Below are 72,089 nucleotides of genomic sequence, written 5' to 3' on the forward strand. Positions count from 1 at the left end.
TTCACGGAACTACCTGGATCAATCAAAACTCATGTCACATTAGTATCCTGTACAATTAAAGATATTACGAGGGCATCATTATGAGGAGATAATACGCCATCCGCATCAGTATCATCAAATGTAATGTTGTCTTCTTCTAATACATGTCGCACCCATTTTCCTTGGGTAATTGTGACTTTGGAAATTTTATTAGCTGCAGTGTACGTTACACCATTGATGTCTTCACCCCCGCTTATAACGTTGATGGTCCTTTTTGGAAAAGGTGGTTTAGGGGGTTCTTGCCTATTCTTCATGTAAGCTTGCTTACCTTTCTCACTGAATAACTCAGTGAGATACCCTTGTTTTAATAAATGATCAACTTCACTTTGTAGAAATCTACAGTCTACTGTTTTATACCCGTGATCATTATGAAACTCACACCAATGATCAGGGTTGCGCCTATTTGGATTCGATCTCATCTCTTTTGGCCACCGTACCATATCACCCATGCTTCTCAAAACAGCTACGAGCTCGGAAGTGCTCACATTGAAATTGTAACCTCCAAATCTCGCCTTCAAATTTCTATCATCATCTCGTGACTCATGGGTGTTACGGTCATTCCTAAATCTTGATGAAGATCCTGACTCTCTATTCCTTGATCTGTGATCATACCTTTGACTGTCCTGTTTTGACTCTAAATCTTTTCCCGTAGGTCCCATGAATGGCTCGTACCTGTTTTCATCGGATCTTTTTTCGGTTTCCGCCCGTCTCGAACTTACTTTTTCTTCTTTTTGGAATCGTGGAACAGTATCTTCTGTTATCCTTAGCTCGTTCTATACCTGTTGTAAACGTCATTCCACGTTGTAGCTAGGAATTCACGAAGACTTTCCTTGAGTCGCCTCGTAGCTTCTGAACTCTTTTCATTCAAATTACTTGTGAAAGAAATAGCTGTCCAATTATTAAATACACGTGGTAATGTCATTCTTTCACGTTGCAATCTGTCCACAAACTCCCTAAGCAATTCTGAGTCCCCTTACTTGATCTTTAAAATATCTTCCATTCTTTTTTCAACTTTTTGAGCTCCCGAGTATGCTTTGATAAAGGAATCTGCAAGCTCAGCAAAAGAATTTATAGAATTTTCGAGTAAAAGGGAATACCATGTTAATGCATCCTTGGTGAGTGTTTCACCGATTTTTTTGACTAATACTGATTCAATCTCCTACTTGGTCAAGTCGTTGCCTTTTACGCCTGTTGTGAATGCAGTCACGTGGTCTCGTGGGTTTGTTGTTCCATCATATTTTGGAATATCAGGCATTTTGAATTTCTTTGGAATCGGGAGGGGAACAATACTTGGTTTCCAAGGTTGTTGTGAGTATTTATCCGTATCTATCCCTTTAATTACGGGCGGCACCCTGTTGATACCCAATTTTTTCTATGTATGTTTATATACACAATACTTTCAAAATAACATATACACACACATATAAGCATGCCCAAGAGTTTTGGTATTTTTTCCTAATGTTTAAGATTTTAAAATCAATTTATTGTCTATTTTTAGCAGTACAAAATCCAATAATTATTCCCAAGATTATCATTTTGATGAATAATTTATTTTATTCCAATATTTATACTAAAATATAGTTAAGGTGATTTTTGTATATTCTTACAAATTTATTTGATATTTAAAAGACTAAATTGCATATAATTGCAATTATAGCCTACTTTAAGATTAATAAAATTTTATAATTGTAAAATTGAGTCCAGTATTTTTAAATCAATATTTATATACTATTAATTGTTACTGTACTTTTCAATTGCTTTTCAAAATCATCTTCACTTTTTGTATAAAATAAAAAGGGAAATTGGCTATTTAATATTTAGCCCCATTTTTTATTTCAATAACAGCCCCATTACATTTCAATTGTAACCCTTAAGTTGACTCAATTAAACCAGCCCAATTCTATTTGGACCCAATCCACGATCCAATTCCAAATCACCCGCCCGGTTCCTACTATTGATCCAGGCCGTTGATCATTTTGATCAACGGCCATAAACCACCCTTACCTTTTTTGACCCCAAATGACTACCCTGATCCCTCTTTTCCCATCTCTCAGCCGCCTTTGAAACCTCTCGTCTCTCAAACTCTCCGAAACCCTAGCCTCCTTCTAACCCTCTTCAACCACCACTCCACCGGAATCCATGGCTTCTCAGGCCATGGATGGTTGGTACTCACTCCCCTCTATCAGTAAACCATGGTTGTTCGAAGCTTCGAGACCTGACCTCGATGGTTCTCCTTCAGATCCTTCTCAGATTTTTAGATCTATGGCTTCTCCGTCCATTACTCCGGCATATTCAAGCACTATGAGCCTTTTTGACTCAGGATCTGACTTTCCTCAACACCTTTCTCATTTCTAGGGTTTTCTCTGAAACCTTAAGCTGTCCGAGGTTCTTTACTTGCTTATTTTCTTATATCTAGAAAATGTCTGTGTTCTATTGAACTTTTTAAAGGTTTTCCCCAAATTCTCTTTTCAAAATCGTTTAATTTCGATTTAGGGTTTCTGAAAGGTTTTCCAAAAGCATCTTTCTGATTCTTTTTGTTATTTCTTTATGTGTGTTTGTCTGTGTTATGCTCGTATGACTTCTTTTACTATGCATGTACTATTCTTCTACTTCCTTTTTCTACTATACACGTTACTCATGTACTCACATGTTAATCCGTGTTATGTTTTTCTTACTCTTCTACTATATGTGTTTACTGTGAGTTCTTTGATTTTGTTCACTTTATTTAGCTTTGTTTGTGTTCTTGCTAAGCATATTTCACCTGCTTTTGTTTAAGCTCGTATCATCTCTTTCTTCTGAACTTGTTTAAACTCCGAGTTTTCTCAAACATGTTCTCATGACCTTGAATCAGTTCTTTCTATCATGTATGTTTGTTTCTCATAAAGTCTTTGGAAGAGACTTTTGAGCCTCTTTCAATGACCTGTTCTCTCACCTCTATGTCTGACTCAATTCGACACCCTAGGATTTGGGGGTTTCTTTGGCAAGTGATATTAGGGTTCCACTTTGGGACCCTAGGCTTTCAGACTCACTATGAGTCTGTAACTGAACTCGATTCCTTTTTGTTTGTGACTCTAAGGCTTTCAATGTTAGACTCTTTCCCTGAGTAACCTGACGATTCCTTTAGTTTGATTGGTATGCTTTATATATGTGAAATTTCTCTTTCAAAAGGTTTTTACCAACTGATTGATTGATTCTGAAATCCTTTTAATAAGGCTGATGAATTGTGACTGATTTTTCTTCGATTGAACCTCCTTTACCTTTCTTGACTTGGTTCATTCGAATTGAACCTGTAATTTTGGTTTCACGGCTGTTTGATTGATTTCCTTGCCATATTTGGCACAAACCATGTACCATTGATGGTTTTCCTTAAATAACATCTATGTATTTACCCCTTTTGTGCTACTTTGAAAGGTTTTAATTAAAATTTATTTCCTTAAATTGCTTTTACCCGTTGGAATCAGAATCCCTTAACCAAAGTGAGATCGATTTCAATGATATTTCCTTGCCTTTCTTACTTGTTTCTCTGCACTATAAAAGGGACTACCCTTCTGCACTTTTAAGAGCACTTTAAGTTCAATACCTCGAACTTTTAGATCAATACTTTCAACTTACTTACACATTTTTTTGCTTTGAGTTCAATACTCGTACAACATTCTGCTTTTTTGGGATCTCTTGGAACTTTTGCTTGCAACTTGGCTTTTTCAAGACTACTTTTACTTATTTTTTTTTCCCTGAAACTGGTATGTTCTAATTTAGCTTTCCAGCCTCACCCCTATGTGTTTATTTACAGTTTTTTGCAACCCTGTTTACTTTGTTGTTCATGATTGATGTTAACTATGTGTGTTCTTTCCTTGCATATGTTTTCTGTTATGAATCCTTACCCCTATTTCCTTCTATGTGTTTGAGTTAAGGTTCATGGCCTGGCAGTATCCAAATTACTGCCCAGGTCCAAACCTGGTCCTTAATGGATCCTAACTCCTAATTTGGCTGACAGGCTGGTCAAGGGTGTGCTAGCACTCTTAAATTGCTGGGCATGACCACCAGCCTGCCATGGCCTTCCCTAATCCCCCTCTATGCACATACACTTACTCTTAGATTCTAAGTTTTGTCCCCCTCTTATGAGCCTTGCTTTGGGATCTTGAGTTCCTTCTGAACTTGGACATTTGAGGGCTGACTCTTCCACACTGCACTATAATCTAATTCTGCAATGTGTTTGGGGTGTAAGCACTGCCCTGAGTCCCTTTGAGACTCTTAGGAACTTTGACACATCCCAAATAAGAGAAAGGCTTTTTGAAAAACGGATCCTGGAAGTTGGTCTATCTCATATTGCTAGACCTTGAGTCTGAATTAGGCTGTTTGGTTGCAGCTGAAAGTTCTAATGTATTTTGTTTTGATTCATTAGGGTCTGTAATAATTTGTAATAACTATGGGATTCTAGTGAAAAAGGGGAGGGTCATTTATGTATGCATATGGGTAGACAACATCCTCATAGGGATTACTATTTACAAATTCTGCATTTATGTATATCATATAGTACTCCTGCCTATAAGTCGTCTCATTATTACATTAGGAACCATGCCTATAGGTTTCTGCATATAGAAATCATGTATAAGTTTCTGCACTCATGCATTTAGAAATTCTGCCTATAAGTTATGAATTACACATAGAAATCTTGCCTATAAGTTGTTTCATTACTGCATTAGAAACCATGCCTATAAGTTTCTGCATATAGAAATCATGACTATAGTTTTGTTTCTGCATTTCTGCATATTCATCTGTCGTTAGGCAAACAATCATAGGTTTAATAATAATCATCTTCATTCTAGATACCATGCCTATAGGGCTCCTGCACTTACATAATCGTTTTAAAATCAATAACGCTTAGAAATCATGCCTATAAGAGTAGCCGTCTGAATCTGATTCGTATATTTTATCTATAAGTCTAAAATCAGTAGTAATGTTTGTTTAATATCTGCAGAATTTAATTGGTTCTAAAATCAGAAACCCTTCTTTAAAATCAGTATACTTCCACCTAGGTAAGCAGTAGGTAATTGTTTAACTATGTCAGTTTTAACAAATTACAACCAGACAAGGCCTAATTCGGACTCCTCATCTAAGAAATATGTGATGAAGCAGCATGTCCTAACGCTTTAAATTTAATTCAGACTATAACCAGTATTTGAAGTCATGCTAAATAATTTGCTCCTTTAAGTGATGAGGCATGTTTGAGCCCTTAAACTGCTATTTGTTTCCCCCTACTTGCTTATGTGTTTTGTTTGTCGCATTAGAATTTTGTCCTTTTAAAACTCTGAAAAGCCCCAACCTCCCTCCCTTTAGGACTAGTAGTCCTAAATGCCTCCGGGACTGATAGGATCGGGACGGGTAATAGCATGCAATAAGTAACGACACTATTCCACATTTAATACCTTAACAGGGTGGGAAAGGGTAGATATGGACATGATGACCGGTGCGCTAATACCACGTGCGACCCCTCTTCTGAGGAGTGATTACTGGGTATTGCATTTATGTGATCCATATTGTTTGTAAACCTAGGACCCCTTCCCCTTTACTTGTTATCCCTTTTTTAACTGTCCAGACTATTTGCTTAAGATTTCTGTTTTCTTTATCTTTCTTCAAACTTTCAATTCACTTGTACCATCTCATGTTACTTGTGACTTCACTGCTTTTTTATTACCTTTATTTAATGTCTTTACCTCTTTTCTGCTATGAAACTGACTTGGCTCTTTGTTTCTTTTCTTTAATGCTTTCTTTTACCGCTTTCCTTCAATGTCGTTGTAATTATGAGCAATTATTTTAATCATTACTTTATGAACGTGCAAATGCGTGACAACTTGTTTCATTCTTGTAATTGCATATTCAACATCATATTCCACTCGTGCCAAACAAAATACCATAGCAACACTTATAATGAGTGGTTGCGCCCTTCCAATATTATCACCCCCTAAATTTGGCAAAGGCGTATTTGTGGTAAAACCAGTCGATCAGCGGTGCAGTCGATGGTTCCGTGCCTTTCCCTCTTGAGTTGTCCGCTCAAGGGTACTGGTCTAATACCCATAGAAACCTTACTCTGTTCAATTGTGCATGCATCACTATCAAACCTAGTCGAGTCAGTTATGTTTTCCGCATAATGACTCTTTAAGATAGCCTTGTCCAAAGTCCACTGGGTTTTCTTGAAACCCAAACGGACGCTACCACATCTGTGCATTTATTTTGGAGAACTAAATGCTGCTTATGCCAATTATTGATATTTAAATAGTCGAGTCTGGCGGGGGTAAGGGTCTAACACTTTATTTTGCAGAAAATGAGGCACGAAGTCCCCAGATTCGGCATGGTAACCAAGCAAGTCAAAGCCAAGGTTCTCAGGGTAGTAGAGTATCCAACATGGTTAGCCAATATTGTGCCAGTGCCGAAGAAGGACGGGAAGGTTAGAGTCTGTGTCGACTACCGGGATCTCAACCGGGCCAGTCCGAAAGACGACTTCCCCTTGCCGAACATACACATTCTAATTGACAACTACGCCAAGCATGAACTGCAGTCGTTCATTAATTGTTTTGATGGGTATCATCAGATATGGATGTATGAGGAAGATGCGGAGAAAACGGCTTTCATTACGCCATGGGGGATGTATTGTTACAAGATGATGTTGTTTGGGTTAAAGAATGCTGGGGCCACCTACATGAGGGCCATGACTACTATTTTCCATGACATGATACACAAAGAGACCGAGGTGTATGTAGACGATGTCATCATTAAATCCAAGAGAGCCACTGACCACATGGAAGATCTGAGGAAGTTCTTCAACAAACTAAGAAGGTACAACTTGAAGCTGAATCCCGCCAAGTGTGCATTCGGGGTTCCTGCCGAAAAACTACTTGGGTTCATTGTGAGTCGCCGAGGAATAGAACTGGATCTATCAAAGGTCAAAGCCATCCAAGAATTGCCACCACCGAAGAATAAGAAAGAGGTTATGAGTTTCTTGGGAAGACTTAACTACGTCAGTCGGTTCATAGCTCAATCCACTGTCATTTGTGAGCCAATCTTTAAGATGTTGAAGAAGGACGCCGCTACCAAATGGACTGATGATTGTCAGAAAGCCTTTGACAGAATCAAGGAATACCTATCAACACCGCCAGTTTTGGTCCCGCCCGAGCCGGGTAGACCTCTATTACTCTACCTTGCAGTACTGGATGGAGCTTTCGGTTGTGTCCTGGGGAAGCATGATGAAACGGGAAGAAAGGAGCAGGCCATCTATTATCTCAGCAAGAAGTTCACCCTGTACGAGGCCCGATATTCTCTATTAGAACGCACCTATTGTGCTCTGACTTGGGTAGCCCAGAAGTTGAGGCACTATTTCTATGCATATACTACTTATCTCATATCAAGAATAGATCATTTGAAGTACATCTTTCAGAAGCCCATTCCCACTGGCAAGCTAGCCAAGTGGCAAATCCTGCTGAGTGAATTCGACATTGTTTACGTGACTCAGAAGGCAATCAAAGGACAGGCACTGGCAGATCATCTTGCTGAAAATCCCGTGGATGGAGAATACGAGCCTCTAAAGACGTATTTTCCTGATGAAGACGTATCTTTCATAGGGAAAGATATTGCAGAATCCTATTATGGTTGGAGAACGTTTTTCGACGGAGCAGCAAACTTCAAAGGAGTTGGCATAGGAGCGGTCGTAGTATCAGAAACCGGCCCAGTATCATCCAGTGTCTGCCAAGCTCAGGTTCCCATGCACCAACAACATGGCCGAGTACGAAGCCTGCATCTTAGGGCTCAAGCTGGCCATTGACATGAACATTCAGGAATTGCTAGTGATCGGAGATTCAAACCTGCTTATACATTAGGTCCGAGAAGAATGGGCAACCAAGAACTCCAAGATACTTCCTTATCTGCATCATGTACAGGAGTTGAGGAAGAGGTTCACAAAGACAGAGTTCCAACATGTTCCCAGAGTTCAGAATGGGTTTGCCGATGCATTGGCTACCCTATCGTCCATGATACAGCACCCAGAAAAGAATGTCATTGATCCTATTCCAATAAAGATCTATGATCAGCCAGCTTACTGTGCTCATGTAGAAGAATTAGCAGACGGAAGACCATGGTTTCATGATATCAAGGAATATTTGACGAAGGGAGAATATCCAGAACTCGCAAATCCTACTCAGAAGCGCATACTTCGGAGATTATCTAACAACTTCTTTCATAGCGGAGGAATCCTGTATAGGAGGACTCCTGATTTGGGATTACTAAGGTATGTCGATGCAAAAGAAGCATCCAGGCTATTGGAGGAAATTCATGCAGGGACCTGCGATCCACATATGAACGGTTTTGTCTTAGCCAAGAAAATACTCTATGCTGGTTATTTTTGGATGACTATGGAAAAGGACTGCATCCAGTATGTCCGAAAATGCCATCGTTGTCAGATACATGCAGACATGATAAAGGTGTCTCCAAACGAGCTTACTGCAACAAGCTCGCCATGGCCGTTCGCCGCTTGGGGAATGGATGTTATCGGACCTATCGAGCCTACCGCATCAAACGGGCACAGGTTCATTCTAGTGGCAATTGATTATTTCACCAAATGGGTTGAACCAGCATCGTACAAAGCAGTAACTAAGAAAGTGGTAGCAGATTTTGTCCGCGACCGTATTGTTTGTCGGTTTGGAATTCTGGAGTCAATCATCACTGATAATGGTTCCAATCTCAACAACGACCTGATGAAAGCCATGTGTGAAACCTTCAAGATCAAACACAAGAATTCTACAGCTTATAGACCTCAGATGAACAGAGCTGTAGCAGCCGCCAATAAGAATATCAAGAAGAAACTAAGGAAGATGATAGAGAAACATAAGCAGTGGCATGAGAAGTTATCATTTGCTTTATTGGGATACCGCACCACAGTTTGCACATCAACCCGGGCAACTCCCTATATATTGGTTTATGGTACAGAAGCAGTCATTCCCGCCGAGGTAGAAATTCCCTCCTTGAGAATCATACAGGAAGTAGAACTTGATGATGCAGAATGGGTAAGGAGTTGCTACGAGCAGTTAGATCTTATAGATGGGAAAAGAATGAATGCAGTTTTCCATGGTCAACTTTATCAGAACAGAATGTCCAGAGCCTTCAACAAAAGAGTCAAGCCGAGACAGTTTACACCGGGGTAGTTGGTGTTAAAGAAGATTTTCCCACATCAAGATGAAGCCAAAGGGAAGTTCTCTCCCAATTGGCAGGGTCCACACATGGTTCACCGGGTTCTAACTGGAGGAGCCTTCATACTTGCAGAAATGGACGGTGAAGTTTGGCCGAAGCCGATCAATTCAGATGTAGTGAAGCGATACTATGTGTAACTCTTACGATTTCCTGTATAATGTATTTGAACTACGCCTGACCTGATTCCCGTTTAAGAGAGGATACATAGGCAACCCTATGGGTTCGGTCACAATTCAATAAAATTTTCATTTCCCCCCGCTATTGGAAACTAGGGTAGAATTTTGAGGAGGACCCTCAAATTCCGAAGTTGATTTCAGCCATTTATTGCATGCAACCATCAGAAGCACCAGCCCAGTAAACTGGGGCAGAATTTTAAGGAGGACCCTCAAAAATTCCGGAGCGAGAGAGGTTGCAATGTCTTGAACCACGTTGCATTCGTTGGTTTATCTAAAGAAAACTATTTTAAATTATGTATTTATGTTACATTTTTTCTAAATCATGCATGTCTGGTATCAAAATTGCTTTATTTAGCAACACTACCTCAATGATACACAACGCAAGCAGGACAAGCGAAGCTCATGGGGAAACGAACTAACCTTCCCCCCTTTACAAAACTCACGATTTTTCTTTGGATGCAGGCACTCAAGTCGTAAAATCATCAGATATATCTATGCACTCATACTTCCCGGGAATACAACTCTCGGAATCATCACCTATTTACAGTTGTTATCCGTACACGACATCCACAACAGCCATGATATAGCAATCAGCTATCAGCTATCATCTATCAGCTAAGAGATTTCATTACTATTCGCCTTTTATTTTTTGCATTGCATAAGGCTACCTTTCTGCCTTCCGAGGTTAAGCTCTGCCTCCATCTGCATTTCTCTGCATTGCATAAGGCTACCTTTCTACCTTTCGAGACTAAGCTCTGTCTCTATCTACATTTTCTGCATTGTATAAGGCTACCTTTCTGCCTTCTGAGACTAAGCTCTGTCTCCATCTGCATCTTCTGCATTGCATAAGGCTACCTTTCTACCTTCTGAGGTTAAGCGCTACCTCCATCTGCATTTTCTGCATTGTATAAGGCTACCTTTTTTCCTTCCGAGGTTAAGCTCTGCCTCCATCTGCATTTCTCTGCATTGCATAAGGCTACCTTTATGCCTTCCGAGACTAAGCTATGTCTCCATCTACATCTTCTGCATTGCATAAGGCTACCTTTCTGCCATCCAAGGTTAAGCTTTGTCTCCATCTGCATCTTATGCATTGCATAAGGCTACCTTTCTGCCTTCCAAGACTAAGCTCTGTCTCCATCTGTATCTTCTGCATTGCATAAAGCTACCTTTCTGCCTTCCGAGGTTAAGCTCTACCTCCATCTGCATCTTCTGCATTGCATAAGGCTGCCTTTCTACCTTCCGAGACTAAGCTCTGTCTCCACCGGCATTTTCTGCAATGCATAAGGCTACCTTTTTGCCTTCCGAGGTTAAGCTCTACCTCCATCTGCAACTCCTACATTGCATAAGGCTACCTTTCTGCCTTCCGAGGTTAAGCTCTACCTCCATCTGCATGGCTGAAATACCGCCATCTTGTTTCTCTTGCATGGCTGAAATATCGCCACTCTATTTCTCTTGCATGACTGAAATACCTCCATTTTATTTCTCTTACATGGCTGAAATACCGCCACCCTTCATTTACGTCTTGCATCGGCTGAAAGATCGCCATTTTTCTGCATTTTCATGGGCTGAAAGTTCGCCAAATTATCCAAAGGCGTCATTGTTCGGAGGTACCATTTTCATAGCCCGAGAACGCCATGCCATGGCCTGAGGGACCCATTTTATCTTTTGCATATCATTATTCAATGACATCATGGTTCAGAGGCATCATCCTCATAGCCCGAGAACATCATTTCATAGCCTGCGAATCCTTTATCATACGCTTCATGGCCCAGGACATCATGCTCCGAGGACGTCATCCTAACCGTCCAAAGACAACATTCACGGTCCAACGGGAACTTGCATCACGTTTAAATTTATGTACAATATATATATATATATATATATGCTGGTATTGTTCATTCGCAGGTACACCGGCTAGCAACGGCCGTCTCAGTAGGAACGATCCCGCTCCAGTTCCCATAGCCTATCAGACTCTGACCACCCTTTCTCAACCTGAACATCGCGTCCGATTTTCGAAAATCTCCATCGGCATACTCCGCCAATGGATCCCGAACTACATATGGACTGATTCCTGTAATACTAGGGATATATAGGCAGCTCAGAAACCATAGCACGGTCAAAACTCTTCAAAATCGTTTCATTCGGTCAAAATTGGCCATCATATCTTTACCCGACAACTCTTTCATCCTTCACGGGTAAAGAGGGGCAGCTTTTGATACCCAATTTTTTCATATGTATTTTTATATACAAAATGCTTTCAAAATAGAATATACATACATATATAAGCATGTCCAAAAGTTTTGGTATTTTTTCCTAATTTCTAAGATTTTAAAATCAATTTATTGTCTATTTTTAGCAGTACAAAATCCAATAATTATTCCTAAGATTATCATTTTGGTGAATAATTTATTTTATTCTCATATTTATACTAAAATATAGTTAAGGTGATTTTTGTATATTTTTACAAATTTATTTGGTATTTAAAAGACTAAATTGCATATAATTGCAATTATAGCCTACTTTAAGATTAATAGAATTTTATAATTGTAAAATTGGGTCTAGTATTTTTAAATCAATATTTATATACTATTAATTGTTTCAGTACTTTTCATTTGCTTTTTAAAATCATCTTCACTTTTTTTATAAAATAAAAATGGAAATTGGCTATTTAATATTTAGCCCCATTTTTTATTTCAATAACAGCCCCATTACATTTCAATTGTAACCCTTAATTTGACTCAATTAATCCAGCCCAATTCCATTTGGACCCAACCCACGACCCAATTCCAAATGACCCGCCTGGTTCCTACTATTGATCCAGGCCGTTGATCATTTTGATCAACGGCCATAAACCACCCTTACCTTTTTTAACCCCAAACGACTACCCTGATCCCTTATTTCCCATCTCTCAGCCGCCTTTGAAACCTCTCATCTCTCAAACTCTCTGAAACCCTAGCCTCCTTCTACCCCTCTTCAACCACCACTCCACCGGAATCCATGGCTTCTCAGGCCATGGATGGTTGGTACTCACTCCCCTCCATCAGTAAACCATGGTTGTTCGAAGCATTGAGACCTGACCTCGATGGTTCTCCTTCAGATCCTTCTCAGATCTGTAGATCTATGGCTTCTCCGGCCATTACTCCGGCATATTCAAGCACTATGAGCCTTTTCGACTCAGGATCTAACTTTCCTCAAGACCTTTCTCATTTTTAGGGTTTTCTCTGAAACCCTAAGCTCTCTGAGGTTCTTTACTTGCTTATTTTCTTAGATCTGGAAAATGTCTTTGTTCTATTGAACTTTTTAAAGGTTTTCCCCAAATTCTCTTTTCAAAATCGTTTAATTTCGATTTAGGGTTTCTGAAAGGTTTTTCAAAAGCATATTTCTAATTCTTTTTGTTCTTTCTTTATGTGTGTTTGTCTGTGTTATGCTCGTATGACTTCTTTTACTATGCATGTACTGTTCTTCTACTTCCTTTTTCTACTATACATGTTACTCCCGTACTCACATGTTAATCCGTGTTATGTTTTTCTTACTCTTCTGCTATATGTGTTTACTGTGAGTTCTTTGATTTTGTTCACTTTATTTAGCTCTGTTTGTTCTTTCTAAGCATATTTCACCTGCTTTTGTTTAAGATCGTATCATCTCTTTCTTCTGAACTTGTTTAAACTCTGAGTTTTCTCAAACATGTTCTCATGACCTTGAATCAGTTCTTTCTATCATGTATGTTTGTTTCTCATAAAGTCTTTGGAAGAGACTTCTGAGACTCTTTCAATGACCTGCTCTCTCACCTCTATGTCTGACTTAATTCAAAACCCTAGGATTTGGGGGTTTCTTTGGCAAGTGATATTAGGGTTCCACTTTGGGACCCTAGGCTTTCAGACTCACTATGAGTCTGTAACTGAACTCGATTCCCTTTTGTTTGTGACTCTAATGCTTTCAATGTTAGACTCTTTTTCTGAGTAAACTGACGATTCCTTTCGTTTGATTGGTATGCTTTATATATGTGAAATTTCTCTTTCAAAAGGTTTTTACCAACTGATTGATTGATTCTGAAATCCTTTTATTAAGGCTGGCGAATTGTCACTGATTTTTCTTCGATTGAACCTCCTTTACCTTTCTTGAATTGGTTAATTCGAATTGAACCTGTAATTTTGGTTTCATGGCTGTTTGATTGATTTTCTTGCCATATTTGGCACAAACCGTATACCATTAATGGTTTTCCTTAAATAACTTCTATGTATTTACCCCTTTTATGCCACTTTGAAAGGTTTTAATTAAAATTTATTTCCTTAACTGGCTTTTACCCGTTGGAATCAGAATCCCTTAACCAAATGGAGATCGATTTCAATGATATTTCCTTGCCTTTCTTACTTGTTTCTCTGCACTATAAAATGGACTACCCTTCTGCACTTTTAAGAGCACTTCAAGTTCAATACCTCGAACTTTTAGATCAATACTTTCAACTTACTTACACACTTTATTGCTTTGAGTTCAATACTCTTACAATATTCTACTCTTTTTTGGGATCTCTTGGAACTTTTGCTTGCATCTTGGCTTTTTCAAGACTACTTTTACTTGTTTGTTTTTCCTGAAACTGGTATGTTCTAATTTAGCTTTCCTGCCTCACCCCTATGTGTTTATTTACAGTTTTCTACAATCCTGTTTACTTTGTTGTTCATCATTAATGTTGACTATGTGTCTTCTTTCCTTGCATATGTTTTTTGTTATGAATCCCTACCCCTATTCCCTTCTATGTGTTTGAGTTAAGGTTCATGGCCTGGCAGTATCCAAATTACTACCCAGGTCTAAACCTGATCCTCAATGGATCCTAACTCCCAATTTGGCTGACAGGCTGGTCAAGGGTGTGCCAGCACTCTTAAATTGCTGGGCATGACCACCAGCCTGCCATGGCCTTCCCTAATCCCCCTCTATGCACATACACTTACTCTTAGATTCTAAGTTCTGTCCCACTCTTATGAGCCTTACTTTGGGACCTTGAGTTCCCTCTGAACTTGGACATTTGAGGGATGACTCTTCCACACTGCACTATAATCTAATTCTGCAATGTGTTTGGGTTGTAAGCACTACCCTGAGTCCCTTTGAGACTCTTGGGAACTTTGACACATCCCAAATAAGAGAAAGGCTTTTTGGAAAACGGATCCTGAAAGTTGGTTTATCTCATATTGCTATACCTTGAGTCTGAATTAGGCTGTTTGGTTGCATCTGGAAGTTCTAATGTATTTTTTTATTTATTTATTAGGGTCTGTAATAATTTGTAATAACTATGGGGTTCTAGTGAAAAGGGGGAGGGTCATTTATGTATGCATATGGGTAGACAGCATGCTCATAGGGATTACTATTTACAAATTCTGCATTTATGCATATCATATAGTACTCCTGCCTATAAGTCGTCTCATTATTACATTAAGAACCATGCTTGTAAGTTTCTGCATCTAGAAATCATGTATAAGTTTCTGTACTCATGCATTTAGAAATCTTGCCTATAAGTTATGCATTACATGTAGAAATCTTGCCTATAAGTTGTTTCATTACTGCATTAGAAACCATGCCTATCCGTTTCTGCATATAGAAATCATGACTATAGTTTTGTTTCTGCATTTCTGCATATTCATCTGTCGTTAGGCAAACAATCATAAGTTTAATAATAATCAACTTCATTCTAGATACCATGCCTATAGGGCTCTTGCATTTACATAATCATTTTAAAATCAATAACGCTTAGAAATCATGCCTATAGGAGCAGCTGTCTGAATATGATTCGTCTATTTTATCTATAAGTCTAAAATCAGTAGCAATGTTTGTTTAATATCTGCAGAATTTAATTGGTTCTAAAATCAGTAACACTTCTTTAAAATCAGTATACTTCCACCTAAGCAAGCAGTAGGTAATTGTTTAACTGTGTCAGTTTTAATAAATTGCAACCAGACAAGGCCTAATTCGGACTCCTCATCTGAGAAATATTTGATGAAGCAGCATGTCCTAATGCGTTAAATTTAATTTAGACTATAACCAGTATTTGAAGTCATGCTAAATAATTTGCTTCTTTAAGTGAGGAGGCCTATTTGAGCCCTTAAATTGCTATTTGTTTCCCCCTACTTGCTTATGTGTTTTGTTTGTCGCATTAGAATTTTGTCCTTTTAAAACTCTGAAAAGCCCCAACCTCCCTCCCTTTAGGACTAGTAGTCGTAAATGCCTCCGGGACTGATAGGATCGGGATGGGTAATAACATGCAATAAGTAACAATACTATTCCGCGTTTAATACCTTAACGAGGTGGGAAAGGGTAGATATGGACATGATGACCGGTGTGCTAATACCACGTGCGACCCCTCTTCTGAGGAGTGATTGCAGGGTATTGCATTGATGTGATCCATATTGTTTGTAAACCTAGGACCCTTTCCCCTTTACTTGTTATCCCTTTTTTAACTGTCCAGACTATTTGCTTAAGATTTCTGTTTTCTTTATCTTTCTTAAAACTTTCAATTCACTTGTCACATTATGTATAAATCTCCTTCTATTTGAGACCTTTATTTGCTTACTTGTTAGTTAAAGTCATCATTGTAATATGGTCGCAAACCACACTAGTGGATCTTGGAGGGTGCCTAACACCTTCCCTCGAGATAATTTCTAGCCCTTACCCGAACTCTGGTTTTTCAACTCGAACTCTTCTTTAGTGTCCTAATGCACTTTAATCATTAGGTGGAGACTTTTCAACCCAAAAATCCAATTCCTAAGAGGGAACGAGTTGTCCTCCCAAATGTCATGAACCCGATTTTGCTTTTAGAAAAAAGGGGGCGCGACACACCCTGGGTATTTGCTCTATGCGGTCACTTTACTCCTTGAGCTGTTTCTGCAATGTTAGTACTAAATTTTATAAATCAGAATTGACTAAGTTACCTGGTTCTCCCTCCTGTGATTCGTTGGGGGTTCCACCGCTACTTGAGTTGACAAGCCCGGAACGAGGGTTCTCCAAAGTGTTGTTGTTTGGAGTGGGTGTGGGTGGTGCAACAGGTAACTGGCTAGCAAAAGCCTCAAGAGCTTTACTGACCTGTGCAACAATTAGTTTCTGCAAAGCTTCATTGATAGCTTCAACATGTTCAAATTGAATGATTCCATTTGTATGAGATCCATCAGGAGAGCCTTCACGAGACCGCCAAGGAGAGCCTCGTGGAGAAGGGACCGGGGTTTGATTACCTTGTGGATTTCCCTGAACTTGTTGGTTTTCTTGGTTTCCTTAAATGCTGTCATTGTTGTTTGACATGGTTGATGCAACAAGGAAAGTGAAGCTAAAAGAGAGTAGATTATCAGATTCCCCGTAACGGAACCAATTTGTTTAACCAAAAAATGAGATTTTGGTCAAAGCTTTAACTTTAGAAGAACTCGGGTTACTGATAATCAAAAGTATATATGAAAGAGAGTAATTTTACTGGTAATGATATAATCAGAAGAAAGCAAGTAAACCAGTATATTCAGATTGTTTTTTTCGTGTCCGTTACAATTGACCCACTCTCCCCCTTTTATAGCTATTTTGGGAATATGCGTTTTGCCTTTGTTATAATAAGGCTATTATGGACAATTAAAGATATTAAATGCTACGTTACATAATCATTGCATTTAATACAGATTCTCTAACGTTTTTAGTATTTAAGGCTCAATAAATACTGTATCTATACTCCCATGTAATGTCAGATTCATTCCTCTTAATTCTTGGACTTAAATAAGCACGAGCGCTGAGTCTTTTACATAAGCGCTCGTGCCTCTTCCTTTGCCTTTGCTCGCATCTGTTACAACTCGTGCCTCTTTGCCAATTGTATTTCTTTGACCAGTCTATGTGTCATGACACGCCATCTTTACACCACTTTAATATGTAAACTCAATTTTCCCAATACAATATAGACAATAGAAAGGGAGGGGAAAAAACCAAATAATGAGATAAGAAAGCAAAAAGGAAAATAAAAAGATAATTGTTTAAGTGTCAAACTTATGAGTTTGACTCCCGTGATAGCATAATGTCAAGTTTTAGTGATTGGTATAACTTTTTTGCAATTTCACTCGTTTGAATAGAGGTAGCTTAAGAATAAGGGAGAACGTTGTAGCTGCAAAAATGGAATGATAACTTGATCACTTATGGCCAATTACATGTCCGTTGGAGCAGTGTCTTCATGTCCCGAATAATTAGGGTGGGCATATGTCGGGTAAAACCGATAACTCGAACCGTTAATTATTTATTGGGTTATCGGTATTGGGTTATTGGGTTAACGGTTCGTTAATGGATTAATTTTTTTTATATTGGGTTATCGGTTCGGGCTCGGTTTGGCAATTCTGTTATTGGGTAAAATCGATAACCCAATAAGGATTAACTAATTTACTAGTTTACCCTTAAGTATATACATACTAGGTTTCATAATTCATAGTTCACTCTTTGATTTCCCTATTCCTTCTTAGTTTCTCCGCCTCACGCCCTCACCAGTCAGCCCGTCAAGACTCAGGCAGGCGTTGGTCGCATTTCTCAGCTTCTTTCTTTCACTCTTCAGTCACATCTTCACTTCATTTCTCAAATCCATCAGATTCTTCAGTCGTATCTTCACTTCACTCTCCAGCCGCATTTTTCAGTTTTATCTTGATTCTTCGTGTAAGTTTTTAGTTGCTTCATCTTCATTTTTTTCTTAGTTTGTTTGAAAGCATTCTGGCTCTGGATTTTTCTTAGTTTGTTTGAAAGTTAAAGTGAGATTTGTCGTGTGCTTTAATTGTTGAGTTGTTACAAAGTTATTTTGTGTCAGTTGTTATAAAATTTGTATTTCATAACTAATAAACTTTTTAATCTATATACATAATTATGTACTAGAGTAAAAACGTAGATATCAATGTACAAAGAGTTACTGCTAGTCGTTTGAACAAAGAAGATCTTAAGAATACTGATTTTACCGAAACTGTTTTATACATTGTGAAACAGTTTTTTACTTTGCGAAACTGTTTTAATTGTTTTATCTTATCGGGTAAGCCGATAACCGAATCGATAATGACCGATAACCGATAACCAATATCTTATCGGTTTGGTTATCGGGTTATGATATTTGTAAACCGATAACCGATAGGCAAAACCGATGAGATTCATAACCGAACCGAACCGATCGATGCCCACCCCTACAAATAACTACTTTTTCGAGGTACAACAAACTTATTTTTCAACCAACATAATACTGTATTAAAAACCTAAAAAAAAAGAAAATAAAAAATATTGCAGAACTATAATTAACATCCTTTAAACTAATTTAGCTGATAACATGGAGTGTACCAAGAAAGAAGAAAAATATTAGTAGTATTTAACAGAAAAAAGTGAAAAGGCAAAAATAAAGAAAAAATAAACCTTCATGGCATGTTAGTTGAGAGTGATAGTCTTGTTCATGTTTCATGGATTATGGAAAATTTGTGAGGGTTACAAAAAATAATGGAGGTATGAGATTATTATATAGAGAAGGTAAGATAGGGTATTTAGGGAGCTGAAGAGTATGTTTTTAAAAAAAAAAATAGATATGGAGGTTTTTTTAACTCTTGAGACATAATGAGATGTAATAAATAGGGTAATTAATTTTGAGTTATAAAACAAATTGAATAAGAATGATGAAAGGTCTTGGTGACATCCGTTTTCGGTAAAATGAGGATAATGGTCTGAAAGATTTAAAATATTGATTAGGTACTAAAGATGGTGGTAAACATTGAGTAATTGGAACAAAATAGTAACGTACATAAATTAAGTTTATTAATTGTAAAAATCCATTGAAAGGAATGAAGATTGTTGGACAAAAGAAAATCCAAAAAAATGAGAAAAAAGATAAATAGCAATCCTAGTCTTAGAGAGGTGTCGAGTCATTATTTGCATTCCCTCTTTTATATATACTAGTCTCTACGTTCGTGCGATGCACGAATATTTTATGTCAAATGTTATCAAACACTTTTCAAAAGTAATAAACATTCTAAAATGACATAAATATGTAATTGAAGTTGTAAATCGCTTAAAGAGTACAATAATACTTAATATTATTTTTTTAATTGAATGATTTACTTTAATTTAGTTAAGCCTTAATGATCCAAGTACATAAAAGTCATATTTCTTTAAATTAAGATACATTAATAACGAAGAATACAAAGATAAAAAATCATTATGTAATAATTCAATTTCAAGATTTAACTCCAATCGTGATTAATTAAACTCCAATCATGTGTCTCTTCCAAAAGCGTACATGCTCGTGCATTAAATAATTTAGTATATCCAAATATCGATTATCACTCATGTATCTATATATGCGTGTTCTTATTTTTTTCCCTCAATATAATTAATGTGGTTGTTCATTATTTGCATTATATTTGAACAATTATTTTATATTGGTAAACTATTTTATTATATCAGTATTTAGTTGTGATTTTTTGGTTCAACTCTGTAGTGGCTAAAGCTTTATATATTATGATCCATCCAACAAAAAATTATTTTCTGGAAGAATGTATAATTTACCTTTTAAAAGGCACAAAAATCAATTTACATAACGTATGACATAAAATGCTACTTTTTTTTCATCTACCATTTTCTATTCATTTTCGGGCCTAAATAATTCAGTTTTTTTTTTCCTCTTCAAAATTTTGGAATTAATATTGAGCATATATTTTTCTTTGACATGTAAATTTAGAGGATATCACTTAACCCAAAATCGCAAAAAAAAAAAAAAAAAAAGAAAAAAAGAAGGAAGAGTGATTAGACGGAAATTTATTAATTGTTAAATTTTCTTAATTTTAAGAAAATTAAAAAAAGATCATAAAGTTAGTTAGTTATGTACTTTAGCAATTTGTATGAACAAAGATTTTTTAAGTTTTTTCCATGCAAATTTATTGTACGAATCACCCATTATTTATTTAAGAATAATATAAAAAATACAGTAAGCAGAGACAAACATGTAAAAAAGTAAAATCGAAAATAAGCATATTCATGATTGAGAAATGTCTAAAAAAGATGTTTTAAACATTTATTTAAACATATAACTAAATAAAAACTTAAAAAATTAAAGTCTAATATATTAATATTCAAAAGACTGCGTACTATCCAAATAAAGCTAACCATTTAAAATATTGTACAATACTCTCGGAAGTCGGAACCAAGTTACTCAATAAAGGAAAGAAGGAAAAAGGTTTTAAAAGCCATTACTACATTATTTTTGAAATACCAGAAACAATCACAAGTTTTATTTTGTAGTCCTACTTGAAAAGTTATACAAAACTTAGAGCCCGTTTGGACATAAGAATTTTTTTTTTTCAAAAAAGTTTCACTTTTTTTCGAAATTAGCGCGTTTGTTCATAAAATTTTCAATTTTCACTTGAATATGCATTTTGAAAATTTTCAAAAATTTGAAAAACTTTAAAAAGCTGTTTTTCAAAATTTTCACTCAAATCACTCACAAAATTTCAAAAACAACCCAAAATTATATTAATGTCCAAATACAACTCTAAATTTCAAATACTATCATTTTTCACTTAAAAATTTTATCACCGTATTTTGGAATTTTACAATTCTTATGTCCAAACGCGCACTTATTCTTTTTTTTCCTTAGATAATAAACCCAATTCTTTTACTGTTGCAATTGATTAGTAATAATAAAATATGTGAGCTGGCATTTGTATAATTGAACACAACTTTTTTGTTGACATTAATTACTTTGTATATATTCTATAATTAATTGTATTAGACAGTCCGAAAGTAGTTATAATAATAGGATTCCTAAAGCTATATCATGTAGGATTCCTGCCATGTAAGATTATATCCTAAAACTAATAGGATTATAAAGCTAATATTTAGAATTCCGGTTATATCCTTTTATTATGAGTTATTATGCTTAATATTATAAGGTTATTTTTGTAAACCAACGTTGTATTCATGCTTTTATATGAACGTGCGTATGTTATTATGCTTTTAATATTATAAGGCTAGTATCTATGAACGTGCATTGCACGCTAATAATAGCACATGATGATTTAAACATTTATTTATATGAAGGTACAATAAAATTTAATTAATGAGATAAATTTTATGTATAATAATACAACAATCATCTAAATGTCGAAAAATATTATTACAGTAGCATAATACATGAATTTAAAATAAAAGGACATTATCAAAACTCACACAAATGATCAATTTTGTCATGTTAGTTAGATAACTGGAACGGAGGGAGTATTATAATTTAAAAGAATTTAGTGTGATAGTATCTTAAGAGATATTTTTTTTGTGTACAATATTTGTTTTGTGTATGTCACTTCTTAATGTTTTGGTTACTCTGCCTTAACCAAATCTCTTGTAGTCGATCTTGGTATCCCTACTGAAAGTGCAACTAACAGTTGTTCGTGCAAGAAAATATATTGCGGTTAATATAGTCTAATATTTAGGATGTTTGTCCTTGTGCTTTATTTATTATATTTGCAAAACATAAACATACTAAAAATTATTTTCACACAAATTTAAAAGGATATTCCTTAGTTTCGAAAGACGAAAGTGGAATTTATATTTCTTGTTTGTTGAATCTTTTTATTTGAGGCCAGAAGTATAACTTTGGCAAGCTCGCTTTTACAGTCTCTGGTTTTGTTGATTTTGGAATTCCTGGTAGTACTTGACATAAATTACCTCTAAAATTGTTAATTTTCATCAAACGGTTCATTTTATCCAATATCTCTCTAGAACTCCGGGCAATTATTTCGATCGTTTGACACTTAGCCATACGTGTTTTACCCCAAATTATCAATTTTGCTTTCCTTATAAATTTAGCACCATTGTTCTACTTTGATATATTTGTGATGGTTATTTAAATTATTTGAAGAGGTATATCAAATCTAAAGTGGGTGGTCTCACAATAAAATCGTTATTTGTATATCACTTGCTATTATTACTAACAATGTCATGCTTCTTAATATGATATTTGTAAATAATACATGACATAAAAATATTAAATTTTCATGTTATCGATCCCAGTTAAATTGCAAATATCAATTTCTTGGAAGTCTTTTTTAATTTTACCAAATTCGTGCGTGCTCCAATGAATGAAACAATGCCTCCTTTACGTAGTATGAAACGGCGGTGGAAATTATCTAATTTATACTATATGACTATGGAACATAACAATGGGTAGGAATCTTGCTTTGTATATGAACCCCATGCGAATTATTATAAATTAGTAAACGTTTTCAATGTTACAATTTTATCCGCACATGAAATTATATTAAAAGTAATATGATTACATGACTAAAGATATTTACTTGTTCAATATTATATGAATTAGACAAATCGAAAATAATTATACTAATAGAATTCCTAAAGGTAATTATGTAGTATTACTAAGGTGTAGTATTATGTCCTAAAACTAATAGGATTATAAGACTAATCTTTAAAATTTCGGTTATGTCCTTTTATTATGAGTTATTATGCTTAATATTATAAGGTTATTTTTGTAAACCGATATTATATTCATACTTTTATATATATATATATATATAGAAGGTTACACGTACCATAAGCAAACAATAAACTAGAGGAAAAAAAAAACAGAAAGGAGAAAAAAATTGGATTTTCCATTAGTCCATAATAACACAAGAAAAAAATCACTACTTTCTAGTAACATAAAAGTACAAAAAATGACTTAAGTGAAAGGAAAAAAAGAAAGTACAGAGAATCGATTGATCAAAGGAGTAAAAAAGGGTTTTTTCTAGGAAGAAAGCGAGTGGACGTATCGAATTACCACCTGAAAAAGACTTCAAGTTATGAAACATGGAAGAAACCATCAGTTTCTTCTCATCTTCTTCCTTCCGTTATAATTTTCTCAGAGGTCCGAAGAGTGTTTTCCTCCGCCGTCTTAGCAGGACGAGAGAGCTCTAGGCCAAGTGTTGACAAATCAAGAAACGTCCAAAATATTTATGTCTCTTTTGTACATACAAAACACATACACACACACTATACTCATTCATTCAAGAAAACCCTATATCTCTGTGTATTTATTATCTCCCTTCTCTTTATATAAATAGTAGTTAGAAGGATCTTTTACTTCTCAAGTCTCACATTCTTAGCCCTTCTTGGTTTTTTGGCTTACTTGTAATACCCTTTTGTCTCCAGCTAACATTTCACTTCTGTACTTTTCTTCCGTTACAAAGCCAAAATTTTTCGTTCTTTAATTATATATGTCGTCGTCATCATCACCACCTTCATCTTTAGGAGGAGTTGGAGGAGGAGAAGAGCCTTCTTCCTCTAGGAGCCGTAGACGTGCTGGAAATGATGTTTGGCCAGAGCCTTTCGTGGAGGATTTGGCTTTGCTTGTTGCCTCTGATGCTTCTCGTTCCATTGGCCGTTTGGCTGCTGCTCAAGCCCTATCCGTTATTTTTCAGGTAACTTATTAATTTAGGGTATTATTTGCGGTTCTTGTTAGGATGTGATGTGCTTGGTGCTACTCTATCTTTAAGTTAGGGGTAAGGTTGGTATATATATTACCATCTTCAGACCCTACTTGTCAAATTACGTCGGGTTTATTATTGTTGTTTGTTGTTGTTGATGTTGTTAGGATGTGATGAAAATCTTGGTCACATTTAGCGTAATCATTTTTCCATAATGACATGCTTAAAGATGATTTGTGCATATCTTTAACCAATGAACCTGAGAATTATAGGCTGTAGTTACATAGCAAGATGCAGATTTGCATTAAAGATTTTCTGAAAAAGTAAAAAGAAATCATATATCGATGCATAAAGGAAATATTGCAAGTACTGGATGATGTAAATATGTCCAAATAGCTAGGCAGTAGCTGTATCATGACCTGCAGGATAAAGAATTTGAGCATCAAAAGTATTAAGTTTGAGGAAGGTTGTACTTGTGGATCAGACATATTTTTATAAACTTTATGTTGAATTTTGTTTTTTCCTTTCATCAATTTCTCATTTTGTGCTTGTTGACGGGAATATATAGTAAGGCAGCCATCATTTTCACCTTTAGATTATCCATATTTAGATGGCCCTCTTTTTAGCATATATATAGTCATAAGGGAAAAGGGTTCTTTTGGTTTCTTCAACTTCCTTTCCCTTTCATTGCACGATCCTTTTCAACACTGCCAACAGAATGTGTATATTTAGTTAGAGATGTGGGCAACTAATCATACCATTTTCACTATTTGGTTTTGCTTATGAGTACTCTCTCTTTTAAGAATTTTACTTTTTGTTCTTTAATTTTCCAACATTCCTGTATAGTATGATCCTGGTAACCAAATATGGAGACAAGAAGAAGAAAAAATCCGAAATTATTGCTCATTTTCATTGGGACAAAAACATTGATCTTTCCTCATAATCCTCTGGGTTTTTTATATTATGTTTTCTTGTTCCCACATTCTCTCTCAGGTATATTAAAAGTGGGACCAAGATTGCAACTAAAGGACAGTAAATAAATCACACTGTTTTTGAATATGTAGTACTATGCCAGGTTTAAGCTCATATGCTCCAAATCTTTTTGTTATATGGACTCTTTTGTCATCCCGAATTATTCCCTATTTTTGGCATCCTAAAATTAAACTGTTAAATTCTAATATTTATATGGAAGTCGCTCCATTTCTCTATTTCTCTATTTATTGTGTCACTTTTGTTAATTTTTAGATGTAGACTAACTTAAAGGTTCTCATTAATAGGTACCCACTAACTACGCACTATAGGTTAAAATTGTAGTCTTTTAACTTCTTGTTGATTTAATTTAAGATGTATAGAAGACCATATATTTGAGAAGTAAGAACCCATGGTCAAAGAAACAAAAATAAGTTGTCGCAAATGCAAAAAAGAGTATAAAGATTCGACGCTTCTAACGAGAAAGGCCATAAGGCTCCTTTCTTGGAAATGAAAGAAAGAAAGGATAAGGGGGTCTCGTCGCTATATAAATATATTGAAAAGCAATAGTTATAACATCAATCCGATGTTTATATGTATAGTAAAAGATTTTTGATGAGGTTGATATGCTCGTGCTTATGGTATTCGTGTATGCTGTGGACCACAAAAGTGCACAAGAAACTAGTCACTGTCCTGTTTAATTTTTTGTATATATATGTTTGGATTTTCTTTTACAAGTCAATCTCTTTTTCTTCTGTCAGTTTTGACCCTTCAAGAGTGTCTTTGTCCCTTCTGTATTCTTCCTTGTTTATTGCTCCAAAAAGACTTTGGGCTGGGGAATCACACGTTCCAAGTTAATAAAAGCTCAATTCTTTATGTGATTTATAAGTGTTTAATGGACAACAGTGAATTATTTAAAACATAAAAAATGTTGTAGCTTTATATTCTTTAATCATAAAATGTTATGACATGTTAAAATATATAGGCTTATCTTTTTGCTCAACTAGATAATGTCATATAAAGTCTTTTTCTCCTTTTCTATTGTTAAAGAATACTATTAAGTAGAGAGATAGGTAATTAAATTGGCATTTAAGGGTCGTACTAGTGTGTGTTAACAGTACCTTGTGTTTGTAAGCCTGGATGGTGTCATTAAAAGGACGAAAAATGTCAGTATATTTCTTCTTCAGTAGTAGAGAGACATATGATGAGATCTTGTAGTACCCTAAGACTGACTACCATGTTTACCTCTACACTGCCTACTACTACCCCTACTACTTCCTGACCCCCTTTCTGACTTCCCCCATGCATCACCATCCTCCCACTTCTTTTCTTCATTAGGTTTTTCTAAGTGGGCGTTTGGACATAAGAACCGTAAAATTCCAAAAAAATTATTTTTTTGAGTGCAAAATGTTATTTGAAATTAGAGTTCTGTTTGGACATGAATATAATTTTGAGTTGTTTTGTAGTTTTGTGAGTTTTGAGTGAATTTTGAAAAATAGCTTTTCGTTGTTTTTCAAATTTTTGAAAAATTTTGAAATTCATTTTCAAATAAAAATTGAAAATTTTATGACCAAACATTGATTTAAAAAAAAATGAACTTTTCGAAAAATGTAAAAAAATTCTTATGTCCAAACGTTCTCTTAAGTAAAACTTTGATTTCCCCCCCTTCTAATTTGCTTTCTAATTGTAAATCAAGTGAGCTAGCATGTTAGGCATGCCTACAATGACAAAGAGTGAAAGTGCCCTCAAAATTGTGATTTTACACGTGTCTATGACTGTCTCTCTCCATATATATGTATTTCTATTTGACTCTACTTCAGAACTCTTGGATTTTGGAATTGACTACGGATGAGCTTCACTAATCAGGGATCCAATAATTTGATTTTTTTGTAGTAGGCATGTCTTGGCTTTATGGTGGCATGATACTCTAACTTTGTACTGTTTAATGACAGAAATACTTTTATTATGTATCATTATATGGAGCCTTTAACATTCATTACTCACAATTAAGATTTCAGATTTTTTTTGTTGTGCTTTTTTCTTATTTTCTTCTTTTTCATATGGCATGATTATGAAATTGCTAATAAATTTTATAATGGCCACTAAATTCAGGTTTGTTCAACATGGCAAGCAGTGTCACACTCCGATCTACTATGGCAAAACCTGACCCGCCGGATATGGAACCGCCACTACCTTCTCCGCCAAACATGGCGGGAGGAGTACATATATTGGCACCAAACAGCCAATAATTTCCTTCACCATAGATACACATATAATACCCTCCATTTCGTGCCAGAAAACAACGACAACGACGACAATAACAACAACATCGACAGCCTATTTTGTCGACGTTTAGCCTTGTCTGACCACCATCTAGCCGCGGGGTTCTCCGATGGCTCGGTTCAATTATTTTATATACCTACGAGGCTACAGTTGTCGACCTTCCACCCTCATCACCGTGATCGCCTAGGCCCATTCTCTAGAGCTGTTTCTGGGATTATTTTGTCTGATGTTCAACTTGTGTTTGCTTCTCTTGATGGTGATATTCATGTGGTGGTCATAGGTGATGCTGCACCACCTAGACGTGCTCATTTAGGGGACGTAGTTAATGATGGTGCTTTGGTTGATTTCACTGGCTGTGACCAGTGGTGGGTTGGCTTATATGCAGGTAGTTCTTCTTTTCATAACATATCTATTTTCTTGGTCACGTTGAAATGTGTGGATAGTAGCAAATTAAAAGGGAGGATCTAAACGTTTTGGATTTTTAAAATATAAGTGTGGAGTGTTTTTTAAAATAAGAAGGGTAAGGATCGTAACTTCTTGATTTGTGTGCTATCCTCATTTTGATACAGGGAAAAGATTAGGCTAACACTTCTAGTAGACTTTTGAGGAAAGGTCAAATTCTTGACCAAGTAGTAATAGTATATTCACTCTAATATTTTACTGTCATAAATGAAGTAAAGAAATGTTTTGATTTCTCCTTTTATATTAGAAGTTATAATTAGAATAACAATCTGATCACTACAAAAATTAAGTGGGTAACGAAGGAACTACACAGATACTTTAAGTAGGCAATTTTTGCATTTGTTTCAGGTGTTCCAGGACGGGCATTTCACATATGGAATAAGGAAACAGAAGAACTACTCTTTGTTGGTGGTGAATTGACAGATCCAGAAGCGTTAATGGGTTGGCACCTACTGACCGAGGTGACCGAGCTCGTGGGCCGAATCAGGGTGACAACCCGAGAGACGGCCGTGGCATGCACCAGCCTGCAGATCATGGTAATTGACTTGCAAAACCAAGGCATAATAATAAGAGCACAACCGTTCCGAAGAGGGCTCATCGTGGCATCATTTGATGCCCGAAACGAGACGCTGGTGGCCGTGGACAACCGGGGCATAGCCACCGTGCGTAGGGCGGACAATTTGGAGGAGATATGCAGGTTTAATGTTGGAGGAGCAAACCAAAGGGGAATTGTTGGGTGCATGAATGGAGGGTATGCATTGATGTGGATAAGGAATGTGATTAGGGTGCGGGAGATACAACATGGAGCATATCTATACAGTATTAGGGAGAGAATTGGTGATATAAATGCTATAATTGCAGATGAAAGGTATTTAGCAGCCTGTTCCAGTGATGCCACTATCCATTTGTGGGACTTTGGTGCACAATAGTAGTATGGAGCTATTGCTTGATGTAGCAGAAAGGAAGTTAATTGGATATGCTTGTTTTTTTTTTTAAAAAAAAAATTGGTTTTCTTGGTAGGGGAAAGGGTTTTTAGATGGGAATTAGGAAGGGTTTTAAGGTACAGTTGAGCTGACTTGATTGAATAGGAAAAGAACAGGAAAAAACACATTCTGAGAGATATAATCTGTTGTACCTAGAATCTTTTATGCAATGCAAAGTTCATTTTACTTTCTGTAATTTCTCTCCAATTTTCACTGTGCTTTTGCCTTCAATTTTCTCTCTTTTTTCTTCGGGTTAGTATGAAGGAATATTAGTCTATGAGATTGCAAATAGACCTATGTTTATTCCGGAATTGGAATTTGTTGTTAATGAATTTAGTCACCATTTGTTTTATATTACATTTACTTTAATTTGAATTTGAGAAGAACTAGGGTGAAGTGGTCTTGAAAAAGATGTTACCGATATTTTTGTAGACATTTTACTAGAAATAATTGGAAATCTAACCTTATAGAGAAAGCATGAATATCAATAGCTTGATGGGAATATTCTTGTCACTGATCTATCACTAAGCTATTGTACCACTTCTCTAACCCTCTACTTCCAATCGGACAAGTCACTCGCAAAAATATTCACTGATGAGTTGAATTATCCCATTTTGTGCCTATTCTTGTTCTTCCATCTCTTTTTCAATTGTTTGTTTCCTTTTCAATTTTTGTTTAAGGATGCTGTTATTAATTTCTAAGTCTTTCCATTTCAAATCCCATTTCTAATAAATCTGAACAAGCAGGGAGGAAATTTATTGCCACAGTTCACACCTTTGTTGCTCTAACAAGATGACCATATATAAAACCAGAAATTATGTGGGGCTGTACTGGAAACATGGACACCATCAGGGGCGGCCCTTCCATAAAGCAAGTAAAATAATTGCTTTAGGCCCCACATTTGCGAGGATCCCATTTTTTATTACACTTAATAGACTATGTATAAGTTTAAAAAAGGTTATGTGAAGTTAAAAAGTTTGACTTCTTTCTTTAACAAGTATAGAGAACAATGATTTGCAACTGCTATGATTTCTGCCAAGAAAATTACACTTGAAATGAATATCGAACCCGAATTTCGTAAGAAACGTGTGATATATAGGAAGTAACAATTTGATGAGAATGGATAATAAAATTTCAAAATCTTTCGAAGAGTCCTTTGGAGTTGAATTACTTTATACATAGTAGATAAAACTATTTTTTTTTCACTTCAAAATAGATTTGAACAATTCAAAGCATATGAAAATATTTCTGGTATCCTATTTAGCAATAAAAATTAAGATCACTAGATCATGGAAATTTGAAAAAAATATTGCATTAATCTTGAATGTTCCTTAAAGTATAATAATCAATTCGATATTGATGGTTTAAATTTATTTTCAAATGAGGGAAAGGGTTACCAATACGTCAGTGTGATGCCGAGGCGGAGTCTCGGTGCCCTTTTCCCTGGATATAAGGGTGTTCTCCGGAATATTTCCCTGGACCCATTTTTCCCTGACGGCGAACATTTTCACTTCCCATTTTATGAGCCCTCGGAGGGTGTCATTGCTCCTTCACTGTCGTGGTAATACGTCGTGGCTCGTTCGCTTCATCCTTCCCGGATGCCTTCCTCCCTTAGGGCTGGACTCAAGCCTGACCGCTCGATGGTACTTCGGCGGCGATTTTTATTGAGCAGCACAGCTGTCGCCCTTTTGAGCTGGTGGTTATTTTTGATCCCGTGGTCGCACGCGCCCTATGGTTCCCGCGCCGGGTTGTGGTTCTTTTGAAGGGGTCTTGGTCGAATAGGTCTAAGTGGTTCGGCGTCCCTAGTTTCGCTTATGGTGATCACGATGTTTGACATGGTAATGTCGAAATAGTACTCCATTGGGCGGGGTTCCTCTGCCGGTAGTGGCTCGTCAGATCTGGTTCCACTGAAGGTTCCTCAAGGATGTTGCCTTCGAACTATTTCCCTACCGTTGCGAGGTAGGTTGCATCTTGTGGTGTTCCTCCCATTTGCGCGCATGGATGGTACCTCCATCTGTTGGCCGTTAGTTTCTTTGCTGGTAGCCTGCTTGGGTATATCGGGCCCGTAGAGGCTCCCGGACGGTTGTCCATGGCCCTGATTCATGGCCGGTGCTAGGTATGGTCATCCGACCAGGTCTCAACTGGGTATTTGATTAAGCTTCGTTTGAAATGACCCGGAGTCGTCTAACATGCTTCTATTAAACTTTGGGCGAAAGCTTGGGTCGCCCAGTCATCCGAAATCGGGAACGATCTCATTCATCCTATCAGGGAATGAGGCGCGACTTCCTGTGGTGTTTCACTCTCTCTTTGTTTGGCCTCAGATGTGTCGGGCTCTTCCGTTACTGCTTCGATGGCATCAGTATGTGCTCCTGCGGGGGGTATTTGCTGACATGGTAAGCGAGTTTGTGAAGTCAGGTGCGAGGCTACAACGCCACATCATGGTTTCTCTCGAGAGTGTTTCCCCGAACATTTTCAACGGGACGGGCTCGAACTCATCATCTTGAAGGTCGCTTCCGTTTTCCGCAAATATGTAAGTGGTGGTGCGCTTGTCGGGATCCGAGGTTCTGTCGCACCTAGGGAGTTCCAGCGTTCCGTATTTCTATGGAGCGGGTTCCGGGACCGCTTCCCCTGGAGATAACTGTTGCATGAGCCTCCATGAACATGACTTGATTCTCTTGGAGTGGTCCTCCAGCGTCTACGTTGTGGCGGGGTCGGTTATCGATCCATGGTTTCTTGATCTTTTGGGTACTCGTTCGGCGCAGGGAGTCGTTTCCGGTGCTACTGTACTGGGGATCCCCAGATGGCTCTGCAACTGAGCGATAGCCAACTGCTGTGCCTGCAGTATTTCAAAAATGTCATGAAGACTAACTTCATGTGTTTCCCGAGCCGGGGTTTGTTGGGCTTCCTGTTGGTCCATATGCTGAATGCTCCCATCGGTGTGCGAGGCCTCGTCGACCTGTTGTGCGCCTCGCGAACTTGCGTCCGCTGGAATTAGCCCAAATGCGTTATCGGGGTTCCGCGGCGTCGTGCCAACCACTGGAACAGTCTCACCATTTCCGCTGTGACTTTCGGGGTAAACATTCTCGACTCTGCTTACCGAGCCAGACATTTTTGACCTGAAATCAAAGGATCTTGGACAAGAAAAAGTGTAAAAGATAATGTGCGTTTGTGCAATGAAACTAACAAGAAAATAATCACTATTATTTTTAGCCCCACAGTGGGCGCCAAACTGTTTACCGTAAAAATGGTAACAACAATTAAATTTGTAGATGAGATTCTAAAAATGCGTGATCTATTCCCGAGCTAGTTGTTAGAGCAGTTGATGCTGATAATAAGGAGTTTAAAGATTAAATGTAAGCTAAAACGAGATAGTAATCGAACCGAGGGGCCTGTTGCCCGGGTATAGGTCTGGTCGATGGGGGACCTCGGGGTCAACGTCAGGGTCAAGCTCAAGCTATCTGGGATAGTCGGGGATGGGATAACAGTTGAGGATATAATTAAACAAGGCTCTTCACGGCCAATACTAAGCAATTCGATGAAGAACAAGTAAGAAAGCAATGAATATCAAGGTGACTTCGGGCCAGTAAGAACAATGAAGTTAGAAAGAAAAGAGAGAGAGAGAGATTATTGCACTTGTGGAGAAATGGAGCAACATCAATCCGTTACAAGGTAGTGTGAGTCCCATTTATATAGGAGGGGAACTCGGTTACAAGTACGTGGAGATTAATTACAAAGTATGGAGATGGGATGGCTTGACGTGACGCCTCAACATAGGCTCTGGATAGGCCGCCCTGTCAGACTTAGTCGTGTGCCTTGGGAGCTTCCCCCTCTGTCTTGGCTTCGATCTCCATCTTCTCTGAGTCGGGCCTTGACGAGCCCCGAGATTGGGAACTCGGCCGTGGCTTCCTGTCCTCGGGGTCTCGAGGCATTCAAATGACTTTAGAGCGAGAAATCAAATCCTCTAATTTCACCGCGTACAATATATATATATATATATATATATATATATATATATATATATATATATATAGAAATCTTATTAACGTATTTCTTATGCATTTCATTCATTTATACATGTGCATTGACCCATGACCAGATGGCATTATATACACATATATTATATGTATATGGGATATGGGAAAAGGTTACTGCGTTATATACGCACCACCACCTGATCATCTGGTATAAGTTGATAATTTTGCCCACAAGGCCCGAGATGATATGATGGGATGCTCTTAGAGGCCTGATGATGTTATAAAACATGTACCTAAGCACGACACAACATTCATACGCATATGCATGACACTATAATTATTTCATGATTTACAAAGTTATCCAGACTTACAAGTGGAGTCATTTACTCTATATTTCCTCCATGTCTGTTATGTACTTATTTATGTGCCTTACATACTTAGTACATTATTCGTACTGACGTCCCTTTTTCCTGGGGACGCTGCATTTCATGCCCACAGGTCCCGATAAACAGGTCGAGAGCCCTCCAAGTAGGTTATCAGCGCAGCGGAAGATGTTGGTCCACTCCATTTGCTTCAGAGTTGCTTGTTTTGGTTAATATGAGCTATATGTGTATTGTTTGGTATGACGGGACTTTGTCCCGACCTTTATTAAAATTATGTATTCTTAGAGGCTTGTAGACAGATGTCATGTACACAAAAGATCGTATGGCATTGTCGGCCTACGTTCAGTGTTCAAGTGGTTATTTTGGTCTTAGAAGCCCATATGTCTTATGTATAAGTTGGCATTACCTATTGTATTCTACCTATTTCACGGCAGCCTCTCCGGCTCAGTTATTTATGATAGTATGATATGAAAAGATACGTTATTTTGGTACTCAGTTGAGTAAGGTACCGGGTGCCTGTTGCTCCCCATCGGTTTGGGTCGTGACAAACATCAAGTTAAGAACCACATAAGTTTTCATGTAAATTTCTATGTTTTTAGGTTGGGAGATCTTTAGTACCGATATACTATAATTCACAATACCACCGTACTTTTACACGGAGTCCGATCACGCCTGATCGGCTAGGCCACCTCATTTGAGACATCAACCACAATCACAATTTCAATTATAATTTCCAGCACCGTCACCATCATATATACGACATGGCATCCGATCATAGCCCAATCGGCTAGGCTGTTTCGCCTGATACAATATCCTTTTCTATCTATCATCCTTCTTCATACTTCTTTTACATCTTTTCAATTCATTGGCGCTAGTGGCCACAATTATTATATCATTCTTGGCACTTGGCCGTATTTCATATTTCATGCTCCCCTTTTTACTTTCACACGTCATCATCATTACTAACAACAAGACTTTTCAATCCAGCACTTTAGGTATACATGTGAGCAATTAAGAGTCTTAGACATATAGAGATTTTTCACATAATTTGGCATGATTACCTTCAGTCAAACTTGAAGAAGTCGTAACATTTATAACACACAACCCATACTTTGAATATATCCTCAAATGATAACATAGCATGATAAAAGCATTTGGAACACATGTTGAACATATATCTTTCAACACCAGTTTACTCGGAATAACTAATTTCATAACGATCAACTCGAGTCTTACATAACTTACATGAACACCATGAAATTCAATTCTAAGAAAGGGGTTTAGCCAACATACCTCAATTGAACTTCCTTAAACTCTTAAATATTCCGGAATTCTTAGCTACTTCAATCTATTTTAGAAATATAACAAGTTGAACCAAAATTAGAAAGATGATTATGATTCTAGCTCATTTGAGCATTTTGTCAAATGCTAGGTGTGCATTAAGGTTTTAAGGTCCTTGTATGAAAGATTCCATCATCCAACAACCCATTCTTTACCATTTTTAGCTCACAATCTTCCTACACCTTTTGATAACACATGCATGCAATATAAACAACTCCCATACCCAAGAATTGTCTTGCTAATTACTCATTTTTAGTTAAATTTCGAATTTAAAGGCTAGGGTGTAGACTCTTACCTCTAGGATGAAGACCTAGTGAGTTTTTCCTTGTTAATCTTCAAATATTTGAGCAAGAATCGATGGACAACTGAGTGAATATCACTCTCCCACTGTAAGGCGCTCTCCCACTCTCAAAATATCAGATTTTAGCTCAAAAATGGTCCATTGCATCTATTTTATCGAAGTAGGGTCGGGTTATAAAAACCCAAAAAAATGAAGCCTTGGAACAGGATCTGCGGTGACATATGTGACCGCATAATGCTTCTGCGGTCCGCGAAATGGCTCTCCTGAACTCGACTGGTTTGCCCCACTCTACTGCCGTTATGCGGCTCGCAGACCTGTTCTGCGGTCTCATAATGTGTCGCAGAACCTCCCTCCAAAAAATTTCAAGGCTGGATATACAATCAAAGTGCAGCCGGCGAATTGGTTTTGCAGTCGTATGTTGGGCCGCGAAATTGACATAAAAATGGCCCAAAATACTTTCTCACTCTGCTGTCATTTTGTCAAACATTTTCCTTCAACTTCCCAGTGCACTGTTCAACCTACAAAGTTCGTACCTTCTACTATCATTAACATCTACGTCTACCCCAACACAAGGAAACCCTGTTTTTAAGAAAAATTCTACGGAGCCTTACAACTGATCGACACTTAAGATCATTCGTTCTCGAATGAGGGTCAAAGTTCACTATTAGCATTTCTCATCTCTTCCTCGGCCTCCCAAGTAGCCTCTTCACCCTGCTGGTTTCTCCATGACACCTTCATAGAGGCAATTTCTTTATTCCTCAACTTTCGGACTTGCCTATCAAGAATGGCAACTGGAATTTCTTCATATGACAGTTCTTCATTAAACTTAATAGTCTCAATTGGCACAATAACCGACGGATCTCCAACTACCTTCTTCAACATAGACACATGGAATACCGGGTGCACTAATGACATCTCGGGTGGTAGCTCAAACTTGTACGCCACCTGACCAATCCTCTAAATGATTCTGTACGGCCCGACATACCTCAGACTCAATTTCCCTTTCTTTCCAAACCGCATTATACACTTCATGGGGGAAACCATCAAGAATACCCAATCATCTTCTTTGAACTCCAAATCTCGGCAACGAACATCCGAATAGGACTTTTGACATTTCTGAGCAGTTTTCAACTGCTCCTTAATGATCTTAACCTTTTCCATAGCCTGATGCACGAGGTCTGGTCCTATCAACTCAGCTTCCCCAATCTCCAATCACCCAATGAGAGATCTACATCTCCTACCATATAACGCCTCAAATGGTATCATCGGATACTGGCATGGTAGCTGTTTTTATAGGCAAATTCTATGAGCAGAAAATGATCATCCCAACTACCCTTGAAGTCAAGAACACAAGCATGCAACATATCCTCAAGCATCTGAATAGTCTTCTTTGCCTTTCCATCAGTTTGTGGATGAAAAATTGTACTAAGATTCACCTGAGAACTCAAACCTTGCCCAAATTTCTTCCGAAAATTGGCCGTGAACTAAGTTTCTCGATCTGAAATAATAGAAGCTGCAGTGCCATACAGCCTGACTATTTCCTTGATATACAACTGAGCATACTATTCCGCTGTGTCGGTAGATTTAACTGGAGAAAGTGTGCTAATTTCGTGAGTCGATCCACAATCACCCAAATTGAGTCAAACATGTGCGGAGTGCGCGGTAGTTCTACCACAAAATCCATATTAATCATTTCCCACTTACACATTGGAATTTCTATGTTCTGTGCCAACCCACCAGGCCATTGGTGTTCGGCCTTTCCTTGCTGATAATTCGTACACCTTGCCACAAAGTCCGCCACATTCCTTTTCTTATCATTCCACCAATAAACTTCCTTGAGATCATGATACATCTTTGTAGATCCCAGTTGTACGGAATACCTAGAAGTGTGAGCCTTGATCATGATTCTTTCCTAGAGACTATCCACATTTCGAACACATAGCCGCCCTTGGTAACTTAGTGTACCATCATCCATTCCAAGAGAAAAACCATAGTTTCATGTTTATGAATCCCCTCCTTCAATTCAACCAACAATGGATCATGGTATTTCTTCTCTTTGACTTCCACAACAAGCAATGATTCAGCCCTATTTTGCACAATTACCCCTCCTTCAGTAGAGTCCGCAAGACGAAATCCCAAACTAGCTAACTGGTGAACCTCCCTGGCCAGCGGCCTTTGACATGCTTCCAAGTGAGCCAAAATACCCATAGATTTCCGGCTAAGAGCATCTTCCACAACATTAGCTTTCCCCGGGTGATAGAAAATATCGATGCAGTAGTCTTTGAGTAACTCAAGCCATCTTCTCTACCTCGGATTCAACTCCTTCTATTTGAAAATATATTGAAGGCTCTTGTGGTCCGTGAATACATCCATATGGATCCCATACAAATAATGATGCCACATCTTTAATGCAATAACCACCGTTGCAAGTTCTAAGTCATATGTTGGATAGTTCTTTTCATAATTCTTGAGTTACCTAGAAGCATATGCTATAACCTTGCCATGTTGCATTAATACACACCCAAGCCCAATCCTTGAAGCATCGCAACATACCACAAACCCATATGTACCCTTTGGTAGGGTCAACAACGGCGGCGTAGTCAATCTTAATTTCAACTCCTGGAAGCTCCTTTAATAAGCATCGGACCATTGGAACTTAACCGTTTTTGTATCAATTTAGTCAACAAAGAGGCAAGAGTAAAGAACCCCTCCACAAACTTCCTGTAATATCTAGCTAAGCCCAAAAAACTGCGAATCTCTGTTGGAGTTGTAGGCCTTGGCCAATTCTTCACCGCTGAAATTTTCTGAGGATCAACCTTAATTACTTCTTTTGGAGACGACACGACCCAAGAATGTGACATATTCAAGCTAAAATTCACATTTTGAAAACTTCTAGTACAGTTGGTGCTGATGAAGAGTCTGTAGAACTGCCTTGAATGATCGGCATGGTCCTCTCGACTTCGCAAATATACAAGAATATCGTCAATGAACCCTATCACAAAGGAGTCAATAAAAGGCTTGAAAACCCGATTCATAAAATCCATGAAAGCTACTGGGGCATTTGTTAGCCCAAAAGACATTAGCAGAAATTCAAAGTGCCCATACCAGGTCCTAAAAGCTGTTTATGGAATATCCTGCTTGTATCGGCTTGAATTCACTTTCACTTTAGGAAAGTATTTCTTTCTCCTCAAAGTAGGTGTTCGCTCTGCAGCCCGAACAGGTCGAGATGTGATGTCAATCACATCGGGTAGGGCCATTCTCCTAGAGAAGAGCTTGAAGAAAAGGTCAGAACTTTAGGCGGGGGCCTCTGTCGATAGAGCTAAAGCAGTCATTCATTAATCCACCCTTGAGATACTAAGAAAAACGGCTGATCCAACTACAGAACAAATACAGACATAAACATAAAAGAATACTGCACAGAGCACCCGCTCTAAAAAGCTGACCTCCAGCATTCATCATTCAAACTACCCATCAATCATCCAACACAACCAACTATTCATAAAAGAGAAATGAATTACAGAAATGAGTGAATGAAATAAGGCGATAAAAAAAGACCTAGGAACAAGCAAGGAGGATTGGTTTCCCCACATTAAAGTACCAAGCATTTTAGGGGTCTAGCTCGCTGATATAAAAAATCGGAAGATTTAATTCAGTCCCAAGCGTCCCTGGATTGAATCCTTAGTTAGAGAGAGGGCTAAGTATATGTAACGCTATGGGAACAACATTTTTTGTCCGCTTTCAGCTATGCTATATAGATGGGCTACCCTGTGAAATAAAACATCATATGTAAGTAAGTAGCATCTAGAATAGAATCCAGAGCAGCTAAGACAAAAATCGAGTAGCTTGCGGGCCGGTCGTCATTGCACACTAGCTGGTTAGTGGGGGTGAGAGAGTGTTCTGTTGGTGTTCTCATTCTCAGTGCAACCTTGCTTGGTCAACAAGGGGATCAAAATGAGCGAGTTCTCATCCCATGCTCAAGTCTGACTTCGATCATCGTCTCCCGTCTACGCAAGATAGATTTGGCTTCGGTGATTCACAATTTGAAAGACAAAAGAACACTATCGGCACAGAACCAACAAAGTTCGGTTCTCTTTCAACCGTAGGTATTAGTGAATGAATTTAGAAAGAAGGTATCTGTGAATAAATTCATTAAGTCTTAATGCCAATGTTGGCCAATAGGCTTAAAAACAAAAATAAAATAGAAATAAATATTGGAGTCTCCTTACTTCTCTGCCCTAAGCTAAGTCTTCCTCAATGACCGATCACTTTTCAGCATATTCTAGTAAAGCCTTAAAGGCAAGGAAAGCTTTCAAGCTAATAAGCTACTTAAGAAAGAAACTAAAGTATGAAAAGAATTGAAAAGACGGAAAGGAAAGAGTACAAAGAGAGATACGGAAAGGTTGAAAAGCAGGGGATAAGACGGTAATAGGATGGCATTTCTCGTATGAATCGATTAGGTATAGGTGGAAGGAGATGAAAGCTGGCGCATAATTAATGTAATGATGGCTAAGGGCTTTCTTTTTACCGGTTTGAAAGGAAGAGTGTGCCATGGTGAAATACAAGATAGAACAAAAAGCAAGTAAGGTGAAACGGTGTTGGCAAAATCCAATACAGAATGTCCCGAGGGGGCATTGTTGAATGAATTGACTTCGGTTTGATTTCCTAAAACACAAGTGGATCGGAACAATAGAACTAATAATAGAATAAATAGAGAATAAAGAAAATATTTGAGAACTCAGGAAAGGAGAATAAGCCTCTCTAAGGGAAGAAGACCTAGCCCAGCTTTCTTTCCAAGCCATCAATAACTGCGGGCTTTCAACGTGTCCGGCTATCCTTTCACCGGCCAGTCAGTTATGGAAGACTCTGCTGGGTAGAAGCCCGAATATCATTAAGAATATCTTAACATTTTTTATTTGTGTGTGTTTTTTTTAAATAATGGAAGGTAATATATGAATAAGAACATATAGCATTCTGCTAGAGAGAGAGAGGGGGCGTTAGCCCGGGTACGTAAGTATAAGGTCCACCAGTACACACAATTATTCTGTTATTATCTACTGCCCGTTTAACTACTCCTTGAGACATTTCTACTGATGGGCCCTGGAATTATAGCAGGAGCAACCTCAATTGCCGTACCCAGGCGCCGGCCTCTAGAAGCTTTTGGAATATTCAATTTGTATGGCCTCAGTGATGAGAATATTTTGTGTGCCACTTCTGATGATGCATGCATTGGGCACAAGTATATGTCAGTTTCATAGATCAAGGCTTTCAAGGAATCTTGAGTTGGTGATTTGTCACTAGGAAGCACATTACACATTAGCAAATGGATGTTATAAATTCCTCCGAAAAATCATAAAATATTGTGCGGCCATACAATATACTCTAAATTCTCGTTGTCAAGGAAAGTGAATCAACAAATGCATGCAAGGAGGGATGTAATTCAGGAGGTGTAGTTCATCGAAACTTTCATCTATAACAAGAACAATAGATGCAGACATTCTGGAATCAGAAACTGGAAAAAGAATAGGTCTCTTATTCTAGTTTTTTTCTTAATCAACCATAGGTGATGACAGTTCTGGAAAATTTCAAGGAAGCATGGAAAATATGTTAATATCATTTTTTTAAGAGAAGAAGAAAGTCTAGCCGGAATAAACGTTTTTACCTAAGCAATAAACTACATGAAAGCAAGCAGAGGAAGCGGAGAGGTACTTGAGAGAATGGAGGGCAGGGGCCCCTAATTGAATGCAAGGAAGAAGAGTGGATTCCCCTAAGTAGTTGGAGGCGTCTTCTTTGAACTAAAAAACAATTTCACTTGAATTATTCCTGTGAGTGAATCCTATCAACTAGACTCTTTCGAAATTGCGTAAGTAAAGAGAAAGAGATTCGCTCCTTCTGTTCCTAACAGGGCATCAATTTGGAACTGAAATTATCCACAGCAGATCTGAAAGCTTTAGAATTTTCTAGAGAACGATGGTGCTCCTTGATCTTCAATTGGTGATCCCCGGATCGTAAATCAATTTTAAAGAAGTACCTAGCACCCTATTACTGATAAAACAAATAATCTATTCTTGGTAATGGGTACTTGTTTTTTATTGTGACTTTGTTGAGCTGCCGGTAGTCAATACACATCCTTAGTGACCCATCTTTCTTCCTTACAAAGAGAACTGGTGCACCCCAAGGTGACACACTCGGTCGAATGAAACCCTTCTCTGAAAAACCCTTCAATTGTTCCTTTAGCTCACTCAATTCTTCCGGTGCCATCCTGTAGGGCGGAATAGATATAGGTTGCGTGCCTGGCGTCACATCAATCCCAAAATCAATCTCCTTATCTAGAAAAATCCCAGGGAGCTCGTCAGCAAAGACCTCCGGAAATTCATTCACAACCGACATAGACCCGAGTGTAGGTGCCTCAACATCGATATCTGTAACCTGGACCAAATGATAGATACACCCCTTGTTAATCATCTTTGTGGCCTTAAGTTAAGAAATAAACCTACCTTTTGGCACCACTTATCCCTCTTCCATTCAACAATTGGCTGATTTGGAAATTTAAACCTCATAGTTCTAGTTCGACAATCAAGTTTGGTAAAACATGAATAAAGTTAATCCATTTCCATTATTACATCAAAATCAACCATCCCCTATTCAATGAGATCAGCCATGGTGTCCCAACCACGTACCGTGACAACACAACCCCTATAAACCCGTGCGACCACAATAGAGTTGCCAACCAGAGTAGATACAGAGAAAGTCTCATGAATCTATTACAATTCTATCCTAAATTCCATAGCAACATAAAGAGTAACATAGGACAAAGTGGAACGGGGATCAATAAGAGCATACACATCATGAGATGGATAGTCAATATACTTGTGACAACATTTAGAGAAGCCTCAGCACTCTGGCGACCACTCATAGCATAGAAACGGCTGGGTCCTCCCGAAATCTGCGCACCACACCTTGCGGGTGCTAGAGTGCCTCAAACCGGATGGGGTACTGAAGATGTAGTAGCTATAGAACTGGATGTTTGTGCTGTTTCCCTGCCCGCACCTTGGCGGGATGAACGACAGTCTCTCTGAATATGACCCCTTAATTCACTCCTATAACATATAGGTAGGTCCATGTAGAAGATCCCCAAGTGCATCTTGCCACACCTGGGGCATGGGGGCTCCTATTGCCCTGATTGGGCCTGAAACGACTCCCATGCTACTAACTGGGCCCTGATGGAAGTGCACTGGCTGAAGACTGAGCAAAAAACTGGGATGACCCTGATGACCCTCCCATAAATGCTAACCTACCACCACCAAATTAATCTCCAAGGTTGCCCGTGGACCGGGCCTTACTGCTACCCTCTAGTTTCATTATGTTCTTCAATTTACGATTCTTTCTAGCTTGAGTAAATGCCACTAACTTCCCATAGTTCATATCATAATTCAAGGAAACTGTAGTAGCCTCATTGATATCCAAGGGGCTAAGGCCATGCACAAACCGGTGCACTCTAGCCTCCATAGTAGGCAACATGTGAATATCATACTTGGACAGGCGAGAGAACTCAATGTAATACTCCTACACACTCTTGCTACCCTGTTTAAGGTTATCAAACTCTACGGCACGGGTTGACCTAGTCTAGACAGGCAGGAAATGGTCCATGAAGGCGTCAAAAAACTCACCACCTTGCTGGAGGGCTCCCCTCCTCACGGGAGTTCTCCCACAGCTCAAACCAAGAATAGGACACCCCTTTCAGACGGTAGGCGGCCAACTCCACTCCCTCTGTCTCAGTAGCGCGCATAATTGGAAGAGTCTTGTGCATCTCATCAATGAAGTTCTTGGGTTCCTCCTCCAGATAAGCACCCATGAACATTGGAGGATCTAACTGAAGAAACTTGTTCACATTGGAACCAGTAGAATCCCCTTGTCGGCTAGAAGAAATGGGTACAACATTTGATCTTAGGGCCTAGGAAGCCACTTTCTGTGTCAATATCTGTATGGCTCCCCTAAGATTCCTATCAGAAATACCATAATCGGAAGCTGGGGCTGCAGGTGGAGCCAAAATATCAGTTGGAGGAATCGTTGCACCCTTAGTAGGTGCAGAAACTGGTGTAGCCTGGTCAGGTGTAATGGAATCAGGAAGTGTAGTAGTCGGGGTAATATTCTCGCCTCTCGAGTACTCACCTGCATCATCCAATAAAGAATCAACTACCACTCCTACGACAGCATTGGCTCTTTGGACAGTTCTTGCTTTCTTCTTAGGTGCCATGTACTGAAAGTTAGAGCAATGCACGATTTAGAGAAGGAACAGTCTCACAATTGGTTTTATTGCACGATCCAAAATATCAAAGAAGGGTATTATTCCTAAATGTCCAGGTAGCCTCCAACTTATAGATGTGGTCGATAACACACCGATAAGAAGGACTCTACTAGACACGGCTCTGAGACAACCAAAGATACTTTAAAACCTTAGGCTCTGATATCAAGTTTATCACGCCCCCAAAATCGAGGAGCGCGACTAGCGTTCAACCGAGGGAACCCGGCCGAGCAAGCCTATTAGAAACTTTCTACCCAAACTCATTCATGACAATGAGAAGACATATTTGCATTAATTAGAAAATAGGGAGATCGTGTATACAATACCAAATCATTTCCATTAGTTATATCATTTTTAATGTCTCAAAATACGCACATTTTCATAGTCTAAAGTGGAATAAATGGTTCAAACACAACATCACTCGTTTGACTTTCCGTACACCCATATATAACCCACACTTTATCTACGGAGCCTCTAATAATTAGAAAGAGTACGATAGTAGTGCCGGCAACAAGGCTTCAGCTATACCTTAAAACATGTTAATATGATAAACAAAATATGTATAACCCCAGAAAGAAGTGGGTGTCACCAAGTCTGCTAGGAGGAGGGTGTATTGTTATCAGTGATCAATGTTGCCTACTGTGGAACCACCTGCATCCATTTAAGATGTAGTGCCCCCGGCAAAAAGGGACGATATTATTGTCGAATAGTGCTAGTATATATAACTAAACACCATCTCAATAGAATGAATAATAATACACGGGAGAAAAATCATGAAATCAAAAGGAGCCTCAAACAATACCAAAACATCAAGAACCACATAAGTTTTCAAGTAAATTTCAGTGTTTTTCGGTTGGGAGATCTTTAGTACCGATATACCATCATTCATACTACCTCTGTACTTTCACAGAGTTCGATCATGGACCAATCGGCTAGGCCGCCTCATTTGAGACATCAATCACAATCACAATTTCAATTATAATTTCTAGCACAATTACCACCATGAGTGCAGCATGGCGTCTGATCACGGCACGATCGGCTAGGCCGTCTTGCCCGAGACATTACCTTTTTCTATCAATCATCTCGCTTCATATTTCTTTCACATCTTTTTAATTCATTGATGCTAGTGGCCATAATGTTTTTTAAAAATATTTCCCAACTATACTAGGGGTGGTGTATTAATCAACAAAAAGAGTTTCATTATTACAACACAAAGGTAGAGCACACCCTTCAAAAGATGAGGCATATGAGATTATAAATAGTCCACCCGCCTCTAATTACAAAATACACATAGCTAACAAAAAAATTGGCCTTATCATATTTGTATCTTATGCTAGACATCTCTTCTTCATCCAGCATAAGAGGTCCCTAAGCTTCACTGGGCATATGTTGGTTGGAGTAGAAGAAAGTAGCATGTTGATTTTTTTGCTGCCATTTTAGCTAAACAATCAGCAAGATGGGTCGCCTCTCTACAACAATACATTATCTATATTTCGGATGTGTGTAGAATGCCTCTAATCTTGTTAGCGATTTGGCTTAGTTTATAGTTAGTTGTGCTCTCCTTACAAACAATGTCTACAATATACAGAGAGTCCAACTCAAGGATGGCTTGTGTGAATCCATTCTGCACGCACCAATTGATACCAGTCCATGCTGCCTGAGCTTCAGCAAGATTGTGATTTTCTCCATTGAACGGTATTGATAAGGCCATGATTATGTCATCATTCTCATCTTTACGAGCTCCTCCTAGCCCTGCCTTTCCTTCTCCTTGTAGATTGCTCCCATCAGTGTTGATCTTAACCTTGCCCCTATCCGGTTTCCTCCATTTGACAACCATGCATTTATGGACATGTTATAATCTTGTCAATAAATCACATAAGTTGTTCCATGGCATTCTGAGTTTGCAATTGGGGTAAGCCTTATTGATTACAACTTCAACACTCCAAGAGATTTGATGATTCAATCTATATATGTTGAACTATATTTTGTCACCATACCTGCACACACACAATTCTTTCCACAAGAACCAACATATGATAATAGGAGTTATATTTAGCACTAATCTATGTACATCATTGGTTGGCTTAGTAGTCTAGGTGTTAAGCATGTATCTAATGGGGTGGGGGTGATAAAGGATACCAATGGCATTTCCAAATAGATTCCAAATATAACTACCAGCTTGTCCCTCTATATATACATGATTCATGCTATATGTAGAAGGGTTTAGGCAATAGTTACATTTAGAAATAATTTATTTGCCAAACTTAGTAATCACTTCATCAAAAGGGAGTTTACCTTTCCATAATCTCCAAACCAAAAAGGACATTTTAAAAGGGATATTAGAGTTCCATACCTTGTTGATGTATTGCACTTTTAGTCTAGACTTCCTTACCAGATTCCATGCACTCTTGTTAGTGTATTTGCCATTTTCAGAAAGTTCCTAGAACACTTGATCCCTATTGTCTTGATTGCCAATGACAATGGAGTTAATGTGATGGACCAATTGCTCTGGTGGAGTGTCCTTCAGCTTATAAATGTTCCAATGACCGTTTGTTATGAACTCCCAACCAAGGTCTTAGCACTCTTACAAGTGTTAGGAACCAAAGCTGCCAATGGATCCTTTAATGACCAATTATCCTACCAGAAACTACTAGACCCAGAGTTTACGTACCAAACAATATGCTTCTCTGCAATATCCCTCACCTTGAGAACATGACTCCAAGCATGAAAATTACCTGGAACCAGTTTCTTTGAGGCTAAATGTGCCCTTACACAGTATTTGTTTTTTATGAAGGTAGCCTAGAGAGATGATGTAGACATAATCCTCCACCACCTTTTCATGGCTAACATGTCACTAATATCCTCCAATCTCCTCATTCCAATGCCACCTTCCTCAGTAGGAAGAGCAAGATTATTCCAGGAACTCGAATGGTATTTTATATGGTCAACAGAGTTACCCCAGAAAAAAATGGCAAAATGCTTTTCAATTAATCTAAACACACATTTAGGGGGGACATAGCAGATAGAGTATAGCCAAGATGGATTGAAGCATACTTTTAATCAAATAGCTTAACCACCATGATAAAGAAACTTCCCCTGCCAGCCATTAAGACTTTTAACAATCTTACTAAGCATGTTGTCAAACTAATCAATTTTCTTCCTTCCCACATAAAGAGGGCAACCTAGATAGGTAAAAGGGAAAGTCTTATCCATAAAACTTGAACAATTTCTAATCATGTTGATTCTGATAGCGCGGTGTTAGGAGCAGTTAAGAAATAACTTTTATCCCTATTAACAAGTTGACCATAATTCCTTTCATACTTAGAAATAGTGTTCACAACCAATTTAACAGAGATAAAGTCACCACTACAGAAAATAACAATATCATCAGTATAGGCTAAGTAGTTAATCTTTAGATCATTAGCAGGCAAAGAAAATGGGATGAAATTAGGATTCCTATATAAACAGTTAAGAGATCTAGACAAGACCTCAACAACTATTATGAATAATGATGGAGACAATGGATCTCCTTGTTTAAGCCCTTGAGAGGATGAGAAGAAGCCATGTCTAGTACCATTCACAATGATTGAGTACCACACATTAGAGTTTAGATTATGAATTAGTCAAATCTGACTATCAGAGAATCTAAACTTTCTTAAAACAACATAAATAAAATCCCAAGATATTCTATCATATGTTTTATCCATATCAAGCTTAATAACCACATTACCACCTTTGTTAATATGAGCAATATTGTGAATGATCTCCTGATCAAGTAATACATTATCATATATCAACCTATATTTTACAAAACCACTTTGATTTAAAGATACTAATTTTTGCAAAAGAGTATTAACTCTAACAGAAATGATTTTAGAAATAATTTTGTTAGTAAAATTTGAGAGGTTAATTGGTCTAAAATCAGCAAAGGTAGCAGGATTATCAGTTTTAGGAATTAAAACCAAACATGTATGAGAGTAGAATTTAGTCAAACCTTTTCCCTTGAAGAATTTTATCACAAAGGCAGTTACCCCTTTTTGAATGATGTCCCAGCAGCTCTGAAAAAAGGTACCACTGAAGCCATCTGGACTTGCAGTGCTATGAGGGCTCAGGCTAAAAATAACATTTTTGATTTATTTTTCATCTGGTACCTTATTTAGAATATCATTTTCTTCCCCTGATATACAAGAAAGGATGCAATCTAGAGTAGAAGTGTTGATAGCCGGAGGAGTAAGGTTGAAAAGAGATTGAAAGTGATTAACAACTTTCCTAGCAATCTTCTCATCCCCTTGATCCAATTACAATTTCTGTTTTTGATTCTATTAATCTACTGTTTTCTTTTTCTTTCTCTAAGGATGGAATGAAAGTAACTAGTATTGTTATCCCCCTCTTCAAACCATTTCGCCTGGAATATTTGTCTGATCAATGAATCTTGAAGACTAAGCCATCTGATATATTGAGCATGAGCCTTGTTGACATCCTCTCTACTCTTTTCAGTATTATTCTCAGTGTTAATATCTTCTAAATCTTGAAGCCTTTCTTCCCATCTTATGACATCTTCATTAATATCCCCTATATCATTCCAGGACCATTGAGTCAATCTCTTACTAAGTGCCTTGAGCTTGGATTGAAGGAACCATATTGGGTTGCCTACAACATTCATATCCCAAACTTCCTTGACAATGTCAAAGAAACCATCTTGGTTCATCCAGCAATTCAGAAATCTGAAGTACTTAATTTGATTTTGGCTGCCATTCAAATTCTTCATTAGAAGAGGCCTATGATTAGAACCAGTCCTAGCTTAGTGGCTAATAGAGCACCTTTGAAAGAGTTGATCCCACAAATCATTAACAAAAACTCTGTCCAACCTTTTTCATATTCTCTTGCCAGGACTTCTGTTGTTACACCATGTATAGTTGGAACGATTATACCCAATATCAGTAACCCCACAGTTGTCGGTACATGTTTGAAACTCCAAGCTTCTATGCGTCATGTATGGCTTACCCCCTAGTTTTCCATTAGGATCCAAGATTACATTAAAAATCCCCCCCCCCAATGCACCAAGGGACATCCACCACTAGAATGTCCTGTTCAAGAACACACCAAATTTCTTTTCTATCATATGATTTGCATTTAGCATAAAATGCAGTAATGCAAATGTCTTGTTTTCTAATTGCTTTATACATTTTGATAGTAATATGTTGGTCACTGGTTGTAATGATCTTAGTGGGGTTGTAAGCATTCCAAAAGTACCAAATTTGACCATTGTTGTTTAAATAGTAATGTAAGCCAAGGAATTTTTTGTAGCCATTTGTTTTTCCTTATTACTAAAGCGTTCAAAGATGGCCACAAATTGAGTTTTGTTGAGATTAATCAATTTCTTTAGCTTGTGAATGTTTTTTTTGGATCTAACCCCCCCTAATATTCCAGGAAAGAGCAATAATTATTGGAACAATTAGGGGTGGAATCCTCCTTTTGGATCCTTCATTGAATGTTGAGTCTTGTTTCTGTTCCTTTTGCCACTTTTCCTGGCTTCACGTCTTCCTCGCCTTGCCATATTTGCTGTTCTTTATTGTGACTTTGAGACTCAATATCCTCATTTCTCATTTCCTTTTGACTGCCAAAATATTCAACCATCTAAAGATTGTCAATATTATCCCCTACTAGATTAGAGTTATTTCCATTTTCCTTGTTCCTATATAGATCCACAACCAATTGCAATCCAGGCTGGTTACTTATTTCAGTAAGAACAGTTGGTGAATTGGAGTCACAACAGTGTTGTACAAGATTATCTTTCTCCTCGATCCTGCCTTCCTGAATGATATTCTGCATGAGATTGTTCTAAACTAGCTGCTCCTCTTTTGTGTTAAGATCATCCTCCTTGGTTATGCTATCATTGTTGTTGAGCTCAGCGTCACTGCCTTGATCTTGGTGTAGAGTTTTGCCATCACTACTGGGACTTAATAGTCTTTCCTCTATAGCCTGCTTTGAGTGATAATTCTGCTTTGCTATAGAGGCAGAAGTTTCTTTTCTATTGTTGCTGGTTTGAGCATGTTTGAAAATCACTTTTCTTTTATTTTTCGGCATCTTTTTGGTCTTCTTTTTCTTGTTCTTTTTCCTCCTAGCTTTCATGTCCTTGGTGTTAACATTCTCTTTTTGCTGAATTTGATCACTCTCCAAGCTTGGAGAGTTTTTATTCTCCCTTTTATCCTTGAGAGCTTGTTTGCTCGCTTCTATCCCACTGTCTAATTTAGTTTCCTTGTCCAGTTCCATTCGCTCACCCTCTTCCTTTTGTTCTGCTTTCGTTTTTTCAAAACCACTGTAGTTGATCATATAGTGGCCTATTTTTTTGTAATGCTTACAATATTTAGGAAGCCCTTCATACTCCAATTTTTGTGTGTTCCACTCCTTAAGAGGAGAATCCTCATATTCATGACCAACAAACACACTCTATGGCAAAGGTTTAAGCAGGTCGACTTCAACTCGGATCTTGACCATACTTGGTCTTGTTCTCGCCATCGTAGAAGCATTGAGGGCTAGTGGAGTACCAACTGAGCTCCGCAGCTGCTTTATATAGTGCCAATCGTTCATATGGAAGGGTAATACTAGAATAAGAACCCATGCTGGGGCAACGGGTAAATCATTTTTAGGTTTGAAGTCCTGAGACCATTTTTGCAACCATCTGCATCCCATCGATTTCAACAACCCTACGGAACCAAACAGTTTTCCAATCATCCACAATAAACAAGTTTATAAAAACATTATGGTTGTCAAAAACCCCAATTCTTACTAACCCTTTCAGAGAAATAATTTCTTTGAATCTAGACCTAATTCGATCAATTTGGGGGTGTGGTCTAAGAAACCAACCCACAATAGTGAACTTACATAACTCAGCCATGATACCATAATAATTTGAAGCTTTAAAGATAACAGCATGCATACCATTGTGTGTTGTCTGTCTTGTTATCACTTTCTCTTTCACTTGGCAGATGGAGTTCGGAGAAGAGCTTGATGGAGATGTAATCATGTTAGCATAAGAGTGTTTCCCTAACAGATTCTCGTTCGTGTGTGTAATCTAACCCTTAGATTGATTTTGGTCACCTGGACGTGCCAATTGGAGGCCTCCCGGTGGCTCCATCTCCTGGGGCATGGTCAGTACATGCAGTGAAGAGAGCCGTTAGAGAGACATTGCAGAGAGCATTTATATTAAGAGAGAGGTGCTTTTTTTTCAATGTTAGGTTTGCTGTTCTAGTGGACACAATTATAATATCATTCTTGGTATTTGGCCGTGTTTTATATTCTATGCTCCCTTTTTTACTTTCACACGTCATCATCATTATCAACAACAAGACTTTTCAATTCAGGACTTTAGGTACACATGTGAGCAATTAAGAGTCATAGACATATAGAAAATTTTCACATAATTTGGCATGATAACCTTCATTCAAACTTGATTTGAAGTCGAAACACTTATAACACCCATTCCATACTTTGAATATATCCTCAAATGGTAACATAGCATGATAAAAGCATTTGTAACACATATTGAACATATATCTTTCAACACCAAGTTTACTCGGAATAACCAATTTCATAACGATCAACTCGGGTCTTACATAACTTACATGGACACCGTGGAATTCAATTCTAAGAAAGGGGTTTAGCCAACATACCTCAATTGAGCTTCCTTAAACTCTAAAATATTCCAGAATTCTTAGCAACTTCAATTTATTTTAGAAATATAACAAGTTGAACCAAAATTAGGAAGATAATCATGATTCTATCTCATTTGAGCATTTTGTCAAATGCTAGGTGTGCGTTAAGTTTTTATGGTCCTTTTATGAAAGATTCCATCATCCAACAACCATTCTTTATCATTTTTAGCTCACAATCTTCCTACACCCTTTGATAACACATGCATGAAAGATAAACAACTCCCATACCCAGGAATTGTCTTTCTAATTACTCATTTTTAGTTAAATTTCGAATTTAAGGGCTAGGGTATAGAATTTTACCTCTAGGATGATGACCTAGTGAGTTTTTCCTTGTTGATCCTCAAAGATTTGAGCAAGAATCGTTGGACAATTGGTTGAAGATCACTCTCTCACTCTCTCACTATCATATTTTAGCTCAAAAATGGTCCAATCCATCTATTTATCGAAGTAGGATCGGGTTATAAAAACCCAAAAATGAAGCCCCGGAATAGGATCTGTGGTATCATATGTAGCCGCATAATGCTTCTGCAGTCCGCAAAATGGGAAACGAAATGTCCTTCCGGAACTGGGCTAGTTTTCCCTACTCTACGGCCGTTATGCGGCCCACAGACCTACTCTGCGATCGCATAATGCGGCGCAGAACCTCCCCCCAAAACATTTAAAGGCTGGATATGTAATCAGAGTGTGCCCGCAAAATAATTTTGCGGTCGCATGTTGGGCCGCGAAAATGACATTAAAAAGGCCCAATAGAGTGTCTCACTCTACGGTCATTCTGCCAAACATTTTACTTCAACTTCCCAACGCATTGTTCAACCCAAAAAGTCCATACCGTCTACTATCATTTACACTTATGCCTACCCCGGCACCATGAAACCTCAGTTTTTTGGAAAAGTTTTACGGGGCCTTACAGTTGATCGACACTAAGGTTATATAAGCAAAGGAAGTTGTAGCAAATGTTCGCAATAACCCTCTCCCAGATCACAGAGGTGAGGGAGTGAATGTGATATAAACTTATGAGGAATGGGATCAAGAAGGGTCCATGTGCTCATATAACATCTCCAGTCATCCTCACGCCAGTTGTGGTACAAACCTAGGCGCCATTTGAAGTTGAGGCTACACCCTTCACCGTAATAGTAGCTCCCACACCATCTTACAAGTCTGATGCTATCCTGTGGGATTGTGTTACAGAAGAAAGAAGAAAGGATAAAGCTAAAGTGGAAGAAATAGGTGTTGTGCAAGGTATGACTAGAACTGGCAGAGTTTTCACACCTGAAAATCTAGGAGGATCAAGCAAAGAAGTTGCACCTAAGCCGCCTATTGTCGAGACTGGCACTAACAATCTTTGGAGGGATATACAAGCAAGGGAGTACTCTGTTGTTGACCACTTGAACAATACTCCTGCTCAGATATGCGTCTTATCACTATTGCAAAACTCAGCTTCACATAAGAATACTTTGATGAAGGTGCTAAGTGAAGCTTATGTACCTGGCGACATTACTAGTGGGGAGATGGCTAATGTGGTCAGAGAAGTATTGGAGAGCCACAAAATCACTTTCCACAAAGATGAGTTACCACAAGAAGGACTGAGTTCACAATAGGGTGTTGCACATCACAGTGCTTTATGATGAACATTGAAAGTTGGTTCCGATCAAGTCCTCGAATCGGGCTCGATTGTAACTAAATCAATAAGCAGCTGAAGAACACTTTGAATATCAATTAGAGAACAAAATTGACTTTTGCCAATAGTAATCTAAAAAGAAAAGGTTCTCCCTTTTATATAGTAGGGGAGTTTCAATCCTAGTACAAGTCTAAATTAGGTAAAAAATCTTTCTCTTCTAGTATCGCGTTATCCTCTTAATACTTTCCCGGGAAATGGGGGGGGGGTAAGTTTATCCCCAATTTTACCCGCTTTTCAGAGAGCATATTTATAGAAATGACGAGAAGTTATTAACTGACCCCCGGTTCCTTCCTCCATACGCTAAAAGTGGGTTGACAAGTCAGCAAAATGTCCCATTAGTCGCGCTGTTCTGACTTTGAACACGTGTCAGCCTCCGGTTGACCATCCTTAGTAGGCATCGAATATAAAACATCACGCATTAATTATTTCCCTCCTATAAAAGCTTCGGTTTCCTTTTTTCACTTTTTTACTTTCCGATTTCGAATCTTCTTGAGTTAACCTCAAAGTTTTTACTTGTTAATCATTCCCTCAAATCTTAACCAATTGTTCTTCACATCTTTATTTCTTTGTCTCCAATTTTCAAATCTTCATACTTTGCCTTTAAACTTCAAGCTTGACCTTCAAATCTTCATATCAATCTTTAAACCTTCATATAAGCCTTCAAACCTTCATATTCCCATATAAAAATGGCAATAACCTTAAAATCGGGGCTTCAAAACAATGTTTCTTCAACATTTACCCCAGATACAGAGGCAACCCTTTCGGTGGTAGCCACATCCTATCAAAGAGTTTATTCCTAGAGGCTGCTCCACAGATAATGACTTTAAGATCGAGAAAGCCTCCAAACAAGGAGATCGGGGTAAGGAGGCATGGAGGTATATCTGCTCTATCACCAAAGAAACGCTCCAAGCGGTCCAGGAGGACTGCAAGTGGAAAGGCAAGGACGTAGTCATTTACCATCCTGACGAGGACATCAAAACGCATGTGGAGGGATACTTAAGCATTTATACATATCCCTTCACGCTTGGTCCGATTGACATGGTAGTCCTCGACTTTTGTAAGAGATAGGAGGTCTGCCTCGAATAGATCCATCCGTCCTTTGGAGGATCGTGACCCTCCTCTATCACTTTGACAACAACACGGAGGAGCCTTGGTTCACAATAGACCATTTACTTCATGTCTACAGTCCCCGAATCTTTCGAGGGGGGTAAATCAAGCATGCCCAATGGGCAAAAAAGGCTCTCTTCTCGAGCATCAATGAGGACAAGGACCGAGGCTGGAAGGGGAGATTTGTTCAGGTAAAGACCGAAAATCTCATTCCCTTCGAGTTCCTGCCATTCCTTGATAAGTGAAACTCAACACGTGAGTTCATCCCTCATAAGTTGTCAAAATAACCCTTTGAATTTACTCTTATTTCACATTACCCATCTTTCCTGATATGAAGTGGTAGTTTGTGTCCCGATGCAGTCCCTCATTTCACAAATTGGGTCGAGGGAATCTTCAAACAATTGAAATACTTCGACCTTCGGGAAATTACCGAGGTCATGGCCTCATCCCCATTTGAAAAACCCTCTGCTCCGGGACAACCTACTGCCAAGGCTGCTGTGAAGAAGGAGGAGAAACAAAGGAAGAAGAGAAGGTCCTCTGAGTCCTCGGATGCTCCCATCGATGCCAAAAGAAGAGGATCTCGGTCAAGGTCAGAAAGAGTGCCAAGAAAAGTACTCATGCCAAGGTCCTGGACCCTAATTCTCTATATCGACTCAAGGACTACCCCGATGATGATGACATAGAGTTTGTCGTGCACGAGCCGGCCGACGCTGCACAAGATCTGGCAGTACCGGAGGGGGATGACGGTAAGGTTGAACCCTCCTCAGCTCAGGAGCCCGAGGAAGAACCTGTGGACACTGCCCCTCAAAAAGCTACTCATATTCCGAGAGAGGCTGCTAGTGTCATTGACATCTCAGAGTCACCATCGCACACTGAGCGTTTTTTCGATAAGGCTCAGGCCGTTATAAAAAAATCCGACCAAGGTATCTCGAGCCACAGATGAAGCCCTCAATTTGTTTTTCGAAGAAGTGAACGTCGGGTGCTGGAATATTACTCCAATTTTGGCCACATGGAGATCCCAAAAAGGAATGTGCTACCGGGGTCAGGCGGGCTGAGTTTGAGCCCAAAGCTAGTGAAGTAGTTCCTCATTCTGAGGGCGGTCCCTAACCAGAAGAAGACAGTCATGTTTACAATACCGACAGATATTAGGATGCTATCTGGGCCGGTCGGTGTTGCCAGTTACCTTAGTTCCTTGGTAACCAAAGAGGACCAAGTGAAAATTAACGAGGTGGATATGCCGAGCCTCTTCAACGAGGCATAGAAGGCGCTCAACATGGTATATTTCTTCCCCTTGTATCTTTTAAAGAGTCTATTTTGCCTTAGCGGATTTTAATGAATTTGCCTTTTTTTATTCTTCAATGGTGATTCATCATGAGAGCTTCCATCGGTTCCAGAAAAATGACATGTACAAAGCTCTTTTTGGGCAAAAAGATGAGTTCCTCAAGGACCAATCCGTCCTCCAAGCCGAGCTGGAAAAAGCTCAAAAAGATGCTCCGAAGGTGAAACAGGAACACACCCTTATGATAAAAAAGGTAAGAATGTTTAAGATTAATAACGAGAGGTTAAGCGCAAATGCTAAACGGCAACCTCGCAGGCCCAAGAGTAGATAGACCTGATCGAGAAGCTTAGGGACAAGATGGACAAGGTCAAAGCCTCAGTCGAGGAGTTAAGGAGCAAAATAGATCTCCTTGCCTCGGAGTGGATGCCACCAAAAAGGATTTGGCATCGACCAAAGTACAGCTCCAGGTGATGAGGGAAAAAATTAACAAATGGTCTCACCTGAATGAGGAGCTCCAGGCACAACTCTACTCAGCCGTTACAAAACGGGATACTCTCGACCAAGAATACACTGCGCTGAAGTCCAAGTTAGAGGTGGCTTTGAATGAGGCTTTGATAGTTCAGGACATGTTGGCCCAGTACAAGAATGATGTGGAGGTAGCCGAGGCCTGTGTAATAATGAAGGCCAAGTATGTGAAAATGGTTGTTTGGGGAGAGACCTTTGAGGAGATTCATGTCTGGAGGATTTACCTAGTGGCCGAGATCAAAGTGTCGAAGAGGCTTGAAGCCGAGGACAAAGCGAGATACCAACCCGATGGTTCAGGCAGCGATTCGGGCTCCAATGAAGACTAGGCGGGAAATGCCTTAGTTTATTTTTGTTTTTTCTTGTAGCTATTTTTAATTTTGGGGCTGTTTTAATAAGCCTCTATAAATACCTTTTGGTACATATGTATATAAAGAATTTTTCTTCGGCTATGCATTGTGTCATTTACTTTTTTGTATTTGTTTATGTCTAAGACTTGTAATATGTTATCGATGCATTAGCGTAGAATTTGACTACACTTAAATCGTTTGTTCCCTCAAAGCCTGGGTGAGGCATAGATTTAGTAATAACTCTGAATTGGAGAATGGTTGAGTGGAGTGAGGTAGGTTTTCCACGTATATGGGGTTGTTTTGGTGAGTGCCAGGGATTTGGGTGTAGTGGTGGTCGTTGGTTGAGTTTTGAGGATCGGGAATAGGTTGTGGTGTGTTCTGAAAAGTATGATAGGCAGTGGTTTGTGGGTGCTGGGTTGGTTGATGATGGTGTTGTGGGGGAGTTGGTATCGGTAGAGGATTAAAATTTTTGTTGGTTGACGTCTGGGACATTCAGAGTGAGGGAGAGCTTTGCCAAGTTGCGAACTTGCTCAAGTTCTCCTTGTAACTCCAGTATTTTCTGCTCTAATCGTAGGACCAAATCATTCTGGGCTGCAATACTCCGACCGTTTGAAGTTTCAATATTCTTAGAATATTCCTTTCGGATACCACTAAAATCATCCATCTTAGCTTTTCCTCTGCTTTTTGGATTACTCGGTGGAGGAGGAGGTGGAGGGCCTCTAGATCTGGTATGATATGCTAATGATGTCAGTATGTGCGAAACAACCTTAGGGGATGAGAATAATAAAAATAAAGATAAACAAGTCAGTAAGGATTTTAAAAATGTTTGCAATATTTAAACACATATTGCGGGAATGTAAATTCGCGTCCTAATTTGGAAGCCTTGTCGTGCCCGAGGTAGGCCTAGCGACAAATAGATTTGGAGAATTTCATTGCCAATAATTGCCTCATTTCATTAATGTAAAAATAGATGAATCTAAAACGACACTAAATAAGATAAGTCACTAATGGCACTTGGCATTATTACATTTGAAAAAGCAAATAAACCTAATCTACTTGGTCCCAGAAGGACCTTCTCTAGGCTGAATGTTTTTGGCTTCGTCGATCAAATTCCCCAATGTCTTCCTCATTTTTCCCTCCAATTCCATTAGATTGTACTCCAGATATTCCAACCTTTCACTTGATTTGACAACCCTCTCCCTCCATTCATTAATTAGTTCCATGTCGGTCTTGTGTTTCTCCATGTGCTCGGTCTTGGACTCGTGAACTCTCTTGCACAGTTTGTTGTACCTCACTTGTGCCTCAGCAACTCCATCTATGACTCTATTCCCTAGACCAACCCTTGGCTCGAATATTCCTGCTATGTTATCTTCTAACCATGATGGGTAAAAGTACACATGACCAACATGATATCGATCTGGCTCGATGGTATCCTTTTCAACGATAATTTTCAAATGCCACATGTGCTGAGCTTCACATTTGTATGGGACGTCGTCATCCTGAAAATCTTCCCTGTAGTGACTCATTGTAGAAACTTGCGGTATGACCTGTCTCCTGCCTGCCTGTCTCATAACCTTGAGGGGAGCATAAGGGTATATGCCCCTTAACCCAATCAACACCAAGTGTGGAACATCCCTAGATCTGATGATGAACTCATCGGTAGGGAACCATTCTAACATCCATTGAATTTGATCCTCGGTCAAATTGCTGAAAAACTACGCCCACCCTATAGCATTTTCAGGTTGATCAAATCTGTCTAAGATATAAGTCATTCTCTTGGGATGATGGAAAGCTATGTGATCATTCCACGGCCTTCGCGGAAGCTCTTGACGGTATTGGCCCTTTTGGAGATGCTCTAACAACCAAACTTGCAGCAGCAGATTACAACCTTCGAAGTATTTGTACCCCTTCTGACAGCGCTCTAAGGCCTGGTATATGTCTGCTATGATCATAGGGATAATGGTACATGTCTGACCCTCGATCCCATCCATCAAGGTTTTGGCTACCATGGCCAATCTGATATGGATTCTGTCCCCTTGTATCGGGAATACTAACGTACCCAAGAAACAGACGGTAAACACAAAAACCCTATGGTGAATCCAACCCAAGGAAGTGATGGAGAATTCGTCATCAAAAATACGATAAGATTTGCTATGACCGTATCGTTCATAGAGGAAATAGAATGGTATGTAGGAATTTTTAAAGCACTCCAAGTCATCATTCTTCTTTAATCCTATCATCTTCAGAAACCCCCTAGTAGAGCGATTTTTCGGCACCAATAAACCAGGACTATCCCAAGGTAGCCCAGCAAATCTCCCTATTTCTTCCAAGAGAGGGGTCATTTCTATGTTTCCAAAGCGAAACACGGCTCTTTCTTTGTCCCAGAACATTGTGGCATCTTCGATCAACATGTTGTTCGGCTGAAGGCCCAATAGAAAAGGTAAATTTCCCAAGACCCTTTTCACATGATTTTTATCACTTGGTGGAAGATCCTCCCACCAATCTAGCAACAGTGGTGATATGTTACGGATCATGCCGAACCTAGGGACTTCGTGCCTCATTTTCTGCAAAACAAATATGGTTAGGCCCCTTCCCCCCTCCAGATCTAACTATTTATACAACAATGATAAGCATTTTGGCACTTATTTCTCCAAAATTAATGCACACAATCATGGTTGCGTCCGTTGGGATTATGGAAAACCCGATGGACTTTTGGATGAGGCTTGTCTTAAAGGGTTATTATGTGAACAACATATTAACCTGGCTAGGTTTGACCATGATGCATGTACAATTAATCAGAGTAAGGTTTCTAGAGAGGTCTATACTGGTACCCTCAAGTGGAAAACTTTAGGGGAAAAGGCACGGAACCGTCGACTGCACCGCTGATCGACTAGTTTTATCGCAAATATGCCTTTTCGAATTTAAAGGGTGATATATAGGAAGGGCGCAAACACTCATCAAGCGTTGATATAGGATTGATTACGCACGAGTGGAATATGATGTTGAGCATGATTAATGCAATAATAAATAGCATGTTGTCACATATTTGCACATTAAAAATGATAAATGCGATATTTAATAATTGAAAGACGTTTAAGAAAGAAACAAGAAGACAAGTTAGTTTCTGTAATAAAAAAAGTCATAAATGCTTGAAAATAGGTAATTAAATCCAGATAAGGGGGGAAAGGGAAAGAGTGCACATGTATTAACAAGATAAAGCATGCTTAAGACTAATTCACAAAAACAAGTTCATTATGGTAAGAGCCTAATAATATCCCTAGCAGAGTCGCCATGCTGTCGTGCCCCCTTTTTCCTCGCAGAGTACGAGTTTCGACATTTTGGGGACAACTCCTTTCTTTTTGGGAAATTGGGTAAGAGATTTGAAGAGTCACCACCTAACAGATTAAGGTGCGTTAAGGCACCTAGAAAAAATAACTTGTGTACTAGTTTACATTATTAGAGATTAGGTAAGGGCTCAAAATTACCTTGAGAGGAAGGTGTTAGACACCTCTCGAGGTCTACAACGGTGGGTCCAGGCCAAACTCAATTTAAGCGAATTAGTCTTATAAGCAACTTAAACAAATACAGATTATTTTAAAACATGAATAAAAGGGGTCCTAGGTTTATTAGCCTATAGGATCACTTTTGTGCAATACTCGGTAACCTTCCTCAAATAGAGGTGTTACGCGTAGCATTAACGCACATGTCATCATATCCTTTACTACTCGATTACCCTCCCCTTAATTATTACCTAGGCGTTCTAACAACATCAAATACGTATCCTATGTGTGCACTACCAATCCCTTACCTCTGGCCCTGGAGGTGTTTAGGACCTCTATTTAAGGTGGTTCTAGACTCACCTATGGTTCTTAAAAGGAGAAAATCTAAGCGAAAAACAAAAACATGTAGGACTGTCACATAAAGAGCAATTAAGAGGACTCAATTTACCTCCACAAATAGACAAAAGAAGTGCACGCCATTCAAACCGGTAGTTTTTATAATTTTAGGAGTCCTATAGGCAAGATATCTAAATGAGTACGAAACAGAATATGCAGCAGTTTTATTAAGGCGAGGCAGTGAGTACTTATTTGTTTGCCTACTGATTTTATCACTTACTGAATTTGAGTTTAGAGGAGTCTCATGGACCCTAAACAGTGCTTACACTGGGGGTGGCAGGACCCTACACAACTAAGAGTAGGAATTGAAAATAGTATATAAAAAGTAAGAAGTAGTTTTAGGAAAAAACAGTTTGGATTTTTAGAAGTGAATAGAAACATATTACCAGATTACAAGGACTATAAGCAGACCACATTTAGCAGATGGAGTTCAGACTGAACTCTAGTAGTCTAAGAACAGAGTCACAAACAAGGTTTCACATTACCTGACATTAGTTATTACTAGGTGAGCATATATGCATATATTAAACAGAGAACAACATGCTGGGATCAAGTTACTGATCATACAATTATACAGAAAAGGTAGCAAAAGTTGAGAGCATAGAAATCATGAATTAATTAGGAACCTATTAAGGTAAACACATAAAACAGGACAGGGATTGAAACATGCTAGTTAAGAAATAGGTGAACAAGTATCCTGGGTCGAGTAGGAATATGCTAAAGTGTATTAACCATACTAACATATTGGACAAGACAAATTCACAGGAGTTAAAGCATGCTAGTTAACAGAAACATAAGGGCAAACAAAGGCATATTGATATCTACAGTAGATTGACTATATAGCATATTGAATAGGACATGATAACAGAGATAAACATGTTGTTTAGAAGTGGTAGACAGGAAGAACATAGATCTAATTACATAGCATATTGAATGATAGCAGAAGTGGAGACATACCGATTAAGAGATATCAATAGGAAAGTGAAGCAAATAGGATCCAAGATCTAGCCTTGGCTTTCAGCCGGCTAGACAGTGCAACAAACACAAGTAATAGAAAGAATTGCAATAGAGAGTGTGTATGAATAAGAGTTTGTGTGTGTTTCTGTGTCTTTGTATGTATGTTCGTGTGTTTGAAAGAAGTCAGAATGGGGGAATTATATAGCACTTAGCAGGGTGAAACAAATAAGGCAAAGAATAATTCAGAATTCACAAATAAGGTATACAAATAAAATCAATCAGTTAATCGGGGCTAAACTAAATCAAATAACTCAACAGAATTCGGGAAAAACCCCTTACAATAGGGGAAATCAATTAACAGCCCAAGTTAGAGGTTAAACAAGGCAATAAAATCAATCAAAGACCATCTAGGAGTCAGCTAAAGCAATCAAATCCCCATAAATCTTGTTAATGAACTAATTAAAGCAAGTAGTACCAATTAGGAGTCACAAATAAGGAAAATAAGTAAAAATCACAGAGAAGTATCAATCTCGGTAGAAAAATATAATTTGAAACCTAATAAAATCAGTCAAGCTCTTCTAATTGATAGAGATGAAAAATAACGGGCAAATATTGAAATAATCAGTGAAATAAGCAGAAACCCTCGGGGTTTAGAACATAGACATGAAAAATCAATCGAACCAATAAAAAGAATCAAATTTAACACTTAGAAACTTTAAAACCCTTTTGCAGGGAACTTAAAGATGAAGCACTAGTTTTAGAGAAACATTAAAATCGGTTAATAATAAGGAAGAAACAAAAGGTTTTGAAGAAAAATACCAGATAAACTTAAAATTATTTCAGATCTATAAGGATCTGAACAGAATCAGGTAAAAAAAAGATGAGGGTTTTGAGAAAAGGAACAAGGTGAGAAAAATCCAGTTAAGAATCGGAGTTTTAAGTCATAAACATGAAGATAAAAATACTCACAGACATAGCGATGAACACAAGGCAGGTTCATCGAAGAAATGAAGAGTTTAGGTCGACTCTGGTTGAATCTCTTTGAGATTCCTTCAAATAACAGCAAAATCGAACAACCAGTGAAGATAAGAGGCCGACTGAGGCCTAAAATCACAGGGAAACCCCATAGAACGGAGGGTTTTCCGGTGACGATGGATAGGGTTAGGGGAGCGTATGAGAGAGAATAGAGGAGATAAAGGAAATGAGGGCGGCAGAATGAGTGAAATGGGTAGGGTATAGAGGTGCTAGGAGTAATTAAAAAAGGCAATTGATCCTGGACCGGTGATCTTTTGAGATCAACGACCAAGATTTGATTTGACAAGGTGGGTCCCAAATTGGGTCAGAGTAATTGGGATAAGGGTAAAAGTTTGGCTAGGCCGGAAATTAAAATAAAATTAAAAGAGCCTATTTGTTAAATACCCAATTATTTGATAAAATAATTTATAAAATAGCTAATAAATGATTAAAAATGATATTTATGCATGAAAATATTTTAAAATAATTACTTAATATTATAAAAATACAAAATCTCATTTTCTTGTGAAAATAAGGTAATCACGCACTTGTGGGCTATTATTGCAAAGTTATTACAATTATAACCCTAAAATGTAAATGACTATTCATGGAATAATTAAAGCTTAGTATAAATATAAAATGATAAAATTATGCAATCAAATTATCATAAAATTGTTTGTGATACAATTAGTAATTATTTATATAATAAAATACTAGAATAAATTAATTAAAATCCTTTTAAAATTACAAAAAAACATGGAAAATGATGGTTGATGCTCATGCACTATTTTGAAAGTATATACGCATTTTTTAAAATATATGAGGGAAAATTGGGTATCAAAAGAACCTATTTTCAAGAGTTTAGATACCCTGTCTTTAAAGAATGTGTGTTTGATTTCGGACTGCAGCCTCCTCTTCTATTTGCCCGGGTGGAATTTCTGATCCAGGCTTAATTTGTAAGTTGTCACCTCTGGTGGGATTCCTATCATATCTAAGTGGGACAGGGCAAAACAATCGGTATTAGCATTAAGGAAAACAAAGTTTTTTCCTAACGTCGGAGGTTAACCTCGTGCCCAAATATACCTTTCTGTCAGGCAGATACTCGATCAGTATGACTTGTTTTTCAATTCCTCGATCATCGATTTGGTGGCATCGGTATCATCGGGTTCTATAAAGGATCTCGGGACTCGAAATCATCTTCCTTATTCATTGAGCGTTCCTCCTATTTACCCGGCCCGATCAGGTCAGGACTAGTGATTTCTATTTGGTGCCTTTCTCTTCAAATAGTCCCTCACCTTTTGATGTTATGATAGTGGGCACAGAGATCATCTCCTAGATAGCGAACATCTCCTTTGTGGTCGGTTGTTCCCCGTAGATCATTTTGATTCCGCCTGGGGCAGGAAACTTCAGCTCCTAATGCAAGGTCGAAGGCACCGCTCTCATGCCAGAGACCCATGGCCTCCCAAACAAGGCATTGTATCTCATGTGCCCCTTGATAACATAAAATTTTATTTCCTGGGTGGTCCCGGTAGTGTTTACCAGTAGGGTTCTTTCACCTTTCGTTGTCTCGCATGCCACGTTAAACCCGTTCAATACTCGTGCTGCCGGTACGATTTGGTCCAATAATCCTAGTTGTTCTATGACTCTCCATCAGATGATGTTGGCCGAGCTACCTGGATCAATAAACACATGATTAATTCGAGATTTATTAATAAGTGCGGATATTACCAATGCATCATTGTGAGGTTGAATTATGACCTCGGTGTCCTCATCTCTGAACGAGATGGACCCCTCCTGAACATAGTCCCGAGTGCGTTTTTCCCTTGTGATAGAAACTTTGGTGCGCTTTAACATTGGCCTTTGTGGTCCATCTACTCCCCCAATGATCATGTTGATCACATGTTGAGGCTTCACCTGCTTAATTTGTTTGTTGGCGTCGCTATTTTTGAAATGATTTTTGGCTTGCTCACTTAGGAATTCCTGAAGATGCCCATTGTTGAATAGACAAGCTACTTCTTCCCTTAGCTGTCGATAATATTCGGTACTGTGACCATGAGTATTGTAGTCTTTACATATTAAGTTGTGATTCATCTGTGTGGGATCAGATTGAAGTGGCCTTGGACATTTGGTCTCCTTGATGCGGCCAATGGCCGACACTATACCCGCAACACCTATGTTGAAGTTATATTTCGATGGTCTCGGGGCTTCTCTGCCTCCAAGTTATCTATCGAAGTCTTTCTTACACATCAAACCTCGGTTGCTAGGACCCATGTCACTTATCCTGTGGTTCCTGATTAGGTGGTGACCGGTTCCATTCCACCTTCTATCTGAGTTGTATGGCTGACACTTATCTCGGGTCGGCCTTGGCTTCTGGTTCGTAATTCTTTTAGACATGTTTTTCACTCCATTGGGGTAAATGACCTCGAAGGGTCCCCCAGCTGGTCGTCCTCTACCCTGATCTTTGACTGGTACATGTTATGAGCGTTAGCCCAAGTAACCGCCGGTACTCTACCAAGTTTTTCTTCAATTGTTTAGAAGCAACCAAACTTTGGGGGTTGAGCCCTTGAGTAAACGTTTGAACCGAACAATCATCTACAACCGGGGGCAGGTCCATCCGTTCTATCTGGAACCTCGAAACAAACTCCCCGAACATCTCGTTATCCCTTTGCTTGACTTTCAAGGGGTCCAATTTCCTCGTCTCGACCTTGATAGCACCAGCATGGTCTTTAATGAAGGAATCTTCAAGCTTAGCAAATAAATTAATAGAATTTGAAGGTAAGTTATGGTACCATATTATTGCCCCTTTAGCTAAGTTTCCCTGGATTTCTTCAACAACATCGACTCTATCTCGTCATCATCTAGGTCATTGCCTTTTAATTTGCACATGTAGGAGGTTACATGCTCATTTGGATCCGTGGCCCATTATATTTGCGAATATCGGTAATTCGAGAACTCTTCGAAATTGGCTTCGGTGCCGCACTCGAGGAAAAAGGTTTCTGAATGAACTTTTCAGAATCTGGTCCTTTTAATAGTGGAGGCGCTCTCGGGATCTGATCGACCCTTAAATTGTAAGTTTCCACCTTCTTATCATTTGCCTCTCTCCTCTTTTCGCCAGACTCCACCCATTTTATTAGTGCTTTGAGCATTTTCATCACCTCAGAAGTCTCTCTAGGTCTGAACTCATCTGGTTCTGTGATAATCTGTTCGTCTCTCTTATTGTCTTCTCTAACCCGCTCGAGTTCGGTAGTGTTTTGTGTGTGATTTTGACTCTACAATTGTGCTATTTCCACTTGATGAGCTTGTAGCATTTAAAAAATCAATCGCAATCTAAATCCATCACCTTCCACTTCAGGCGCTTCTCGAGCTGATGTCCGGGGTGCCCCGCGAATGCTATTTTCGGGATCAGTCGGCAGGTTTATATTGATGGCAACTTGTGTGTTGGTGTAAACTAGGTCACCGATTAGGACACTATTAGGATCAATAGGGGGTACCTTATTTCTGGGTACCGCATTATTATTTTCACCGTGGTGGCCTGACTCGATGTTAACGTTCAAGTGAGCAGACTGAGAATTTGACATTATTAATATACCTAAAATCAAACTTCATATAGAAAGTGTAAAATACAATGTGTTATGGAGATTTGTATTAAATAACCACTATTATCCTTTGCTCCACGGCGGTCACCAAACTGCTTGCCCTTAAAATGAGTAACAATTGAATTTATACATGGTTTAAAGTATAAGTGATTTAATTTAATACGAATGATTTAAGAATAGCAACTAACTGAATTGAAGGAAAACAAAACGATCAAACCAAATGCGATGGATGGTTAGGCCTGGCTTTATGATGAATGACGAGTGCAAAACACACACTTAAATATGCTCGTTAGTCGAATATAGTAAAATATAGTATCGTATCCACAGGGATTGGAGTTAAACAATATTATTGCAGTTTGTAGCTAGATTGCTATCCAAGATGCTCAACAATTTTAGAATTATGTGATATAAAACTAAAATTAACTAAGAGTCCAAACTATTGACTAGTGACAATCAACGCAAGTAATGAGCAAAAAAAGAAATCAATGGGAGAAAACATGGTTTTGATAGGATAGGTGCAAGATAATTGGTTGGGATCTAACTCTAGATAATTCACTTCTAGTGTTTAAGTGAGTCTTTCAAATTCACTTGGTTATTAGTTCAATTGTTTAGTAAAAACTCCTCTTTTGATTAAGTCTCAACCTCACAAGATGAACTAAATTAAGCACGTGAAGATGTGCAAGAATTCGTAGTGGATTGGTCTTTAGGAGAACCATTTCGATTATACTCCTAATGTTTAATCAACGATTCAACTAGCCTCTTCCGATTACTAAGAAGAGTTAGTGAAATCAACAAAAAGATAGAATGCAAAGATATAAGAAGTTATGTCTCTCTCTTGATTACATGACTAGTGAATATAGATGCAACGATTAAAACATCCAAAATGAGTCAATAAATAAAAACTAGATCTATAATCTACAAACAAATATCAATACACCAAATCCATCAAACTCTAAAATTAACTACTCCATAGATATGGATATTTCTAAATATGTTTAAGTTAAAGGAAAACATAAAACGATCCAAACTCGTGTCTTGCGTAAGGAATGACTGATGAAATCCTTGTGCTTTTGCCTCTCCACCTCCTCTTTTGCTTCTTTAGGTCTAATATGTGTTAAAATTCCCAAAAATAACATTTTTATATGTATTTATACTAAGTAGGGTCGGGCCCAAACGAAACCACCTTCTCCTAGACGAAATTGGATTCTTATCTGGGAAACAATCCACAGGCGTTCCGCATGGGGAGACACGCCATGCGGTGTGGTAGTGGAGTTGATCATGGTGCAAGTAATTTGACTGGCAGTAGCAATTTGGGCAGCCGCGGCGCGCCACGCACTGCGGGTGTGGAAAATTCTCAAAGTCTGGCTTTTTCTTGACTTTTTGATATCCAGACGTGGTTCTCGGCCCTCGAACGCGATCTCGGCTTAAGCCCTTGGAATTTTACTCATACTTCAAAGATCCAAATATTTGAATTCATTCCATAACATTTACATCACTAGGAATCACTCCTACAAGGCAAACACATAATTAGTGCACAACTCAAACTCAATTAAAGTGTAGTAAATTAGAGTGTAATTAAAGACTAAAATACGAGATTATAACCTACCCTCACACCCCACACTTAAACCATTGCTTTTCCTTGTTAAATCAAACTACACTTTATAAAGACACGACCTTATTAAACAACTCTCCTAACTCATCACACCAAGAATATTTAAAATAGACTAAGTACAATAGTGTAACATCCTCGCCTCGAGACTTGACTCACAAATACCACATATTATTCACAACTCGCTTACTTACTCTAATATAGATGTCAACGACATTACCTTTCCTTCATGAATCAAGTTCCCTCACACAACAATAGAGAGTAGTTCCACACTCAATAAAAGTTAAGAACAATTAGGAACTCAATATAGAAAGAATTCACTCACTCTCAGAAATAACATTTATATGCCACAAGAGATGAACCATAGGATTACCCGTAGTGTACTACTCTACTAATTGAGTTCATTCATTCAAGGATCAAGTAGGACTTTAATTGGTTGTAAGGTAGGATGCATGATGGGTAGGATACATTTAGATATAAGAGTGACTATACCTCCCTAAGAACTGTAATACATACACTTTACCTTTCAAAACCCCATACTTATATCAATCCATAATCCACAATAACATTAATATGCATTAACTCCCTACTTATTTAAGCACACTTACATAAGAGTTACCACTTATCAATGAATATTTTTCACTATAATACAACTATTTCTTTCTTCATTTTCAATTCAAGTGGCTTTACTTTTTCGCAACAATGCACCTTTCTCCTTATTTCGTTAGTTCCACTCAAAAGCCAGACCACCCACCCCACACTTCAAACTTTACAAAGTTCATAACAAATTCCAGTGCTCATGAGAGGTACAAGGATCAAATAAATGGTTAATTCAAACAAATGAGTAAGGCACATAATGTTATTGCCAAAGAAACAGGATTATAGGCTCAAAGGGGTTAACTAAAATACATAACAATTAGGTGGGTAAGCACATATAACTAGATCAACAAAGAAACACCTACATCACTTCCAAGACTGAATAAAACTACGATTTCGCTTTGCAAACACACAGGGCATGTTCTAGACATCAAATGTAATGCACAGAATATACAAAACTTTCACACACACATGACATATAACTCATTCAGGATCGGACTCATCAAGACACTCTAGTCAAAGCAGTTAAGCAAAGTTAAGACCATACAATTTAAGATACTTATACAAGAGTCAAAAACTGAGCCTAAGCATCACAACTAAAGCACCCACTATTCTCAAGGAATAATAAAGTCAAGAAATATTACTTTCAATTCAAATCGAAGCACAAGGTTTCCTACACCTAACAAAAATAAAAACTAACTACACCTGATTCAAACAAAACCCTTGGAAAAGAATTGCGGCCCAAAGAAAAACCAAGGGGAAATTGTTACACTACCTAAAAAAAGAAATTTTTTTGGTCTTTTTCCTTCAATTTTAATCTCTCAAGAAACCTGTCGAATGATATCCATCCTCGGGAAAAGTCAATTTTTTTAAAAATTAATGGTTTTTTCAATTTTTCTATCTAATAAAAAGCAAAAACTAACACATATACATACAATATACAATTATCCCCCACCACACACTTTAAGTTGTGGAATGTCCCCATGACACACAATTAAAAAGCATAAGGTAGAGGAAACTTCCTTGAATCTCTAGTCGGGGTCTGATCAAAGTCGGGCTCTACTCCACGCTGGCGAACTAGTACACATCCATGCAGATAGCTTCTTCTTAGCCTTCTTGGGGTACACCCCACACTTATCTTTCTCAATCACTGTAGTTTTCTCTTTCGAGTTCTTCACCTTCCACTCAAGACTTGCAGCAGACTTCTCCTTTTTCACCCCTATTTATACATTCATCCCGAAAGTCATCGTCTCTTCAGCCACTCTAAGCATGAGTTTTCTATCATGTATATCTAACATTTCTCTACCCATTGCTATGAGTGACCTTACTAGGATAAGGGGGACCTCCTTATCTCTTTCATCTTCACCACTATGAAATCTATAGGAAACACAAACTTATCTACCTGCACTAAAACATCTTCCACTATCCCCTCGAGTGTTACAATCATTTGGTCCGCCAACTGCAAAGATATTGGAACTGACCATATCTATCAAGTATCCTTCTCCAGTTTCCTATAAATAGACAACAACATTAGATTAATTGAGGCACCAGAATCACATAAAGATTTATAAAAGTTAAGAGTGCCTAAAGAGCAAGGTATAGTAAAACTCCCTGGATCTCCACACTTTTGTGGGAGTTTATTTTGCAAGATTGTACTGCAATGCTCTGTGAGCTTGACCACTGAGGTCTCTTCTATCTTCCTCTTCTTTGTAAGATCTCCTTCAAGAACTTGGCATAAGCTGACATTTGGGAGAGAACTTCTGTGAATGGCAAATTTACATTAACTAATTTCAGCATATCTAGAAATCTCTCAAACTACTTGTCCAACTTTTCTCTATAGAGCTTTTGGGGAAAAGATAGAGTAGGCATGTGCTTTCTTTCTTCATTAGATTCCTCCCTTCTCATGGTTTCCTCCCTTTTCATTTTCTCTACTCCCTTCTTACCTTTCTTCTTCTTCTTCTTATCATCTTCAATTTTCAGCTCATTCCTACTTTCTTTTTCAGGTATCACCTCTTTTTGGATTGGAGTGGGATATTTCAACACTTGTCCACTTCTCAAGGTCACAACATTTACCATTTCTTTGGGATTCTTTTCAGTATCAACTGGCAGAGTACCTAGGATTCTCTTAGATAATATAGTTGCAATTTGTTCCACTTGTCTCTCTAAGTTACACAAACATGTCCCAAGTTCTTTGATAGCTACACCATGAGCATCCAGCCGGTAATCTGTCTTGACAATGAATGATTTCATCAGATCTTTTAACCTAGACTGAATTGGCTATTGAGGCTAAACTATGGCCTCTGCTGATTTTGGAAGTCTGGGCTCCTTGTCCCTAAAATTTGGGGTTGTTTTGTTGTGATGCATTTGATGTACCCCCAAGTGAACACTATGAAAAGTCGGGGTGCTTCTGACCCATTGCATTGAAGCTATAATTCCCAACAGCATTAACTTCCTCAGTTGAGGCCGGACACTTATGAGTAGGGTGTCCTCTTCCACATATGTCACATGCTGCATGAGGCTCATTATGTATCGAGGCTAAGGTCAGCTTCCTTATTTCTTTGGCCATGGTATCAAGTTGCACTTGCACAGATGTGTTAGCACCAAATTGGTGAACACCATTTGATCTTCTTCATTCAGCAATCTTAGAGGGTCACTGATTTTCATCTTCAGATAACTCATCTAGAATTGTGACTATCTCCTCTGGAATTTTTTTCATCAATGGACCTCCAGCTTCATTGCTCAATGTTCTCCGTGAGGCCGGTGTCAATCCATCCCAAAAATCCTAGAGTTGCATCCAGAGTTCAATTCCACTATGTTGACACTTTCCTACTATCTCCTTAAACATATCCCATGCTTCAAACACAATTGTACTCTCATTCTGGAAGAAGTTATGGATTTCTATTCTAATCTTAACCGTTTGAGCTAAAGAGAAATACTTAGTAAGAAATTTTCTGGTCATCTCCTCCCACGTTCTAATTGATCCTTGGGGCAAGCTTCGAAGCCAGTGCTTTACATCATCTTTGAGTGTGAAGGGTAATGCCCTCAAATAAACTGCATCTTGTGACACACCATTGTATTGAAAGGTGTTCATAATCTCCACGAAGTCCATCAGATGATTGTTTGGATCTTCGTTCATCTTTCCTCTGAAGACACAGCTGTTTTGGAAGGTTTAGCGCAAACCTTGCTTCAACTCAAAATTATTGGCTGCAACTGAAGGTGGTCTCTGTCACACCTCCTTTTTCCGCTCCCGCGAGGGGCGTAGGGGGATTTTCCAATTAAAGGACAATCGAAACGGGATTTGTTTATTTATTTTAGAGTCGCCACTTGGGAGATTTAGGGTGTCCCAAGTCACCAATTTTAATCCCGAATCGAGGAAAAGAATGACTCCATATTACAGTCTGCGTACCAGAAATCCGGATAAGGAATTCTGTTAACCCGGGAGAAGGTGTTAGGCATTCTCGAGTTCCGTGGTTCTAGCACGGTCGCTCAACTGTTATATTCGGCTTGAGTATCTGATTTTATACAAATATGAACTTATGTGCAAATTTTATCTTTTAACCGCTTTATTATTATTATTGTTAAAAGAAATGTGAACATCGCTTAAAACACGTCTTTGGACTGCGTCACATGAAATGAACCCACAATCCGGAACATATTTTATTCGACGTTTTGGGATTTTGGATTTGGGTCGCATGAAATGCACACCCGAGTTTAAGAAGATAGATTATTAAAGGCGCGCCTAAAACAACTAGCATCTTGTTATTTTGGGGAAGGCCATAAAATTTACTAAACGGCACGTCCCTAATTCTAAGTAATTAAAGCACACATTTTTTTTGTGAGGGCCCCGCAGTCTGTGCATTTTATTTGGCGAGGCTCATCTCGTCCTTATTTTAAAAGGATATCCTATAGCAACTACGTTTCTTGTCGCGTTTGTCTCTACTAATTGAAAACAGAGATAGCCCTAGTTAATTACATGCTTGCAGGTTATTTATAGCAGGCTTCAAAATGCTTTTACAGAACAAGAAAACGTGGCTATGCGTACGGACAGCTAATCGAACATTATGGGCCCAAATCCAGCTCATGCGAGATAGGCCAGACCTGGGCTCGCCCCCGTGAGGTCGAGGAACGCAGACTTGTGCTATTTGTTATAAGGGTTTGGTTTGACAATTATAATGAGGCAGTTTATCAAAAGGAAACGAAATTAACTAACATGGATAGTTTTATGTTTTGACATACATTTAAAGACATGCCAATCACAAAAAAAACACAACTCATTTCCAGGTTATAGCCTATTATACTGCCAATCCTCTAATCTGTCAAATTACATACCATATGATATTAAATTATCCTACATTTACATTCACTATATGAAATGACCAACTCCAGTACCCAACAAGAATGTAAACCAATACACTCTACATGACTCTCGATATAACAACTACATGTGGACCTAAACGTCTTCAAATCTTCTCTTTTGTATTCATGCTCAACTTTCAAGTTACATGGACAGTATTAGTCGTGTACCTGGTATAGAGGAACAAAAGCAGGAGAAGAAGAAAGGTGTCATCAACAGGAAACCAAACAGCAACAACACAGCAACAACAACCAGCAGCAATAACCAGCCACAATTATGAGGCCCTCAAGTGATAGAGCACCAAGCAGAAAATCCCAGAAAACAGAGTAGAAAAACAACAGCAGGAAGCCCAGAATATTGAATGTAACAGCGCCAACAGTTTAACAATTACACACAGTTCAGCAAATAACAGCAATTGGCCAAGACAGCTTGGCCAGCTTAAATTCTTATGCTGTTTTCAGACAGTCTTGTTACAATGTTCTGAGATTTCTTTTTGTTTCTTTCTTTCAGTTTTTTTTAATAAAACC

The 72,089-nt window shown here is 38.3% G+C and overlaps 1 protein-coding gene across 1 annotated transcript; it reads left to right on the top strand.

Moving 5' to 3' along the window:
- The first annotated feature begins 23,194 nt into the window (after positions 1–23,194).
- Positions 23,195–28,754, top strand: LOC107828646 (transcriptional regulator STERILE APETALA-like). Its single transcript, XM_016655998.2, has 3 exons — positions 23,195–23,884; positions 26,972–27,527; positions 27,953–28,754. Exons 1-3 carry the CDS (start codon positions 23,681–23,683, stop codon positions 28,531–28,533), a joined length of 1,341 nt encoding a protein of 446 aa, XP_016511484.2. The 5' UTR covers positions 23,195–23,680; the 3' UTR covers positions 28,534–28,754.
- Positions 28,755–72,089: the final 43,335 nt, after the last annotated feature.

Source organism: Nicotiana tabacum, chromosome 11 (assembly GCF_000715075.1).
Source record: "Nicotiana tabacum cultivar K326 chromosome 11, ASM71507v2, whole genome shotgun sequence".
NCBI lineage: Eukaryota > Viridiplantae > Streptophyta > Magnoliopsida > Solanales > Solanaceae > Nicotiana > Nicotiana tabacum.

What these genes read in the sequence shown, in the direction of transcription:
- LOC107828646 (XM_016655998.2), top strand. Translation starts at nt 23,681, where the DNA reads ATGTCGTCGTCATCATCACCACCTTCATCTTTAGGAGGAGTTGGAGGA. An exon ending in CCCTATCCGTTATTTTTCAG is followed by an intron (nt 23,885 to 26,971) that starts GTAACTTATTAA and finishes CACTAAATTCAG; the next exon opens with GTTTGTTCAACATGGCAAGC. An exon ending in GTGGGTTGGCTTATATGCAG is followed by an intron (nt 27,528 to 27,952) that starts GTAGTTCTTCTT and finishes CATTTGTTTCAG; the next exon opens with GTGTTCCAGGACGGGCATTT.